Here is a 70334-nt window from a genome sequence, read left to right on the forward strand (position 1 = left end):
AAAAATGGTTGTTCATCAACACTAGCAGATGAATTAAATATATGCTCATGATCACTCACATTATTATCATCCTCATTGGTATCTATATTTTCTTCTGTAGGGCATTGGTCTTCTGAATTCTCATTAGGTTGTTCCTCCATAACAGTTATCGCCAACTCATCCGGGTTCTTTGAACTGCTCGTATTACTCTTAAAAAATTTATCAATGGCTCCCTTTTGTGATTCCACCAACTCATCTACTCGTTTCCTTTTTTTTCCTTTTTTCGCTGCCAGATGCATACTTTCTAGAAGACATAATTCAAGAACATGCTGAAATTAAAAAGAAAATACATTAGTGGTTGAAATACTACAAGGATCACCAACTAGACGATTAAGACAAGTTATTATCGCAATGATTAGGCCAAATTGCCGTCTCACCGTTGTCCTCAATCACCAATTCGTCGACTAAGACTACTAGACGAGCGCGAGCCACCGTCTCGACGTCTTCCCGCTGAAAATTAAAACAAATTAACAATTAATATGCATATTTTGAGAATTGATCACCAAAACAAATCCATGTAATTAACTGATTGAGTGATTGTATAGTACAATGGCCTCAATCTAGATACAATCCAGTATATCTCTTGCATGAAGTTAGAAGGTCAAGTTAATTAGAATAATAGAAGGTCAACTGATTATTGGCCTTCATGCAGGCATATTTAGTACCGTGCCTTCCCAGAGAGGATCACTGCAAGCGCGTCCGGTGTCGTACGCAGCAGATCATCTGGCTCATGAACAAAAGGCACCACCTACTGCATCTGCCGGAGTGCCGGTACATGTACATAGCAAGCAAAATTGTCTCCTTTATATAAGGAAAAGAAAATAAGTATCCACTGGTGCGAGCGATCGATTTCAATTGACGTACTGGCGTCCGGCGTCGGCGGTCGGCCGTCTGCGTGACTGCGTCGCGACTCGGCGTGGGCGACTGGGCGGCTGCCGGCTGGGCGCGTCCACACCTGCCGCACGGCACGTCCGCGCGTCGCAGGCCACCAGGCGGCAGGCAGCACTGCAGGTCTGCAGCAGGCAGGGCGCAGCCGCAGGCAGGGCACTCCGCAGTCCGCACTCGGGGTCTCGGCGTCTCGCGCTTGCCGACTCGCCGTAGGCCGTAGCGTCGGCACGTGCGCGTCACGATGTCAGAGCGACAGAGAATAAAATACCTAATGGAGTAATGGGCCGTGGGATTTGGGGGCCCGGGGCGGCTGCCCCCCCCCCCAAGGGCCGGGCCTGGAAACAAGCGTAATACTATCACTACTATAGCCGTGAGCAAGCTAAGGACCGCAAAGATAGGAAGATGATACAAGAGAAATAAGGAACTTAAATAGCAACAAATGGCAAAAGCAATAAAGTAAACACTAGTAAATAATGTGGTATATGCAATCAATAGTAATAACGACCATAGGAGACTTCGGATCATGAGCTAGGTGTAGATAGAAGAAGTCATAAATGTGTTGAAACAAAGTTGACGATGAATAACAGATAGTTACCATATCCAGGCACCCTACAGTTTCCCACAATTCCCAGGATATATCTCTGTCTCTAGGAAGGGGATCCCTGTATGAAAGGAAACTACCCGTAGGTACCCAAGACGTAACTGGGAAAGTTTATCTCCAAGAATAGGAATGTGGAGTTCAGAGAACATACGACACCCCCATATATATACGGAGTCAGAAGGCCTACAGAGGACAAGTCATTACAGGCCAAACCGAATAGACACAAACCCAAACAAGTCTAAAGAAGCCAACAAAAGCCAAGAATGAAGTCGCCGACTAGGTTGAAATCCATCTAGGATAGCTACACTCCTTTTGTTACAGGCTCAGATCAATATAAGATAAACATGACGTAGGGTTATTATCCTCAAGAAGGCTCGAACTGTCTAAAAACTCATGTGTGTTCCTCTTGTGATTCGTCTACTCAAAGCATCCCTTAATTCTTCAACAAGTTTGTTAGATCAGCGGTTCATAAATCGTCGACAAAAGTGCTAGATTGTGTTTCGTTATTATATGCATGTTACTCTTATATCACCACTAGTCATGTCTGAGATGTCATAGCACTATTGTCCATCTCTCCCCTTTTCTACTTGTGTAAATGTTCTGGTATTAAGATATTGTTAGGTTTCATGGCAATATTTGGTTCCTCAGATTGTGGTGAATTCCCATCATCGCCCTAATCTGTCCCTTAGGGATCTTCCAGTTCATCTCCACAAAGAGCAATTGTTCATGTAGATAGGGATAATAAGATAAATCCTAGGTCAAGTTGTTTGGATGCCCTATAAAGACAACAAGCATTAGTTAAAGCAAGATTAATCAACTACTATAGAACATATCCTAACATGCTTAATTATTGGATTGTAAGCACTAGTCCAATTCTACACATTCCCAATATCCTACATCTCGGTAGTCCTAAAAGGACTACTTACACATCAAGGGATTATCACAAATAAGAACCATGCTGATGAATAAACAAAGTAAATAAAGAACTCCCCTTTGATTACTGAAGCTATCTTGATCATTCGATCAGGACTCTAGACTAATAATCCCTTGGAGACTCTCGAAGGCTTGGAAACCTAAAGTTGGATCTGCGGCGAGCGTATCTGGGTGCCCTCAATGTCTCCTTTTGCATCATCTTGCCAACTTGTGTGGAATGGTGGCACACCCCTTTTATAGAAGATGGTCAATTGGATGAGGCGATGCTTCTAGAGGGTGGTATGGTCGCTATAAGCAACTGTATTGGACCCCTCCAAACATTCTAGTGCTGAATCTGGTAGTGCGTCAACTGGAGAAGTTGCTCTGAATCGCATCTTCTATGCACCTGTCCCAAAGGAACTGAGCCTAGCTCAGTTGGTTGAGGGTGTGGATGTACGCCTAGATCACCCAGGTTTGAGTCATCTTCAACACAAATTTGGATTTATTCACTCCATATTTCCTGCGATTCATTCAACCAATACCATATGTGTAATAAATAGATATAAATAAAAATAAAGCCGCACATATTGACTTAGAATGGACTCTAAAACCCTGAGGAATTTACTACATAATATGATTCTTCATCATCGCCCTTGCTACCACCCCCACATGTATGTCCCTTGCATAGCCAAAGCCAAAGTATACTGGCAATTCCCATTGATGGGCAACTCCTGCCGCTGCACTCTCCTTCCTTTACGGCTACTTGCATCACCCTTTTCTCTCGAAACTCTTGATTTGAGCACACATGCAGGCTATTTTATTTCGTGGCCAACCCCGTTGACTCGCTCTGCTTCTCTTTTCTAGACCCAATCACCCCAACATCTTGCTCAAATTCATTTTCTAGTTGACATTGCTCCCGACCACCCAACTCCCTATATCTTTTCCCCATCTCTCCACTACCTCACGTGCTTCCTTCCTGGATCTTGCTCGCACCCATGCATCACAAAGGGTAGCTCCCATCGCTAACTAATTTCATCAGAGGAAGAATGGAAGACGGATAAACAAATGAGCAACAAGGAGTTAGATGGTTTCCAGAAAAGGAAGAAGCACTTGCCCGTGAGCTAACTAGCTCACAATCGTTTGCAAACTAGGCAAACCCCTCCTCCCCTACTCCAGTAATGTGCTATCTCTAGCCATTGTCCTTCTTCTTCTTCTTTGTCTTTAGCAGAATGGCACTACCAAATCATCTGCCTCTAGGTCTAAATGTCCCTTTGTCTCCTCGGCTTCATCATGATACCACATGTGCCCCAACACCCTCCTACAATATGACAATATGAGCCAGAGTAGGAACACAAAATCGAACAATAAAAGTCGGTGACTAAATTTTTTCTAAGCAATTCCATTCTTTATTAAAAAAAAATATCCACCCATCAATTCTAACCGCTCCCTCTCTATCTCTCTCATCATAAACGCTCCATTTGTCTCTTGGTTCTTCATTCTTAGCTCTCCTCACCAACCTTTTATTTTGTTTGGCATAGCATAATTATTGCTGAGGCAAAATGCACTGTGAACAATGTTTTAAAAAACGCTAGGCACTAGGCAAGCGGTTAGGCTCCTTGACACTATAAATAATGGTTAAAAAACACTAGGCGCTAGGTAAACGGTCAGGCTCCTCCTAGCGCCTATGTATTGCTAGGCTTGTCTAGACAATTGTACTTTTTTCACATGGCCAGAGTCATGTATGTTAAATAGAGAAAATCCAGCATATTTAAACGAAGAAATTAGCATATAATACATCCACGAGATCCATGAGCATAGTTTATCTTTCTTCTTTTCCAATTTAACCTAACTTTCCTACATAAACCAATCCCTAAATAGCTCTAGTTAGAAAAACGCAGACGAAATGCCCACATGCTGGGCAAAGCAGTGCTGCTCCGCTAGCGCCTAAGCACCACTAGAACCGCCTTTCGAAACACTGACTGTGAATGCTCTAGCCATGCTATACAAACACAATACACATAGATGAGCTTGATTGAATAGAGTTTTTGGAGAAAATGGATGTGTTTGACTTTGATAGCAACCTGCATTTGAACGCTGTCTTGATTGGAGATAGAGAGGAGAAAGAGAGGCAAAGATAGCGACAGACAAAAAAGAAACAAACGGGGGCGACCCAGCTAGCTCGCCGCCTCCGCCTTCTCTCCCTCCTCTCATCCGGTCCCCTTTCCCCGCGGCCTCACCGGCTCCTCCCTCTCCGCCCGCTCGGGGTCCAGAGACCGCGCGACCACAGCTCGCTTGCTCGCGATCTGTTAGGGTTGCCCCATGTCGGCGGCGGCCTCCGCGGCGGCGCTCCTCCTCTTCCCCCTCCTCGCCGCCGCCGGGGACGGGGTCTGTCCGAGGCCACCCGCCGCCGCCGCGGTCCTGCAGCAGGCCTCCTGCCCAGCGGCCGACGCCCCGGGGATTCGGGGCCACCACGCCGGCGTCGTCGAGGTGAGCTCAGCTTTACTATTCTACCGCTTGATTTCACCGTTACGCGAACGGAAATTAGCGTCCAGTTGTTTGCGTTACTGGGTTGCCGTCTGTTGTGCGTGAATTCAATGTCGTTTTGCTTCTGTTTACCTTTGCGATTTGGCTCTGGAAGGACTGAATCACATGCTAGTGGGTAATAATAACCTGTCGATCTAAGCTCTGCCCGAGATAAATTCGCAATATATTGGAACTTTGCAAGCTTTTCTGTCCAAGATGAGGTTGTGTAGTTCTATTTGATGGCAAAATTGAGTAACCTTTGTGCTCGAACATTCAAAGCATCTCGATAAACCACATAATCTTACGGCTCAGACACTAAGGTTGGAGGTCTGCTGTATCTTCATGACAGCGTGTCTGTCTGTTGGATTGATTTTTTTTTCTTTCGTTAAGTTGTTTTAAGTTGAATGGAGAGCGGAAACGAGGATTGGTTGGCATAAAAACATAAGCAATTGGTTTCGCTGCAACTGCTTCCCAGGATATGCAGTGCTGAATATCTTGGGTTTTTATGATTGTGATGATGCTGGTAGGAAGTAATTTTAGGACAGCAGAAATGAATTGTAGCTGACTGTTTATCAGAGATTCTTTTTGTTCCTCATGACTCCATGAGTACATCACACTTTTTAGTTCGTGCCAGTTCTTCGGGACGAAAGTTGGATCTGTGTGCTAGGCTAACTGTCCTTGATTTGGCCATACGTATTTGTTAATGGTTTTAATATGTGAATGATTTATTTATTTTCCTGTGGACCACCTAGTGTATGACTTCCTTTTTGTATGATACACGGAAAAGCTAGTTGACCATGGAATCTCTTTTCTTTTGTATTTACACACCATCCTGATAAATATACCCATTGTAAAATACTTGTCTGCTTCGCTGTGAAACTTATGTACTGTTTATACATTCTATAGTTTTGATTGTCATCTATTGTTAAAAAGTAAAAAAAAAAAACAATTACAGGGTTTGAATTGTCTCAAGGACTCGGTTTTGTTATCTTTTGCATCGAGCCATAGAGGAGTGTATGTTACTTTTCTGAGAGTACAGCTATTCCTCCTTTGCCTTGGCAGTACATTGAAAATATTCCTCCTTTGCTACTTGTATGTCCAAATTTATGTGCACAGGTTGATTGGTAAAACTACGCAAGTAATCAAGCTTCTCAAACTTTCTTTTATTTTGTTACTTACCTTGAATGGACTACTCTTCTTGTTTGTTACTTCATGCTCCAGTGTTTACGTGCCAGGGGGACGATGGGGCTCTGCAAAAGGCAGTGACACTTGTGCTGCAGAACAGGGAAGATTTTGTTGCTATTCTTTTTTATGCTTCGTGGTGTCCTTTTTCGAAAATTTTCAGGACAGATTTTCAAAAGCTGTCATCCTTTTTCCCAATAATTGCTCATTTTTCTTTTGAAGAATCTCGTATCGAACCAAGGTGCGCATTTCTGAAAGAAATAAACTTGAAAGTTAGATTTTTACTAAATTTTGGCATGCAATTCACTTGAATACGTAAATTGCAGAATTTTGTCAAGATACGGGATTCGTGCCTTCCCGACGCTTTTCCTTGTGAACTCTACAGTGCGTGTGCGCTATCATGGATCTCGGACTATGAATTCCCTTGCTATGTTCTATAAAGATGTTACAGGTATTATTGCTCAATGTTCTGAATTGGTGATACCAAATGATACATGTCTTAATTTTTACTGAAATTGATTAAAGTTCAACCGAAAAGCTGGTTCTGTCCTGCTGCACCTTGACCTTTCAGATGTTATTGTGCTGCAGATTTAGCATGTAACTTACCTAGAACTGTAGATATGGTGGCTTTTTAGTAGGATTCAGTTCCCAGTTGGAGCCACTCTAGTGTTTATTCACCTTTCCATAAAATTTTCAAGAATTTCACCTTTCTCTTTTTGGAATGCTGAAGGTATGAATCCTGTGTCACTGGATGCTACATCCCTGGAGAGAATGGAAGACACGGTAAATGTAATCGGTAATGACAAAAAGACCGACCAGGAGGATTATCTGTTCTTGTGGGCAAGATCACCAGACAGATTACTTCATCAAGATACATGTCTTGCATTGGCTAGCTCTTTTGTCCTCTTGAGGCTACTTCATTTCCTTCTGCCCAAGCTCAATGCATGTCTGAAGCAAGCCTGGAGGATGCGACTTTATGAACTGAATAGGTTGTTTCCTAGCTTGTCTTGAGGAAGGCAATGTGGACCTGAAAACTTGAACTGACTGTCTAAACAAGGCATCATACACATAGGAAGTGATGCAGGCAGCAAACGGGAATCCTTTGGGTGTGGTTTTCTGTCAATGTCTGCTCAAAAGTTAATCCACATGGGTGGCTCGTGGCTTAGAAGTGAAAAAGGTGTTCATAGCAGCTATATTTGGTCTCATCAATGGATGTACTGTCTTCCCTCTGTGTCGAACTCTTTCTGTGTCAACTATATTTTGTCTTTCTTGGGAGGTACCTTAATACAAGCTTAAGTGACGTTCTTGGAAATGCTGACGGGAATGGTGATCATCCTGCTGCCTTGACGGTACCATCAGCCATCTCCATACAAAATTGTATCTTGGTGTTACTCCTGATACACATAAAAAACATGTATTCTAAGAAAGATTGTTCTTTTAGGTTAGTCATAGACAGGATTGATATGTTTGTGATTACCTTTTGTGTGTACTTATCTATTATATTGATCGGCTGATTGTTCTAGTAAAGTTTTCTGGTCTGTAAATGGAATTGCTCATCTTGTATTTCTTGGGCTGGAGCATACTCACGGGAGTTCGGGTTGATTTGGCGATTTACGACCTTGGATCGAACAACCCGGATCGGGAACATTGCGCTTGGCTTGATGCTCCATGTTTGCCAAGCTCCACAGTGCCGTTGCAGGAGGCGGCGGGAGGAGGAGGGCAGGAGGTGGTGGGAGGAGGACGGCGGCAGCTTTGAGCGGAGAGCAAGGTGGAGGCGGGGTGCGTCATTCTTCGGCAGTGTGTGCAAGTGAAGAGGTGGACAGAGAAAGAGGAGGGGGGGGGGTGGCAGTGTGGACTGTGGAGATGATAAGGATATGGTGAGTAGTTGTGGGCTGGTGGGCTTGAGTTTGATAATAGGTTAATTAGTAGGTGTGGCATGGTCAAATATATGTTATTAGTCTTTACGATGAAGCATCAATCCAGATGAATTAGGTTTGCGTTCTGCGTCCCTAATTTGTCATCCTAAAGAGGTATACCTCTTCGTACCATATTTTTGTTAGATATCGATCTATGTCTCGCGACCCCGTTCCTCCACCTTATCGACCTAAATTTCTATTGAGTATGTGCTAGAGTGTTATTAACATGTGATAATATCCTGTATGATGCAGTTCCATAACAAATGTGTTTTATCACCCAGTCTGCGTCTCAGAGTTTGTAGCCTGTTCGACTAAAAAAAAAGAAAGAGAAGTGTTTGTAGCATGTACTCGTGAATTTGTTTTTTTTTTCTGAGTGAAATTGGCACTAATTTGAACGACGGAGTCGAACATCATTTCTCCTGGTAGTAATTTGAGTGTGCTGTGTGGAGATTGTTAGCATTGTTTGGCTTCGACTTGAACACAAATCCATAGTAAATTATGATCTTCAGTTTTTTTTTGGGGGGGGGGGGGGGGGGGTGGCGCCTCATCATCGATTGTCTCTCCAACCTCATGGCAAAACGAAGGGAATACTTAATTTTCTGCGACATCATGAGTACACACTGCACATGGGTTTATCAAGGACTGAACGAGCTATTCGTCAAGGACACCAGACAGACCAATCAACATAGCAGCATGCTAGCTTCATCTCATTACCCATTCTATGAACACAAGAGGCTGCCTTCCTTCGTACATGACCTTCTGTTTCCGCACTAATTTTCAAACAAGAACAGGAGATTCATTTCTCAACGAAGAAAAGATTGACAGTCACAGCAGAGATGCAGATTGGCAAGAAATGCACTGCAAAACTAAATTACATTGTGCCCAAAACCAGCCAAAATATGGAATACTTGCTAGACCTAGTTCACCAACAGAAACGATAGCCAACACCAAAGATCATATCACTTTGGTGGAATTAATAACTTAATTTGTAAGATGAGACACAAAATATGACAATCTCCACCCACACAGCACACACACAAATCACAACCAGGGGCAAATAAAGTGATCCAGCTGCATAATGTTTGCTAGCTAGGTAGAAAATAAAATAACAGGATGATACTACAAATTGGGGACACTTCGTAAACTCTGCAGACTTCCTGTATACAGACGAACTTCATCAAGCCGTCTCGCCTCCACTTCTGAAAACACGTTGTTCGTGTGATCATACAAGAGCAGCACTCCCTTTTCGCGAAGAAAGATGACAATTCTCCCATCATCTAGCAACAACAAAGGTTTCACAAGCCTCACGTCAGCTGGGATAACCGATTCAGGAGCCCATATGCTGTATTCTTTCACCCATAGACATTTCTCAGAATCTATTAGAAACCACAGGTCCAAACAACTAGAATAATGACCACGGTTGTGTACTAGAACTAAGTAGCCTTTCTTTTTTTCTTTTTTGAAAGAAACAGGTAGGAGAAAATACATAATCTTTAAGAGATAAAAACAAAAGAGGAAAACGAATTCAACTAGATATACCAGACTCTTAGCTTCCATATGGCACCATGGCCGAGACTCCTCCTTGATTTTTGCCACAAGGGCGACCATCATATTCTCTCGTTGCGTATTCTCTTGTTGCTAGAAGATTCTCCCGTTCCGCTTGAGAACTAAGTAGTCTTTCAGCTCCACTAAAGTAGATTCAGACAACATAGAAATGTACTCGCTATCATCGTCATCGTCATCCAGTAAATACAGTCCTGGGATAGCAGTCCACTCCTCTGTCCGGTACAATGTCATCTCTTGATGTATTCTTTTTGATCTTCATCGGTATACATATCCGACCAGAAGTAGTAGACGGCCCCGCCGAGGCGCCGACAACAACACCACTGTCCATGTTAACGAGCTCAGTTGATCTCCACCGAGTGTGACTGGCGCCATTGACGGTAAGAACACTGCTAAGCAGGTAATCCCCATCAAGGTCATTCCATCTGCAACTGTAAGCCACGGATGCTAGCCTGAGCACCTTGTACTCTCCCGTGGAGTCCACAGGCCCAAGTGCAAACACTGTACTCAGGCAGGCTCGTGGCCCCAATACGACATGCACTGATCCCACTCATCCGCTTCCGGCGGCGGTGTCTCGGGCAAGTGGGAGACAGCACCAGTGGCCGGATTGATCACGGAGCAGCCTCCATTCATGGCGGCGACGCAGACGAGGTCAAGGCAAGAGCGCAGCAAGGTGCGGCCCCGTGTAGGCCGTGCGACAGGCACCCGCTTGACGAAATGGCCGGACAGGCCCATCCATGACATGTTAAAAGATTGATAAAAAAATATAAAATATATAAAAGAATTAATAAATAGATAAATATCATATGAGATATAAATGATCGAGATAGCTGTGTACACACTCCCAGAGTTGCCTTTCCCCAACCCCAAAGTGAGCTCGGGAAATCTGCAGAAGAGCTCATGTCAATGCTTAAGAGTTCATCACCCACCTGAGTACAGAGGAGGAGGTAGGCATTCAAAGGCCAACAGTATGGAAAAATCCTACATCTGATGTTCTGAAAATCAACATCGTTTAATCAAGAATCACACACGGGTGGATGTGGGTTCGTCATCCGCGATATTTTATGGGCGCAGGAGCCGGATATATTCAGGCTGCAAGTTGAGGCGTGCATTCAGGCTCTGAACTTTGCCAGTGATTCAGGCATGGTGAGAACTGTCCTTGAGACATATGTAGGGTTGAATAATAAACTCGAGACTTACAAATTAGTTTAGACTTGTGGAGGCTTAGCTCAGCTCAATTCGGCTCGTTGTCTAAACGAGTCGAGTTCGAGCCACCGTACTAACTCATTTCTGAATCGAACCGAGCCAAGCTAACTTGTGAACCAAACAAGCGGGTACCTATCTGCTAAGTCCATCAGTCTCTCATCTCCCTCTCCGTCCCGACTCCCTGCTCCCCATCCCCATCGGAAGAGATGGTGTAGCATTTAGTTTTCTAGATAAGTAGTAAGTATTTTGATGATTAATGATAACCATATCATTGTGACTAATATTTTTCTAAAGAGTATTAAAAATTTTAGTTCATAATGATAATTGGATATTCTTGATCCCTAAGTTGATTATATGGACTATCAAAGAACATATGCAAGAAAATTAAGGATCTTCTAGTTCTAAGTATCACAAAGAAGATAAATGACACTTAGAGTAGTATAGATCTTCTTTTTTAGTCTTTTTAACCACACTATAAAGAGGGGCTAAAAGTAGTAGCTTGATCTAATTAACTCTAGACTTTATTTGATACACACTTGTGAATCTCTAGCGCTAGATAGCTCATAGAAGTCCATGATTAAGATGTCGTGAAGTTAAAGCTCAGGAAAAGATTGAATTGGACGAGCTCAGTGAATTTAGCTTCACCGGATGGTCCGGTCTTATGAAGTTTGTTCTCACCGGAGTATGCTTTGTTTGTCAACACAGAAAGATGTTGAGTTCACCGGATGTTCTGATGATTAAGGTGATGGAATCACCGGATGCTTTTCTTAGTGATACGTGTCCAAAAATATTAGAAGTGTTTCACTGGATGGTCCTGTGTTAGTTTGGTAAGAGCACCAGACTAATTTCAGTAAAAGTGGAATTGTCCAAGAAAAATGAAGTTTAACTCACCGAATTATCTGGTGATGCAATGATGAAAGCACCAGACTATTTATTTCAAAGGCGATTTCAAGTAATGAAGTATGAAGCTTAGTTCATCGAATGGTCCCATGATCATGGTGTGTATACCAGACTCTTACACTAAAGCAATTCTTGCAGAGAAGATTTATTGGTTCTAGAAGAAGCTATACTCATTGGATGGTTCGGTGAATGCAAGAGGAATCACCGGACTAATTTTTGTAAAGAAGGTTGCAGCTATTTGAAAAATGAAGGTTAACTGATCAGATGATTCGGTGCTAAAGGTATGCTCACCGGATGCATACACCAGATTATCCTCAGTAGTAATGGCTAATGACAACTGGCACAGTGGGGCTCTGAAGTTTGTACTCATTGGATTGTCCGTGATTATGAGGAGATATTCACCGGATCATCCAGTATTGACAAAAAAAGTGAGTTGTTAGGCAACAGCTAAATTTGGATCTCTAGCCTATAAATACCCCCTTGGTTTCAGTTGGCTCTCTTCGACCCTAGAAGAGCTTATACACTGTATGTCATGAAGAAGTAAGATAGTGCACTTGAGTGAATTACAAAGTTCTTAATTGAAGGTTAATGACATCTTTAGTGCTTGGAGAGTAGCAAGTGTGCATCTAGCTGTAGTCTACACTTGATCTTGGTCAAGTGAAGCTATTAACTTGTTATTTTTTGTGGTTGGTAATACATAGCCGGTTTTTTGTGATTGAAGGTGTCTTGGTGAGTTCTTGGAGTTCTTGTAGGAGCCCCGGGCAAAGCTATGTACTTCGTTTGATGCCCACCAATCTGAAGATGGAGAAGTGTCAACTATGAGTGAACACTTGAGACTTCATGACTCAAGAGGGAGCGATATCCTTTGTGGATGCTCCAACGAGGACTAGGGGGAGTTGCAACTCCTCGATACCTCGGAAAAAAATCAGTATTCTCTTATCCATCTCCTTACTTTCCCGTATTTACATTTTAGCATTGTACTTACTTGCAAGCTTTACTTTCCATATTTACTTTGTGTTCTAGCTTGTTTGTTTTTTTAATTTCTCAATTCAACCTCCCTCTTGGGCCATTTGATCATCAATTAATATCAGAGCCTCATGCTCTTGATAGGCTTAAAATTCTATAGCAATAGCCCTCGGGGATGGAAGTAGCATGACAAGGTTTGAGGGAAAGAAATTCTCCTATTGAAAAGTTCGTATAGCGAGCTATCTTGAGGCTATTTCCCTTAAAGTTTGGCTAACCTCTTCCATTGGGTTTGATCAACCATTTATCGAACAACAAATTAGATGGAATGCTAAGGCTAAAAATGTTATTTTTGAGGGAATTAGTGAAGAGGTATTTTCTATAGTAAGGAGCAAGAAATTAGCTCATGATATTTGGATCGGTCTTTGTGAAATTCATGAGGGTTCTATAAAATTCCGAGAGAAAATATATCATATGCTAATGAACAACCTTAATCAATTTAAGATGCTTCCAAATGAGATGTGCAGTGATATGTATTCTTACATGAATATGCTTATTGAAGAAATCAATTCTCTTGAACTCACTCAATTGTCTCAACGAGATATCATTCGTAGGATCTTGATGGTGCTTCCTATGCCGCAATATAATATTATCATCTCTCTTTTTCATGAGAAAGACATCAATAACATGACCATCACCGATGTTGTGGGAAAAATTCATGCTCATAAGATATTCTTGTTTGGAGATAAAGAAGAATCCTCTTCCAAGAAGAATCTTGCTATCAAGGTCAAGATGATTGACAACAACAACAACAACAACAACAACAACAACAACAACAACAACAACAACAACAACAACAACAACAACAAGGTGAAGATTTCATCAACAAGTGAAAGCGATGAAGATGGTAATGACTCCAACATAGAGCTTGCCCTCCTCATGAGAAGAACCACAAGAATGATATTCAAGTTGGACAAGAAGGGCTACAACTATGATCCCAAAAAGAACAAATTTTGCTTCAAAAAATTTAACAAGTTCGGTGGCAGAGACAAGAAGAAGTGCTAATTATGGTGAATATAGCCACATGCTATGATTGCCCTCATCCCGACAAGAGAAACAAAAACAAGAGTAAGAAGATTGATTCAAATGAGGATGAGGACAATCACAAGACAAAAGGTCAAGACAAGAAGAAGAAGCTTTTCAACAAGAAAGGTGGAGGCCATAAGACTTATATTATTGGTGAATGGGTCTCCGACGAAAGGTCAAGTAAAGATTCAAGTGATGATGAAGATAAGGACTTCGCGGACCTTGCCATCACCAATGATGATTCATCGCTACCTCCATATCACTTATGTGCCTCATAGCAAAAGGTAACAACAAGGTGAGTAGTGAGAATAATGATAGTAGTGATGATGATGGTCATTCTCCTAATGATCTATCTAAGCTCATAAATTATTATGCTACCATCATCAAGAAGCAAAAGGTTAAAATTAAGTCTCTTAAAAATGATAATGCAAAGGTTAGCTCTAGTTATAATGAGTTACTTGCTAAATACAATGATGTGCTTAAAAAATATGATAAAGTAGTTATATCTAGCAAGTCTCTTGAAGAGAACAACAAAAAGCTAAAACTTGATCATGTTAACTTGAAATGCAAATATCAAGAACTTGAGTTAACTTATGATGCTATTGATCTTAGTATGAATGAATTGTCTATTATCGATGTTGTTAATGTCAATATATCTACTTCTTATAATGATATTTTTATATCGCATGCTCTTCTTCATGTGATACTATATCATCTTCTAAGATTAATCATGCAAGGGAGCATCATAAGTTGCCAACTACACCTCCAGCACTAGCTATAGCCCTGAGTCCTCTCCCAGGCAGTGTTAGTGGTCTCTTAAGTACTCTGACGTCAGGCTTCCCACTTTCAGCACTTTTCACCACTGGAGTCTTCTCTCTACCTGTTGGGACTTCTCAGAGGTCAGTGCTCCCTTTGTTGATGTCACCTCTAACCATTGGGCCTCTTAGCTTTGAGGACTCTCCATAGCCGACCGTTCCTGTTCAGCACTCCTCAATCATGCCTTTTTTCTATTGTGCAGTCAGCTTTTGACGAGCTTGAGGCCACTCTTCAGCAGACAGCAGCTTCGGGTGTCGATACTTCCAGCTCCGACCCCTGTCCCGACGTAGTGTCGACAGAGGTTTCTGCTCCTTCTGCATCTGTTCAGCCTTTAGCAAGGTCCCTCTCTCCGGTCATTGATGCCATTGCAGCCGAGCATGACTCTTCCGACTCCAAGTCCGACGCTTCTCAGTTCATGGTACGACCTTCTTCGATAGTGTCGGCTCCTCCGTCTCCTCTGGCCCCGAGTGCTTAGTAGGGTTCTCTTTTTGGTGCTTAGATGTTAAAGGAGGAGAGAGTCTAGTTTTAGGGGAAGTTGGAAGAGAGAGTCTTAGCTTCAGTGGCTAGAAAGCTTTTATTTTAGGAGTAGCTTAGGTTTTTGGGTAGTTAGGTTGATCTTATAGATTTTGATGTAATGATAGGCTATTTGGTTCTCTCTATAGATTTGTTTCCGCTTGTCATCACATTGCATTTAATTTCATGCGTGTTTAATTTTTATTCTCCTAACATGATAGGTTGTTATAGTGCTAGGTTTTCTCTTACTTAATTGATATATGTCGTCTTTGCCTAGTATGATATCCCAAAATTCTCATTTGTGTTGTCAACATCAAAAAAGAGGAGATTATAACATATAGATCTCTAGGTAAGTAGTAAGTGTTTTAATGATTAATAATAACTATATCATTGTGACTAACAATTTTGTTTTGAAGGATATAAAAAATTTTAGTTCACAATGATGATTAGGTATTCTTTGTCCCTAAGATGATTATATGAACGATCAAAGAACATGTGCAAGAAGATTAAGAATTTTCTAATTCTAAGTATCAAAAAGAAGATGAAAAACACTTAGAGTAATATGTCTTCTCTGAAATGTGTGAACTAAAGTGTACATACAATTCTCTGAAATGTGTGAAAATTGTAATTATACGATACAAAAAACTACACAGGCGTCGTTCTCTGAAATTTAGTTCATATAATACCTTTACCGTTCGAACACGCTATTTCACCTCCTACCCAGTGCCTTTCACTAAGGCCATGCTTGGATGCAAATATAAGATTCAGAGCAACCCGCTCTTTCTAAGCAGGCCCTAAGTATGGGGTTCCATCAATATAGATTTGTATTCATATCCAAAAGAACATTGACGCTGTACTGGAACAAAATTGCATGCGTTAAACAGAACGGCTGCATATATGTGCCAGTTAAACCGAATATAACACTGAACAGTAAAACAGCAATAATTAAATTTGTGATTATGCATTGATAAGATGTCATTTGTTTGGACAGATGGGCAGGCCAAGCAACTGGAAGAGAAGCTTGTAATGCACACAGTATCATAAATATTTCCACATATAGTCTTTGTCTTGCGGTAATACAGAGACAGTAAGATCACAGAATGAGCATTACAAAGCTTCAATTTTTCCTCATTGAACAAGTTACTGCAGTGTTCCGGGTCATCTTTACTGTTGGGCCTCCGGCTCTTTCTTCTCCAGGTACCTTCATAATCCAAATTCAGACATTAATATGTTTTATTTATGCATAAGCTTCAGCATTATGATCATATTGCATAGACTAGAGCTTGATGAATAAGAAAAGAATATATGCAGAGACAATCTCAAAGAAAATAGTGACTGACAAATTTCTGGTACTGCACTGCTATGTTAAGGGAACATAAATTCAATACAGAAGCCTTACCCCTGAGCCCTAGCCCAGCGGGACAACTGATAGAGCTGGACACTTTCATTGGAGGCATGGCATGCCAGAAGCAAGTAGTTCCGGGGTTGTACCATCCATGCAAACCTCATAAAGAGTCCAGAATACACACACATGGCTGCATAAAAAACTTAAGCATCAATTATGGTTCGATATGCACCCATCAAATAGTAATTGTGATATAAATCCCTAGGTTTTCACCTACCTGCTGTCATATTGCCAGATATCATTTCAGGAGGCTTGTTCATGTCCACTAAACCCTGGGAGTAAAACAAAAATTCAAAGGACTTATTCAGTTGCAATGTATAAGCAAAACACGAGTTAAATAAAAGAAGGCAGAAGTTAATAAGGTAATGCCAGCTAAGTGTTAGCAACACAATCTATGCATATAATGCATGATTTATGCATTTCCATGAGATAAATGTAGCTAAAAGTCCAATAATGTTTGCAGACAGAAGAAAATTAGTGCTTGAGTGTCCGAATAACATAATTTTCGCAAAGCCGTTAACCCAACTGCTCTGCTCTGTAGCAGTCAATGAAATATCAAATGACAATGATCAAACAAAATTGTTCCCTAATCTGTTTCATTGAAAACTAGCGGTACTCCGACTCACATGACCTTGAAAATGTATATTACATGGAGAAGGTTGGTTCATTTAGACCACCAATTTCCCTCAAAAAACCCCTGCTCCTGAGGCACCTGCGAACTTCCCTTAACTCTGATACTAACACACAGTTTTTCTCGTTAGACATAGCATTCCTGTGTCTAAGTAACTAAGCAAAAGAGCAAGAAACTAAGCAAAAGAGCAAGAAACTACTCTTTTAGAATCTGACTGCCTGAAGGAAATTATCAACCAGGTGTTCTTCATACAGAAACGATTTTCCAACTCAAATTCTCTCAGCAGAGTGCGCCATGTTCACCTATATAGAACTACAGCAGCATCGATACCACAGTACGCAACTACATTGCACTCGTTGCTAGAATCGGCTAATCACACATATTTATGGAAAGTAACTAAAACAAGTCCGCAGTGCGTACCGCGAGGACGAAGCCCCAGTTGGCGACGGGCCCCCAGAAGTGGGTGGTCTTGGGGCCGACGGGGCTGTTCAAGAACGACTTGAGCGCCGTCGCCATGGCGAAATCAGCCCTCCCACGGCAGCTGACTGAAATCACCTGCCCATGCCATACATACCGAATCACGACCGAATCGATTTCAAGAACAGCACGAAATCGGGGGCGGTGGTAATTCCGACAGGACAGAGGATCCAATCGTGGGGTTCCGTGAGAAGATCCCCCTGCCTGGAGGGGGAGGGAGGTACCTCGCGTAGCTTTTGTCGACGGCGGCGGCGGGAGGGGCCGACGAGTCGGCGAGCGAGGGGCAAGACTGGTGGAGTAGTCGTAGATTGAGTAGCTGGAGAATGGGGAATAGCAAAGAGTCGACCCGAGCATATCAGGCCCGGCCCGGCCCGGCCCGGATCAAGCCTGGTCCGGAAAAGCCCAAAAAAGTCAGCCAGGTGGTGCTTTTTGGGCGGGCCTGGGCAGCAGAGTAGCAGCCCGAAGGTGCCTGGGCCTGATCCAAGGTTGGCACGACAAGAATTTTTTTCATTTTCGTTGTGTGAAAATTACGTGCGGCCTGAGCCCAGCCCGAAATGGGCGGGCCTGGGTAGCAGATTGCAGCCCGATAAAAACAGGGCTTTTTCTCGGCCTAGCTCGACAAATGCTCAGGTCTAAGCAAAAGTAGATCCCTGACGATCTTCCCACGACGGTCGAGGGAGCAATCGTAAATATGTAATCTAACTTCAAATTTGAATTAAATTCTAAAAACCTCTTAAGCAATCCTTGTTCCTTCTCCTCAAAGCAAGTGCGTATAAAAAGCACGCTCTCTAGAGGTCACACTAAACCAATAATGCCAAGCGTAACCTTGACTCGTAAATTATAATCCACCTATGCGAATTAATGGCATGTGTTATGACAGATGTGTGGCAGAGCAACATGAACCAAAACTTGAAACCCTACAAACATATATCTTTGGGATTTCCACATCAACATAGTAATACAGAGATTGTATGATCACAGTATGGGCTTCCCAAATAAATAGTTTGCTTAGTGTACAAGGGATTTATAGGTTCAGGGCGTCTTCACTTTTGGGCATTCCGGTCTTTCTTCCCTAGGTACCTGTGAAATCCAAATTCCAACATTAATATGTTTCATGCGTTAGCTTCAGTATCATGTTACATACTACGGATACAGAAGCTTAGTGAATAATAGGACAAGAATAGATACAAACACACTGGAAAAGAAGGGGAACAAATAAGGGTGTGAAATTAAGTAGTGGATATGAAATCTCTACTTCTGTATTGCCATGGTAACGGATAAGTGGCAAATGCTAACCTGGGAACATATCTTGAATTAGCATGGAATACGATTTAAGGTTAGGATGTGAGCTTCAGCTGGCAGGCGAGCTTAGTGGGAAGTCATAAGCGATGATGGTGGTGGTGACATCAGCCGTTGAAAGGGGCTACGACAATGGGTCGCCTAGAAGGGCATCGTGGAGGTGACTTAGGCGGAGACGGGAAGACGGTTGTGGGTGGTGGAAGTTGGGGTAGGAGGATATTCTAGAGGGGAGCAGGTCAGACTCACGTTATCAGTACATGTTGCATAGAATATTAGTTAAATTTTCATTTTCTAATGATTTATTATATGTAGAAATTCATGTGACACGTCTTAGCCTCATAAGTAGAACATCTAAATTCCTAGTTGACTAGTTTGGGATATCCAATCATTTTTGTTCTGAGTTCCATTAGAGAGGAGGAGTGGGGGTTTGGAGGTCGGCAGAGTCTTATCCCTAGAAGAGGTTTTTTTTTTCAGAAGTTTGGTAAGTTGTGAATTTACACCATATAAAAGGGCGCGAGCAAATTCATCGCCGCACAAGTCTTACCCTTGAGCTCTAGCCCAGTGAGACAACTAATAGAGCTGAAAGCTTTCTTTGCAGGTATGGGATACCATGAGGAAGTAGCTCCGTGATCTTACCATCCATGCGAACCTGACAAAGAGTGCAGAATACACACAAAAAAGTGCAAAAGAACATAGGCGTTAATGATGGTCCGATACGTATATCTTCGAGACAAATCCCCAGTTATTTCACCTACCCCTGTCAGCGGTCATATTGCCGGATATCATTTCAGGAGGCCTTTTCGCATCGGCCACACACTGGAAGCAAAACAAAATTTTCAAAGGGGTTATCACTTTGCATATAATACGCGGTTTGTGTATTTCCATGAGAGAAATTCAGCTAGAAGCCAAACGATCCTAGAAAAAATAGACAAATATAATGAATTGAAAAATAAATTCAATCAGCGCAATCAACAAATGGGGTGCAAATGGGCAGAGTTTGTTGAGCCAGGGTCTGTACTACAGTCTGCAGAGCATTTAGTTGCATCCGGATCATCAGGACTCGGTGCAATGGAAATTAATGGACGGCGGATCGACGGCCTAGACACGACCAAATCGAACTGCAAGGCATGATTTAATTCAAATCAATCCATTTGATTCAAAACCAGAAGTACGACTCTGACAGCCTGACCCAAGCGACCTACGACGTGGCTCACCAAAGTCAAACTATCGATCAGATGTTGCTCATGCATGCAGAGTTGGAGACAGGGCCCCAGAAGTGGGTGGTCCTGGGGCCGACGGGTCTGTTCAAGAACGCCTTGAACGCCACCAACATGGCGGCAGCTTTCGTCGGTGGCAGCGGCGGCGGGAGAGACCGTCTGGGGGAAGAAGAGTGACTACGATTATGCGGAGATGTTGGAGAGAATGGAAATGGTAGACGTGTCCCAAATGCTACTTACCTTCCACCCGGCGGTTTTGGAAGCAATAGAAGGAATCCTCTGAAAGCAACTCTAATAGAGCTCTTGTTCAATCCCCTACCTTATTTCTAGGAGAAAAACGATAAAAAATTGTTTTCTGCCAACTCCTCATTCGACCTAGTTCTTTGAGACACCCTTATTTCTTCACCCGTGTCGCAGCGAGCCTCTATCCCAATCAGATACACTCACCTCTCGTCCCGCGTTGTAACATTGCACCCGCGCACGGCCCTGCATGGCCTACTCCCTCACACCCGTGTTGCCCCGCACCTGCGCCACCACACATGCACTCACACCCGCACGCCCCTGCACTTGCCCGCACCATTGCGCCCCCCCCCCCACCCCACCAAACCCGCCCGCATGGAGAGAGGGAGCTTGGGGAGAGGGAGGTCAAAGAGAGCAGCGGTGAGAGAGGGAGGTTGGTCTGCAGAGAGAAGAAAGATATGGAGAGAAATGAGAAAAAAACTTGTATATATAAGGTTAAATTAAGAAGTTGATTAGAGTACACTGAGAAATAGATAGTGGAATTTAAAAAAGTAATATCCTACTTAAAGGAAGGAGAAATAGAGAATCAAATATAAGTAACCAATTGAAATTGCTCTAAACTGCCATCATACTGACTGTAATCCGCATATTTATACGTAAGCTGCCAAACGAAAGGTATAACTCTCAAAATAATAATAAAAGGAATCCTCTAAGGGGGGGGGGGGGGGGGGGGACGATGAATATTCGATGCGTCATAGTTTGCGCTTGTTGAATCGTATCGAAGGGGAGGAATATAGGGATAAAAAAAATCCGGGCTCAACTGACGGAAGATGCAGAAATAAGGAGCATGCCCTTTATTGACCGAGTGGTACAGTAACCATCATTTAGGCCCTTTTTATTTTGGCCACGAATGTTTTTCTTCTTCTTCATCTCACACAAGCATTTCTTTCCTTGAGACCATACAGTAACCATCATTTAGGCCCTTTTTATTTTGGCCACGAATGTTTTTCTTCTTCTTCATCTCACACAAGCATTTCTTTCCTTGAGACCACCAATTAAATTTACTGTGGGGAAAAGAAAAAGGCCCTGTCAAAGACACTGGTAGCATATGTCCTTGAACAAGGCTAAGTCGTACAGCCCAAATCTCCTCCCAAAAGAATGCTTGAAACATTATTCCGTCATATCGATCGACAAGTATTTACAGTTTTCCAGCATCGAGAACAACATCAAGAACCCCGCTGCCCCACATAATTGGAGGTGTAGTTCTACCTTTTGTGTTTATGAAAGCATGGTTTATTGCTTTTAACTTATGATTAGAACAAAAGGATGAATGAATAAAGGCCATTCTATACAATGCACATACAACTTACAACAAGGTTGGTGTAGCTTGTCTTCAACACGAGATGTATTGGTCATTTTTCGACGGTTGAGTTAGACACGACGTGGCTACCAACCCTGCTCATAGTTTTCGATACGACAGGCTGAAGCCGCTTACTACTTGAACTTTCATTGGAACCCTCCAATCGCTTCTGATACTCTTTCTGAAGCTCCTCGAGACGACTGGACACCTGAAATATAAAATATGGTAGGGCCACGGTTATTATTATCTACCAGGCATGGTAGTATCACCACCAGTTTTCACATCATTGTAACTGGCAAATGAAACAATTCATTCCAATTTGCCATTTCACTCATCCAAATGAAGTGGATGAAGTTTGCTAGATTTTCGTACATGTCTGAATGTAAAAAAAAGTGAGAATGAACATGCAGGCGCAGTTAGGTAAGTTCAATGCTGCAGAGGAACAGAACTGAAACAAGAAATACAAGGTAATAGTAGCGTAGTGTTATAATAAAGAACTCATCAAACACAACAATATTGGAAAAATTAGATAGTAAACAGAAGCATCCACATAAATAGCTACATTAATAAAACCAACAAAGAAAATTTATACAATAACTGTTATTTATAACATACTATTGAGTTCTCTTATACTATGCAAAGGAGACAGATCATTGTAACGTAAAGCATAAAGACAAATGGGACGTAATTTCAGGAAACAGTACAGAACAGCTTTTGGTTTTTGCCGTGATGGGAAAACTAAAAGGAAGAAATGAATAATGGTACCGGTAGGCATATAAGATCAAATTTATCCCACAGCAAAAGCACACAGAAAACATGTTATAAACTATAAAATTTTCGCAATAGAAAATTTATCACCTTAAATGAGAAGGCAAGTGGCAATAATGCATCTGGATCAGTTGCCGCCTCGGGGAAGTTTCTGAAGGCATGTAAAATTTTCTCGAAAGGCAATTTGACCTGGCAGTAAGATAGCCATTCAACATTTCTCAACATTTGTTTAAATATAGCTTCAAGCAAAACCGACAAAAGACACAAAAGGCTAACCAAATCATCATGGCAGAATCTCAAAAGAGCCAAACCCACTTGGAATACCACCTTAATACCCTGTAATTAGTAATCAGCCGGCAATCAGAAATAGCAAGCAGATAAGAAAGTGCACAATATAATAGGTATCTTTATAGTCTTACTTGCAAGATTGGTAACTTAGTAACTGAAAACTAGAATAAATTGGAAGCATCAAACAACAATATGATCATATGAAAGAACCATAAATTCATGTCAAAAAATAATTGGACTTGAAAAGTGTGTCGAAAAAGGAAACCACAAGCACATGCATCATTAGAAGACCATTTTAGAGTAGGAATGCATATCATTCAACTATATATTAAGTTTAAACACTTTATATAAATAAATTAGTAGGCTTTCCTAATGAAAGGAGTCACACTGATCTAAAATAAATACAATCGTACTGTTTATGAAGCCACCATGCTTGAAAAACAACCACTGCTCATAAGTCATAACCTCAAATAAAATCTAAATACAAAATACATATGTGGCTGGATATGATGCTAACCTCGTAAAGAAAGACATCCCAAACTCTAAGAGTTAGATGAAATGGGAAGGAATATGAGAAAACTGTGATAAACCATTGGCTTGCATACATGCTTGGGTTTATCATTTCTTCAACAAAATGTAGCCCCAGTTTTGGCATGTACTCCATAACTAATTTCTCAAGCTGATACAGATATTGCTGCACAAGCGGCAAACCAGCCTGTAAGGATACAAACAGTATCAGTAGAAGTTTATAACAAGCAGGTTTCCTCCAGAAAAAAAGCTGCCACCTTTTGCATTTCCCACATTACTAATCACTCAAACTGAAGATGGACACTGCTGGCAGAAGATAATGTAGGCAGGAATATGAACAGTCAATTTACTTAGTAATTTATCACTTGTATACGTTAGATAAGGTAGACAATGAAGACAACCATGAAAATGTGATGCCCAAGTTTGCAAAGAAGTTTTCTTTTGTTTGTGGGGGTGGGGGTTGAATTGCAGAAAAAGTATTGTTCCAGTGAAAAAATTCAATTACCTGATACAAGCCTTCCATTGGAGCATGAACAGCTCCCTTCAGCAAGGCGACTAATAACCAGAATGCATCCTCCTCGCTCATGTAAAGAAGCAGCAGCCCTGCTAAAAATCCCATTCCCTGAAAAATGATTGTGCAAAGAAACAACATATTATTCCGGAAATATCTTTGTATCCAAATATTAAGTCCGCAGAGTTAACACAAACCTGCACATATCCAACGTCCCTATCATAGACAGAATATGCTTTTAAAATGTTATACAAGGATCTTTGCCCTGGACCATGTCTTTTTTGGAAGAAAATATGAGATGGAAATGTACGTGATATGTCACGAATAATTTCCAATTCGGAGGCTGATGTCTCGTATATCACCAGTGTCTGTCCAAAGAATAGCACAATGACATTAATATACTAAGAACAAGAACTCTACTCTACAAAGTAGTATGGTCATTTAGAAATATAAAGACAACAAGAAAGCAAGATATAATGATAACGAGTACTGAAAACTAGGTCAAATTGTTCCTTCAAAATAGCTGCAAACTTCAGTGAAGTCAGGACTAAGTATGATGGAGTCAAATGTAAAAATTGCACATCAAAAATGAGCTTCAAGCCTTCAACACGATCCAAGGTCAATGTGAGTAATGGCCTTATTATAAATTATCTTCAAAGAGTTCAGCTATTATTTTCCTAACAATAGGAGTAGGATTTATATGAGCTAGATTGTAACACATTCTGTGTTCCCCTGTTTCTCTTCAAATCTTAGTCTAAGAGTCAAGTATTTTTGCATGGGGAAAAACTCTAATTAGAAAACCACAATCATATAAATGCCAAACAGAGTAAAAAGATGATAATGAGCACCTCATAAACCCCGGGGTTCATTAGCAAGAGGTCTCGGCTTCCTGAAATCAACTGCCAAACAAGTCCTCTGAGACAATCAGGAATCCCTTTCCTTATTCTCCTTTTAACCACATGGGGGTTCCTTCTAACATAATGCTTCCAGTCACTGCCACCAACACCTATCATCTTCCTCCATTTTCTTATCCGCCTTTCCTCCCTATGGTAATGGCAAAAAAAAAAAAAGGAAAAAATTACATGTGTGAGGTAGTTTGTTTAGAGAATAAATAAGTAGCGTGTGGTAAATTAGTCTACTACAGGAAACGAATGATAATATGGTGCCAGAGTGACCTGGATAGATTGTAATAAGAAGTGTGCTTTATCAGCGAAGCAGTCAAATGTATTAGAACTGTTCTTGCATCAGTTGCTAAACAGCTAAGATCCAAGCCTAAGTGCAGAAATGTATAATGTACCAGCCACTAGAAAGTAGAAACTAGAAACTGAGTTGATTATACCACAACATATTGGAATGGACTAACTTAATGAAATGGCAGAAAGCAATTAATCAAGAAGGTATGATATGATGAACGTATCACATAGTCAACATAGGTCGACTATAACGGTAAGCTCTTGTACAGCATGTCATACCTCTCACGTTCAGGTGTGGATCTGCTTTTAGAAATTCCTTCAGAGGAATTGCTTTGTTCTGGCTTTAAAAAACCAAATCTGTCCACGGCACGAGAAGGAGCTGGTCCTGGTTCAGTGTCATTTATCGCTTTCTTCTTATCCATTCCAGTGAGTACGCTCGGATGCCTTGTCTATATATCAAGAAAGATATCCTGCTTTTTATTTCGAAAAACCCTCCATTAATGTAAAGCTCCCAACACACGAATTGAGCATGGAACAAAGTAGAATATGTGTTTAAAATAAAACCTACGAAGACAAAGTAATGAAAATAGATAGAAGTAAAACAAAAAGGTGCTTGCATGATTTCACGTGGCTAGTATCATGAGATCAAACAACAACATCGTTTTTTTAGTGTCAACACTAGATGTGCAAAGACATGAATTAAGGTAAAATGAGCATTCGTGTCCACAGCTAAATGGGACCCCATTACCGAGACCCAAAGGATCAGGTTACCCGAAGCAGTAATTTAACAGCAAGCAAGATCTCGATCCCTCTACACTGCAGAATCCAATCGCACTTCAGTGTTGGGATCACGCCCAACAGTCCGAGGAGGCAATCCGGAACAATTTCCTTCTTCTTGCAACGTTTCTCCTCCTTCCTCCCAACACCAAGCGAAAAATGCAGGTCATTAGCCACCTCCAGCCCGCAGCCAAATTCCCCGTCAATCAGAGACCCGTAACCACACCAAAAATAAATCCCCCAAATTCCACCGGTGAGGCCACCCCCGATGAAACGTCCACACGCGGCCAACAACGACCGAATCCGACGCAACCGACGCCCGAACGTACCGAACGGATCCCGTCCCCACCAGGGACCCGGGACGAGAACGCCTGAGCGGGAGGAGCCAGGAACCGGAGACGGGCCTTGGGAGGCCCCTGAAAGCGGCGGGGGAGCGGGCTGCTTCGTGCTTCCTCCTCGCGGTGCCCGGCCGGGGCGACGGAGAGGACGAGGCCGTGGAGGCGCCGGCGCGATTCGTTCTCAGAAGCCCTGCCCCGTTTCTGTGATTTTCATTTTGGTCCCTGGCGAGTCATTTGATTTTGTTATTTTGGGGAACGCGGTCGGGGGACGTCAGACGTGGATTGGAGTTCGGGAGTCCTTTCTTTTTTTCCTTCGTTTTTTTAAAGAAAAATATGCGGATTTTCTTGTCGCGGTAATAACGAGTGGGGCTACAGAAACGAGCTGGATGATTGAATGGTGAGTTGGTGACGTGTAACACCCCGACGAACAAAACAAATTCGGAGGGTCATTTAAGTTAACCAACAAAATCTGTCGAAAGCTAAGGAAAAAAATTTCAACAGCACCTCCTCTGAAAGCGGAGGTATAACAGGCAACAACAAACCAGACAGAACAGATATAGAATATCACACTAGCAAAATAAAGATCCTAGCAAACGAGATACAAGCCTCGACCAAACAACTGAACCACTATCAAACTCACTATATACATTACAGGGCAAAAGACAATATCTAACAAGACATCAGGTTTAGCCCAAGAGAGAAGGTGAACGCGCAGGCGACGTGTAGCTACCCATCCCGCAAGCGATTTGACAACTCAAAAGAAAACTGGAAAGAAAACACGAGTGAGATTCGAAAATCTCAGCAAGAGAAATGTACTTAACAAAAAGCTATTTAGCCACAGTTGAATGTGCTAACAATTCTAAATAGAAACTAGTAATGAAACAGACCGCCAACATTAGGAGAAACAATTATGACTAAGCAAGTCCAATGATAACATTAATCATTTTAACATTCGGTTGGTATAAGCCTTCAGAGCCGCATATATATCTATATACAAGCTAACTAAAGGAAAAAAAAAAAGATTTGATGCGAATAACTCATTGAATTTCAAAAGAAGACATAACTATGCACATGCCATGCTCTCCTCACCCTTACCCCTCCTCGGGTAACGTAAGGGTGTGCACCGTACCCCTCCTCGGGTGACATACGGTGTTGTACCGGTACGGTCACGGTCAGAAGACGACGACAAACTTCCAATGCATGAGATGTATATGTATGACGTGCTTCAAGCGTAACTAACATAACTCCCGAAATATGCTTGAGACTTCAAAAAAAATATTGCATAAAATAATAATGAACAACTATAGAATGGCATATCGTGCTTACTGCACTTCATAAATCCAACATCGAGGAAATTTCTGGAAACGTAAACATCATAGTAACCGGCTCATAATCAGTTATTCAGATTAAATGAATGCCTTGTAATTAAAGAATGCAGACAACCCAATAAGAGATTAAAGCGTAGCCATTCGCTACAATCACTTGCCTTTACCGACGATGAAGCCAGGCACTAGTCGTGACGTGAGGTCGCACCACCTGAACAAACACACAATTAGTACAACGATACCACAACGACGAAGTAGAAGAGGACACACGCTAATACGCCAAAAACACCTAAACCAATTACCGAAGAAGAATAACGTCCATGCCATCGGTACGCCTATATTTCGAAAAACTAAACAGAAAACTGTATCACATGAAATGATACACTATTTCCAATTCAGAGTCGAACCAAAGTTCTCACTAAAGATGGCCAAATGGGCCAATCGGGCCGGCCCGGCACGGGCCCATCTCGGCACGGCCCGATTGGCCCATTTACTGTTACGGGCCGTGCCGTGCCAGCCCGCGTGCCGAGCCGTCGGCCCACGGCACGGCCCAACTATCACCGTGCCGTGCCGGGCCGGCCCACGGCACGGTCAGCACGATGGGCCCGGCCGGCACGATGGGCCCGTTCGGCACGATGGGCCCGTTCGGCACGGTGGAGGCACGATAGGCCCGTTTGGCACGACGGGCCCGATCGGCACGGTGGAGGCACGACGGGCCAGGTCGGCACGGGAAGGCACGACGGGCCCGGCCGGCACGGTGGAGGCACATTGGGCCCGTCAGCACTCAAAAAAATAGGAAAAAATCAAAAATAATAGCTAAAAAAATCCAAAAAACAATAAAAAAAATATGGAAAATAAATACATAACATCTTTATTGATTGGTTGCCTCGTTAAAAACCTTTCTACTAGAAGAAAAAAAGAGTACAACCAATGATTATGCTCCGAAAATTACATGATTTCATTAGAAACCCCAGAATTTTGCTTGCAATTTTTAATATGCTTCCTCAAGTGTCCCGTTCCATGTGAAGATCTGGCACCTATTTCTATACTGCATATATTACACTTAGCAAATCTTACCTGTTCCCCGTTAATTTCTTTGAAGACCTTTTCAAAATGTTGCCACACTTGGGACTATGCACGTGAGTTCTCGGCGCCTTGATCCATGAATTGAAAATATGGAATTAGTTTCTTGATGTGAAGTGAATACTGGCTACTTGGCTAGCAAATAGGAAAAGAGAGATGGGTGGGCAGGGTGGGCAATGAGAATACATGGAGTTTGAGATGGAGTAGATGGTATTTATAGGCCACGATGAGAGGAGAGGTAGGTGGGGGTGGGGCCGCGAGGGGTATTTTAAAAAAATAAACAAAAAATATGAATAAAAAAACTTAGAAATAATAGGGGCACATGATTAATTCTAAAAATGAGCTTTATTGATAGGTTGCCTCATTAAAAACCTTTCTAGCAAAGGAAAAAAGAGTACAACCTAGCTCAGAAAATTTAAAATTACACGTTCTCATCAGCATCTAGATACAAATTTTGGAATGATTCTTCAAGCTCAGTATTTTCTGCAGTGTGTTGCATTCATGCTTCAGCTTGTTCCCAATCCTTTACTATGGTGAGTATTTCAACCATCTCACTTGACAGATTTGTTCTTCTCTCTTCGATTATCCTTCCTGTAAGACTGAAGGCAGCCTCAGAAGAAACTGTAGATACAGGAACCGTTAACAAATCTCGCGCTAACAGTGAAAGGACTGGATAATTCGTCTTGTGCTCATGCCACCATTGCAGTATGTTGAAGTTTTCTTGTTCGTGGCTGATAACGTCACTGTCGATGAAGGTAGTTAGCTCCCCTCCGGATGTTGGAATTCCGGTGCCCGTAGACGATCGTGACGAAGAGTCTGAACTTCTTGATGAAGAACCTGCACCAAATATTTTCCCCCACGTTGTCGTCTTCTTACTTGTTGTGGGTGCTAGTGGAGGTCGTTGCAGGCGAACTCCGCCATACTTTGTTTCATATTTACTATAAACTTCGAATAACTTAGAACGAACATTAGTATAATAATTAGAATAATCATGGCCAAGAGCATCACCTAGAATTGCGAGAACTCTACAGAAAGCTGCAATTTTAGCTCTAGGATCTAAAATAAAGACAAAAGCGTATAACAAAGGAATTTCTTTCCAGTACTTTAAGAATTTAGATTTCATAGGAACTACACAATCTCTTAAAAGATTATCATTTTCATAGTTGTTTAAATGAGTAGCAATTTCAACAATATTATGCACTACTAAACAAGATGTTGGATAATAAACTCCTGATAAACTCACAGTTGAATCATAAAAAAATTCAAGAAACTCCAGTATCCTTTCAGCAACATACCAATGCGCTTCCGTGAGTAAGGTTTGACCCCCATGCTGATGGTAATGTGTATGAATAAACACACCAAATGTGCTCTTATATGGTATAATATTTTTAAGCATCAAGAAAGTAGAGTTCCATCTCACCGGCATGTCCAGAGCAAACTTACGTGGACGCACACCCATTGCAACACAATATTGTTTATATGCTGCAATTCGTTGGTTAGAGGAGTTCACAAAAGATATTGCAGTACGAAAATCTTCTAAGTATCGCGATAACCTCTTCAAACCGGATTTTACTATAAGATTGATAATATGACAAGCATAACGTTGATGTAACAAGAAAGATTCATCATAAGTACTAAACAACGGAGTAAGAATATCCATTGCTCTAGAATTTGCACCGGTATTATCTAAAGTGATAGAAAATATTTTATTCGTGAGGCCAAAGTCTGCAACTACTTGAGATATTTTTTCAGCAATATTTTCACCGGTATGCGCGTTGTCAATCAAGCGAAAACCTATTATTCTCTTTTCTAATTCCCAATCATTATTAACAAAATGAGCAACCACGCTAAGATAATCCTCTCTAGCCCTACCTGCCCATATGTCCGAGGTCAAAGCAACTGAAAATGTACATGTTTGCAACATTTCTTTAAGTTTGCTACGACACGTATTGTAGTATTTTACCATATCCCTACTAGTTGTCTGTCTAGAAACATGCGTGAACCTAGGATTATGAGCTTGCTTAATGTAATCTTCAAATGCAGCAGACTCACTGATATTGAGTGGTAGATCCGCTCTTGCAATGAAGCGACATAGCTCTTTTCGAGCATTGACAGAGTCGTACTCCCAATGATGAACAGAGCCGTCGGGGTTGTACTGCAACACCGTCTGCTTCATGGCTGCTCCACTCTTTCGCTTGCAACTTATGGCGTGCCTCTTCAAGTGCCCCGTTCCACCCGAGGGCTTTGCAGATAATTCATTTTTACAAATATAATACTTAGCATACCTGACACTTACCCCATCTTCCTCTTTGTAGATCCTTTCAAAGTCTTGCCAAACTTCGGAAGTACCGGCTCTTGATCTTTTAGACCCGCTGCTTGCTAATGTGTGCGCACTTGTAGAGCCTGACGATGGCACTCCTGCTGCATCACCTGGATCTGGATGTGAACCAACCGGAGGTTCACCGTCGGGTCCATCATCACCTGCAGCACTAGTATCAAAGGGGCCGTAGTCCCATGTGAGTCCTTGGAGAAAAAAATCATGATCTATGGATGTATCATGATCACCGGCATCCATGATCAATGTCGAATGACACTACAAAAATTGCAAATATTCAGAGTTAGAAATAATCAAATAATAAAACTAATAATAAAATAAGACTCAACAACGATGCAAAAAAAATCACCAAGATTTCTTCAACTTCAAGATAGCAAATCAGCAGGATGACGATTTTGGAATTGCTCAGATTTTTTTGCAACAATTCAAACTAATTTTGCCAAATTATCGCTAATTCTCACGAACTTTGAGACAAGAATGAGAGGAGGAAACAAGAGAGAAAATGGTGTTGCTGGTGTGGAATGGAAGGGCAAGGTGCTCCTCTATTTATAGGTGAAAAATGGTGATTTTTGCAATTTTTTTCGAATTTTTTGGAGCTCAAACAGTCACAAAACGGCTATAAAATTCAAAAATATCGGGTTGGCCCGTTTAACCCGTTAACCCGCGTGCCCCCGCCGGCCCATCGTGCCCCACGTGTCGGCCGTGCCGTGCCCCCCGCTGTGGGCCGTGCCGTGCCGTGGGCCGCCGCGTGCCGAGCCGGCACGGTGGGCCATGCCGTGCCGGGCCGGCCGTGCCGTGATGGGCCGGCCGTGCCGTGATGGGCCACCGCGTGCCGTACCTGAGCCGGGCCATGCCAGGCCGTCGTGCCCGTGCCGCCCGTGGGCCGGGCCGTGCCCGTGCCGGCCCGACTCGGCCGGGCCGTGCCGTGCCGGCCCGTCGTGCCGCGCGCTCGGCCCAGGCACGGCCCGTGGCCTCGTGCCGTGCCGGCCCGGCCCATCTCGGCTCGGGCCGGGCCGTGCCTGGGCCGTGCCTACAGTTCCGTGCCTCGGGCCGGCCCAGTAAGCACGGCCCATTTGGCCATCTTTAGTTCTCACTAATTAGACTTTGCTCCGCTGAACGAAAAGAATACTTCGACTCGGATGTCGTATCTTCGAATCAACAACGATTATCAAAACGAATCAAACTATTGATCACATGAAATGATACGACACGAATTGCTTGATTTGATTTAATCCAACCACAAATGTCCAGAAATTACCGAGAAATCGCCTTCGAAAGATTGACGACGAATCCGACGAAAATCCGAAATTTCCAACTTTTTCCTTTTTTCTTCTTTTTCTTTTCTTTTTTTTTCTCTTTTCTTTTTCTTGACGTCACGTCAGGCTCGTCCGTTTCTTTTTTCCTTCGTTTCGTTTTGTTTTGTTTACAACGTGATCTCAAAATGATAGACACGATCAACTCAATACAGCTCTACGGTGAAGTAACGAGGATACAACTCTACGGTGAAGTAACATATAAAATAATTTTCTATTTAGATAAGATTTACTATTTTAAGATTTAACTTAGAGATATGTGACGACCATCAGTACCGCAGAAGCCACTTCTACCGTGCATTGCATATAATTTCTCTCAAATTATTCCTGTTTGCCAAAAAAAAAAGTCTCCCCGTTTAGAATGTTGAAATTTTATAACGAAAAATTACAGTGAAATTCCACGTTCAAAATGCGTACACATTCAGAAACATTTTGAAGAACAGAACTCTCGTCACTGAAAAAAATTATGAGAACAATTTGAAAAGAATGGAATGAATTACCACGAAATCGAGAAGGGACTAAAATAAAGTACACTGGCAGCAGAGTAAGTTGGTACGAACTACGATGCAGCTGATGGCGGCAAGCCACGTTCTGTTCACGCATACAGCAAAAACTAGTCATGCCAGCTGAATTAGTCTGATCAATTAGTTTGGCCACGTTCTGTTAACTCAGGTCAAGAAGTCTAGCTACATGAATCTTGGTCAATAAGCAAATAGTGAAATTCCACGAAATCCGTTTGGTCAAACAGACACAAAGTCTCTGAAAAAAAATTGTTGTTGTTTTGGACAGCGGCATGATGCTTCGTGTGCTTAAGGTAAATAACAGCCAACATCAGATAAAGTGCATGATAAACACCGCATAATAATTCAAAAGTACTTTTATAACAAATGTACTCGTATTACTTTGATCTAGCAAATTTGGTTCTGCATTGGTTCTATGCATCCTAATTATAAATTAGAGGTCTGGTGCAAACTCTTATATTATAAGAGTCAATATAGTTTTTTATATAAAATAAATTCAGTTCATCATATTGTGTAAAGTTAGACTATACACATTCTAAAATAATGTCAATCTGTATCTCAAATGAAGTGGTTTTAATAAGTTACGGCTTTCTTGTCATTCACCAACGACTAGATAGATGAAAAACGCGTTTTTATGCTTTAGGATCAACTCGCGAGGTCTCTCTTCTCTCCGCTTATTTTAGCACATCCCACGGTAAGATCATAGAATATTTCATATAATCTTTCGTCAACGATTTCGTGTACCATCGCAAAATATGCATATATACACGCTCATCCTCATCAGCCCAAGCAAATAACACACAATTCAGTTTAGTTAGCATGTACGCAACAAAGCCGCTCTCCCTGTTCAGGAGCCAGCCGGAGGCGGCGTCACGGCCGCCGCCGGAGGGCCGGAACTCCGGCTACCTCGTCGTGAAGAGCCCCGACGACGACGGCGACGACGGCAAGACGTGCTGCTGGGGCACGTGCGGCGGGACGCGCGTGTGGGAGCTCCCGTTCCCGCAGAACCGCGTGCTCACGGTGCGGTACACGGAGGACCACGACGAGAGCAACACCACCTACGCCGACGCCGTCGTGTTCGTGCCCGTCCCCGACCAGCCGCTCGCGTCCAACCGCTACTACGCCGTCATCGCCACGGGCAGGCGCAAGGGGCTCGTCAGGGCGTGCTCCCGCGAGGAGGACATGACCCCGTGCTGCTTCTGCCGGTGCATCAGCGACGTGGAGCCGCGGCCGTTCGACCCGGCCGACGTCTACCAGCAGATCGAGATCGTTCAGCGCCGGCGGGGGCGGTTCACGGCGAGGGCCGTCGCCGCCGACGGCTTCCCGTACTTCCTGTACCGCAAGAAGTACTGGCGCGTGTACGCGTCCAAGCCCAAAAACTACGACCTCGGCGAGGCGGCGCGGGGCCTCGACGCCGCGCTCCGATCGCGCCAGCTATCTGACGCCAACCTCCTCGACGCTCTCCCGGCGCCGACCAACATGGCCGTCGGGAAATGGTACTGCCCATTCTACCTCATCAAAGAAGACGGCGTCGCGCCAGCAGAGCAGATGGACCGCAGCGCGTTCTACGAGGTGGCGCTCGAGCAGCGCTGGGAGCTGGTGCACGAGCACCGCGGCGGCTCGAAGCTGGCCAGCAAGAAAGCATTCATCGGCGGGAGCGTGGAAGCGAGGCAGGAGGCGGGGAGCTCGCGACACGGCGATGCGTACGCATGGTTCAGGGCGACGGCGACGGGGCAGAGGATCGGGGTGTGCACGAGCGTGTGGGAGAGGATGCGGTGGGAGGAGTACAGAGGTGGGTGGGTCGACGAGGAGGAGGACGCCGGGAAGGTGGCCGGCGGATCCGTGCTGGTGGAGAGATTCGTGGTGAAGAGGATGGATGGCAGCGTGGCCGTGGCCTTTGACTTTGTGCATCTCAACAAGATCAGAGCAAAGGAGTTGTGAATTCAGCCTTACTTTTGCTTGCACGCGCATGTTTGTGTGTGTGTGTGTGAGAGAGAGAGGAGATGGTAAATTATGTAGGTGTCTGTGAGATAATGGTAATGGTGTTATTAAGGCTTCTTGCTTAATTAGGCTGTTCATCGCCTTGCATCTATATCCAGGGTTCATCGTTTAAGGTTTTTGTGTAAATTAAGTTTTGTGTACTTTTGGTATTGTGTGCCATATAAAATTAAATATTTGTTATATTTCCAGTGATGCAGATTCCGGAACAAAAGTCATGCAACTCCGATATGCTCCGTTCCCTTAACCAGGCCACGGTCTATGAGTTGCCGGCCGGTTAATTCTTCAACAGGCACGAGGTAAGAGCTAGATCACTTTCCCTCCTACTGCTTAAAAGCTCAGCATGTAAAAAAATCAATCAGATCAACAATGTTGTGTATTTGGGAGCGCTGCAACAAGTTGGAGAAATAATTTGGGATACGTCCCGTGTTCAAAGAAAAAATGTTTAATTGCATCGGGAGCATTCTGTTGTGTTTCTATTTAATCTCATCTCATGCAGCAGTGTTCTTTCCCTTTCCCTTTCCTTTTATTTTCTCTCTCTCTCTCTCTCTCTTTTTTTTTGCGAGGCCGTAAGCTTCTTCATTCCCATGTGCGTATACTCTTCCTGAAGTGTCACACGCAAGAAAAGTCAACGTATACACATCTAGTGCCGTGACGAACCGGTCAAGCCATAACTCAAAATTCGTGATGAATAAGCAAGTGGTGAAGTTCGACAAAACCCCTGTGGTCAAGGTCAAATAAAGACCGAAAGATAAAGTGGTGGTTCATGCATATGACAGCGATGCGTAGCGTAATCGTATAACCTGGATTGTGGTCTACATCAATGTGGTTACTTCTACGCAATATTTAAGGAAAAAAGATTAAGAGTTCCGGCTATCAAACGATTTTTAAAAAACAAATCAGTTATATATATATGTAGCATCATCATTTTTTTATAAATATAAAATGAGCTATTTTAGAAAATCGATCCGCAACTACAAATATGTTATCTCTCCCTCTTTATTCTAGAAAACCCTAAAATAAAATCTATAGAAATATGCTCTTAATGTACACTAGAAACATGAAGAGTCATGTAAAGAACATGTGGATTTAAACGAGACTTAGCTTTATTGCAAGTAGTGTAGCGTGACACGTAGTGTTCAACATCGCGTCTGATCTTTGACCAAAAGAAGTGGACGATCAGCACATCTTTAGTCTTTTTTACCCTAAAATGTATCATCAATCCTCTTCCATGCGCCTCCTACAACAACAAAAGACAAAAGAAGACAAACGGAGCTAGCTAGAATACATAACTTGTTAGCACAATAGAGCAAACCGTCATTTAGCACATATTTATTCCATATTTTCCATTCTTTACAGTGTTCAATTACTTTTTAAAGTCTAAATCAGCAACATATATGTCTTTCATATTCTCTAAACCAAAAATCTTATGAACAAATTGAGATAGTATGGTATAATACCTAGAAAGCGTATCGGTAATCACATTGTCATTAACTTTCTTATGCTTTATGACATACGAAAACAACTTAATCAATTCTGCACATTTAGCATGTCGTTTATTTAGTTTAGCTTGATTCCTAATACATTTCAATGATTCATGATCAGAATGTATAAACAAATTCTTTAGGCCATAGATAATGTTGTCAAGTTTCAAGCACACGAACTAAAGTATACAATTCTTTATCATAGGTAGAATAGTTCAGACTTAGCCCACTTAATTTCTTGCTAAATAAACAATAGGTTTACCTTTTTGAATTAGCACATCTCCAATTCTAATCCCGCTAGCATCACATTCTAGCTCAAAAGTCTTACCAAAATTCAGGAGTTGGAGCAATGGAGCTTAGGTAAGCTTTTTTTTCAACAACTTGAATGTTCTTTCTTGTTCGGGTCCCCATTTAAAAGCTACTCCTTTCTTTGTTAACTCGTTCAATGGAGCAGCAATGGTGCTGAAATCCCGCATAAAACGCTGATTGAACCCCGCAAGATCAAGAAAGCTTCTCACCTGTGTGACAGTCTCAGGGGTCGACCAGCTCTTTATGACTTTGATTTTTTTGCTTCATCCACCTCTATTCCCTGTGGAGTAACAACATAGCGAAGAAAATAGACTCGATCCGTGCAAAAATGCACTTTTTGAGGTTACCAAACAAACGTGAATCTCTCAAAGCATTAGAAATAACACGTAGATGATCAAAATATAGTTCATGTGACTTGCTATAAATCAAGATATCATCAAAATATATCACCACAAATCTTCTAATGAAAGCATATAAAACTTCGTTAATCAATCATATGAAAGTTATAGAACTACTTAACTCACTAAGCATATCATCTAGTTTAAGTATATCATGATGATATCTTATGGTAATATTATTTGTGGCTCTACAATCAACACACATACGTCAACTATCGTCTTTCTTAAGAACTAAAAGAATGGAAACAACAAAAGGACTAAGACTTTCTCGTACATACCCATGATCCAAAAGGTCTTTGACTTGTCACTGAATTTTCTTAGTATCCTTCGGGTTAGTCCTATATGCGGTACGGTTTGGCAAAGTCGCTCCAGGAACCAAATCAATTTGATGTTCTAGTTCTCGAATAGGGGGTAATCCCAGGGTACCTCAGCTAGAAATACATCCATAAACTCTTACAAAAAGTTAGCAACAACAGAAGGCAAAGAGATAGATATATCCTCGAGTGAAACTAAGGTATCTTTGCATATCAAAGCATAGCATATCAGTTCATTTTCATAAATTTCAGCAAGTTTAGATTTAGCAGCAAGCATAACACACCATTTAAATTTAATTCCATCGGACTTATAAGTTGTTGTCACTTTCTCCTTTTTGCGTGGAAAAATATGTTTTGCTACTTGCTGATTTTCATATTCATGCTCACACTCTTTTCTCTTATTTTTAGCTATCTATTTTTCACACTTTACAATTTTAGCAGGGGTTAAAGGTAGAAAAGTTATTTTCTTTCCTTTATGTATTAGGGTGTACTTATTAATTCTATCATGATGTATTACATCAATATCAAACCCCTATTGTCAACCTAACAAAAGTGAACATGCTTTCATAGGCATTACATCGAAATCAGCACCATCATGGTATGAATCAATAGAAAAATGCATCCTAGCTGTTTGCGTTACCTTCACCTTACCGCTGTTGTTGAACCACTGAATGTGGTAGGGGTGAGGATGTGTTCTTTTCGGCAAGGCAAATTTCTTGATCAAATCTGAACTTACCAAGTTGTTGCAACTCTCTCTATTAATAACGACTCGAACACGGTAATCCTTGACTATGAGGAACATCTAAAATAAATTGTGGCGTTGTAGTTGTTCCACTTGCTCCAATTGAGTGCTTAACACTCGCTGCACAATGAGAGTCCTATAATTATTCGTGGCAGTGGCACTGAAAACTTCCTCGTTGTTGATATTTGTCTCGTGTTTGTGCTCATCACCTATATGGTTAGTTGCAACATCATATTCATCCTCAACATCATTAGTACTTACATATCCACTGTCTTCTGTTGTGATGTACACTCGTTGACTTGGGCAATCCTTCACGATGTGGCCCATTCTCTTGCATCGGTAGCAAACAATCCCAGTTGAACGACATATAGAAGCAACCGAAGAAGAGCTCTTGGCAAGATCCTTCACACTAGCAGATTTACTAATCTCGGGAGCGTGTGACGGTGTCGAATGTGCTACTGAACACGCCCTACTCGAGAAGGGGGCAACATACCGTGTAGCTGAACATGGGGCTATTTTAACTTGTCACAGTGTTGATTTTGAAGTAGGCGAGCTTTCAAAATTGTTCCTTGGCTTCTGTTGTCGTCCATGTAACTTCTTTACTGCCAAACATGAAAGCTAGAACAATCTAGGAACACCATCGTATTCTTTGTAATCAACTATGTCCTGAATTTCACATCAACCCTCCATAATAGTGTGTCACAACCTCTTCATCCTCAATAATATCATAACATATCATAAATTTCTAGCTCCTGGTAATATTCTTCTACGGATCTATCATCTTGGTTTAAGTGCTACAATTTCTTACACAAATCATGTTTAAAAGCGGGTGGAACAAATTTCTGTTACGCATAGCAACTTTTAAAGTATTCCATGTAGTAGACGCTAATATGTCGATACATACTCTATTCCACCAGATGATTGCAAAGTCTTTAAATTTACTGATGGCTTGCCTAACTCTATGCACTTTAGGAACCAAATGAGCATTAAACTTTTGGTTGACCGTCATCTCCTAATCTAAATATTTTTCAGCATCATAAGTACCAACAAAAGATGGTATAATAAATTTAACCTTAGCAAATGGGTCATCATTAACACGTATTACCTTTCATACCTTGACATTTGAAGTTCAATCGGTTCTGTTGTAGTGCATCAAAGGCGTCTTATTCTTGTCTCAAAATTTTATCATCCGCGGCGGACTCCTCTTGCTCATAGGTTGCACCATGAGGATCCTCACACCCATTATTCGGTGGCTGATTAGACAACCTATCAAAGCATGCATTAAGCATTGCAATATTATCATTGAGTCGTTGCAATGTAGTATTTGTTTCCACAAGCTTCTTATCAATGTCGTCATTAATAGCACGACATGTCATCCAACACCATTATGAGTTCTTCCCTCAAAACACATTCTTGTGCATCCGATGCTTTACCTGTCATGGTTGGTAGCAAACAGAAGACAACAAATATATATTATCCCTAACGACTACTAAGTGGTGAAGTCAAACACTCTCAAGCGTCTTACCACGCTCTTGCAAGTATTCTTACCAATCACAGTAGTTAGAACAACCGGTGACTGGTTCGTGATACCTTATCGGGTGCGAGCGAGGTAGTTGCAAGGACAGAACTGTTCTGATCAAGAGAAGGTGGAGCTTGTATAAGCAATATTTAGTAGTAAGGAATAGCAATAATTGAAATCAGATTAGCAAAGTTGAATAAAAGTCAACAATAGTCTTCACAGTTGCTGGTCCAAACACATTCCTAGCAAGCTAAAAATAGAATAGACACAAGCACAATGGAATAAAATTCGTAATACAGACTAAGTTCTCTTTCTTTCTTTTTCTTTCTGATTGTGTTTTTTTGGCACTCTTTGCTTCTTGCTTTCTTTCTTTCTTGCACTCTTTGATTCTTGCCTCTCTTTTTTTGCAAATGTGGCACAGACTAAAAAATCTTCTAGTACCTTTTCTAGGTCCAATGAGGTGAGTAGGACACAAACATTTTTTCTGAGAGCTGGGATATAAAGGTAATAAAAAGATTCTCTCTCTGAACTTTGGCTAGCTCTGTTTCGTCTATAGAAATTCTACTCGAACTTTGTCAGACAATGCTCGATATGAAGTGTGCGTGCGGGAGGGGGTGTCCGACTAAGTGGAGTTGAACTCGAGTGGATGGTGGAATCCGACTAGGTGGTCGAATCTGACTAGTGATTCAACTCGAGTAGGTGGTTGAAGTGACTAATGGTCAAGCTCTAGTAGGTGGTCAAATTCGACTAGTGGTCGAACCCGAGTAGATGGTCAAACCCGACTAGTGGTCAAACTCGAGTTGATGGTTGAACCCGACTAGTGGTCGAAGTGGCTGGTGACAGGCTCTCGGCGGTAGCAGAAAAGGCAAGTCGAGATACACGATGACTAAAATAGCAAAGACTCGATGCTAGAAACTAGAACAAGATAACTCGACCAGCAACAAAGACAACGACGATGGACTCGAACTCAACAACGTGAAAACTGAAATCAAAATTACGAAAGGCACAAAGTCGTTTGGACAACAGAAAAATTAAGAGCTAAATCTTTTTGTAGGGCAATTTTCTGGACTCTAGGTAATGGAACACAACAAAATAAAAGGGGATAACTGAGGTTACCTTACGGACAACCGAGGCTCTAATATCACTTGATGGGGGTGTGACTGATCTTTTGAAAGGTAATATGATAAGCCGATTTGGTGGAGCTTAAACACTGATGATCCAAAGGCTCTGACCAAAATAGATCAAGAACCCTCGCGACTACTACACCACTACTCCGTGGTTATCAGCCATGCCAAGACATGGTTGACCTCGCTAAGAAGGCTTTTCTTGCAAGTGAATCAGGAACACAAGAAAGAATAGGTAGATGAATTATGAACCTTGCTGATTACCAATGAAGTACTCGAGTTGGGGTTCTACAAATTGATATACGGTAAAACTATCTAAAACAAAATAATATAAGAAAAATTCGAGCCTAAACTATGATAGCTACTGTATATTTATAGAAGGGATGTGAGGAGGTCGACCTAGGGTTATGCAGCCATGAAAAAAGGCGTACACAACTTGGACTCTGACCCCAACACGCTAACAAGACATGACAAGGATTACAAAACTAGGTCATGCAACGGGGTCAACAACTATGCTCATGTCACGGGAACCGGAGGTGAGCCTCATGCTGTAGGACAAGAGGGAAACCAATCCTGCGTTAGACATGGAGGTGGTCCTATATTGCCCTAGCAACTGCAACACCACCCGGAGGAGCGCCCACCTGAGATTGAGACCTTGGCGGCATCATCTTCAAGGCTGTCACACCGCACGTGGAACACGAGCACCAAGGGCTCCCCCCTCATGGAGTCTCACCGCTCTGTGGTCAACGGCTCGACTACGATGTCATGACCCTCGTGTAGAACCTGCAGACTGCGTGAGTACTTCTTATCCACCCGCCGGTGGTGGTACCGAAGAGTTCACCGGTAGCACCATGGTTGCATGATCTCGCCCTCTTGGTAGAGACTGCTTGGCGCCAGACCGTGGTGGTTTATGGTGGACGAGGTGGTGGTCGGTAGGGTTTGCAGTGGGCTCTGTGGCTGGAGGGAACCCATGCTCCCTCAGTAATAGGGAGTACGAGGAGACCCCCACCATGCCAAGACAGTCCACCTGTGGACCTGTGCAACTTGCTTTGCCACCGCGACCTCAGCGACGTAATATGGGGCTAGAGGGCCACCCAAAAACAGGAGCATTGTGCCCTGCGAGAGCGGGAAAAGGGCAAGCGTCCCAGTCACTCACCTTCCCCTCATAGCGAGATGTCAAACTCCCCGGTCCCCTCGCTAAGTCCACAAGACTAACGGCTCTCTCTCCTATTGTGGGAAGCTACCCATCGGTGAGTGGCTCCCCGTTACGGGACAGGGTGTAACGCTTTTTCTGACTAGCTACAAGAGGTGCACTTGCCGGATAAGTTCTAACTGGTCCTAGCCAAAAAGTACGATGGCTCGACCAACCCAGAGGAGTTCCTGTAGATCTACACCACAATGGTGCAGGCCACATGAGGCGACGGGAAGGTCATGGTGAACTGTCGGTGTAAAAAATAGTGGGGTCCCCTCGCGGGCGGACCCACACTGGTAAGATATCAGCAGGTGCTATATGCCATGCTTGTCCGGAACTGTGACCACCCCACGTGACCAGCGACCGCGCGACCATCCAGCGACCACGCAACCAGGCTCTTCGACCAAGCTCCGCGACTAGTCACCAGGTCGCAGGACCAAACCCCGCGACCAGTCTCCTCTGGTCGCGGGGCAGGTATGTGTCCAAACAGCCTAATCACAATAAATATTTTTTCACTCGAGTATTTCCCTTCCTCAGGTCCTCTTTCTGGTCATCCAAGGCGTGGTCGGTGCAGAGCTGCTGTGCCCCGTCCCGTAGCATTAAATGCTACGGGACGGCCTGACAAGCATGTCAGGAGGTTTTTTGTAGGTGCGCAGGTTGCGCGTGGGGACAGGACAGGGCAGTTCAGGCGACCGGAATGACACAGGTGATGGAGCGATGGGACAGGCTCTGTAGCATCGTAGAGCAAATAGGTTACGTCTGCTCTTAGTAATGATGAGCCTAGGTGGGAAGCTCTAGCTAGATCTGGGTCTATATCTTGACTCACGTGTAAATCCTCTCTCCCTATGATATATAAAGGGCGGAGTACCAGGCTTGTAAAGGGGATTGGGGCCAAAGGAGAAGAGGGCAAGACAAGAAGAACATCTGTAACCAACTTAGACCACAAGAAAAGAATACACAAGATGTAGGGCTATTACTCTAATGGGGCCTGAACCTGAATAATCCTCGGTGTTCTTGAGTCACACATACACAAAAAAATTCAGTAGACACTCCCCGAACAAAGATCACACACCCGTCGTTCGATACACCCCAGAATCACTGTCAAGGATTTACCCTCGACATGAACTATTTCCTGACTGCCCTGACCAGTTTGCCTCGATCATGGCTCATGAACCTCCCGCAGTTAAATTAATTCCTATGAAGATTTATACGACCAATTCATCGCTAACTTTGAGGGAACCTACACACGACCAGGGGTCAAGGATGACTTGTACTAGGTCAGGCGGCTATAGGGCAAGTCGCTATGAGATTACATATGATATTTCACCAAATGCCAGAATACCATTCCAAAAATCATGGGCGAGTCTGTGTTCATCGCCTTCTTGATAGGGATTAGAGACTAAAGCACTACCGAGATCATCGAGCTCCTGGAAAAGTGCGCGTAGGCTGTCGAGGCCCAAGAGCGTCAACCGGCGAAAAGCTGTAGCCAGCCCTTAGTCAGGCCTCCTCTTCCAAAGGGATTGGCTAGAAGGAGAAAGAAGAACAAGCGCGTGGGGAACCAAAATTCCTTCAGGTCCAGTGGTAATTATTTTCTCTCTCCCATGTTCTCTCTCTCTCTCTCTCTCTCTCTCTCTCCCCCCTCCCTCTAGACGTTTAACCTCTCCTCGAGATGCGGTTTCCTAAGTGAACCACGAAAGCGGGTTGCATCGACGACCACTCCTTGGGTGAACTTATGCTCACATGGGCCCCAAGTGGTGCGACCAGACTCGACCATGACCACGCGGTGTGCAGCGACCATGGGTTACTATGACAAACCACTCAGTCCACCACATTCGTGATGGAACTTGGAGGTTACTGTCAGTGTAATATGTAAAGGGGTGCCCCACTCAGCAGCCCCCACATTGTCACGTGTCAACCAGCGGGAGAATACCCTCTAGAATACGACTTCACTTTCTGACCAACCCCTGCTAGTCGCAGAGCAGGTACTCACCTAACAAGTCGAATCACATTTAATGCCATCCACTTGAGTGTCTTCCTTCCGTGGGTGACATGGGAACCAGGGGTCCCCAAGTCCCGAGGCCAGGACAGCAGAATGCCACGTGGCGCCTTCCCTCGGGGACCATCTCCCCGAGGCCCGAGAAGAGCCAGTTCCGGGAGGGGTGCTCGGGGCCATGAGCAGTGGTCCCTGAGTACCTGTAGTTCCCCAAGGACCCAAGAAGATACAGTCCCGGGAGAGGGCGCTCGGGGCTATGAACAGTGGTCCCCGAGTACCCGTAGTTCCCCAAGGACCCGAGAAGACACAGTTTCGGGAGAGGGTGCTCGGGGCCATGAGTAGTGGTCCCCGAGTACCCGTAGTTCCCTAAGGACCCGAGAAGACACAGTCCCGGGAGAGGGCGCTCGGGGCCATGAACAGTGGTCCTCGAGCACCCGGAGTTCCCCGAGGACCGAGAAGAGACATATCCGGAAGAGGACGCTTGGGGCTATGAACAGTAGTCCCCGAGCACCCAGAGTTCCCCGAGGACCTGAGAAGCCCCTTGCCGGTGGACCCCACAAGGGCTCAGCGGTGAGGTGCCAATTGGTGAGAGGCCCGATGCTGCATTTAAGAGGGAGCGTGGCTTGTCACTTCCAACCACTCCCCCCACGCCTGTCGTACTGAGTACATCAGTCCCTGCCACCGCCTGGTAGGATGGCGTGGGGACATTTAATGCGACGGGTCCCATCGCACGTCATCCTGCATGGATTAGAGATATCATCGCTGGGCTCGAGGCATATCGCCTGCCGCCCTACTGTGTCAGACTTGCTCTGACCGAGCGGGCACACGGGGTTGCTCAGCGGCTACTCGGTGGCCCCCCTTGATGCACCCGCTAATAGGTGGCGTAATGGGCGACAGGACCGGCCAAGAGCACATTTTCAACCTCCTGTAACATCAAACTGCAACCCCATGATGGTTGCTTTCCATTTATGGCTCATGGGAACTCGTGCCCTCCTTTCTGGGCACGCCAAGCCTCCCCCGACAGGATAAAAGGGGGGGTGCACCTCGAAGGAGCAACAAGCAGAAGTCTTAACATGCCTGAACAAGTTTCGGACGAGCACAGCACACAAATTTGAGAAGCGGAGCAGAGGTTCACCAAGCTCGAAGCAAGACTGAAGCTCTAGACTTAGACAAAAAAACCTTGTAATACAGAGATCCAGAGAGAGGCGTTCCCAGAGCATTAATAGCATACACACAGGAGTAGGGTATTATGCCCCGTGCGGCCCGAACCTGTTTAAAATCCCTCGAGCATTTACTCCCACTGGCAGCCGATCATCCGTCCCGCCTACATCTCACATACTCGCATTAAATCCACGTATGAGATAGATTCAGAATCATCCCCCCGGCCGAATCTCAAAGGGGGTCACTCAGGATCCCCGCTTGAGGAGTTCATCCTCCGACACCTTCCCTAGGCATTTCCATTCGGCGAGCAAGGTTGTGGGCAGGCGTGGTGCGCAGTGACTTGTCCCGCAGCAATTCATGCTACGGGATGGCCTCACAAGTGAGTGTGACAGCGTTCGATGGATGGGACATGGCGTGCAGGATGACTAGAGCAGGACAGGCGTGACTATCTATCATCATGATGGGCTAGGGGTAGTTGGCTTCGTCAGGTATAGGTCTGTCACAGAGTTTGGCACGGTCTATTTGTATGTATACTTTTTTTCCTGGTATATAAAGGGAGGAGGACCCGACTTGTAACAACACATAAGACATTCTGTAACAAGTTTATCCAACTCATAAGAAAATACACATGACATAAGGATATTATCCCACGCGAGACCTGAACCTGGATTAAATCCCCGTGTTCTTGTGTCCATACGATCTCACCACAAGAACCGTAGATCAACATGCCCGTCGTCCGGTACACCCCGGATTCATTGTCAGGGATTGTCCCCCGACACATAGGTTCAACTGATTGCTCCCTCCTAGAGATAGAATCTATAGGTACAAGGAGAATTTCAGAATGAAGGCGGGTTCCGACATTAGGATCTAACTAAGCAAAGGGAAATACATTCTTATCGAACACAACATCACGACATATGTAAATGCGACCGGTGGAAACATCTAGGCACTTGAATCCTTTATGTAGATAGCTATAGTCAAGGAACACACATCTTTTGGAATGAAATTGAAGTTTTTGAGAATTATAAGGATGAATATTTGGCCAACAGGCACATCCAAAAATCCTAAAGGAAGAATAATCAGACTTTACATGTTGTAATTGAGTAAGGGGAGTAGAGTATTGGATGAATTTAATGGGTGTTCGATTAATCAAATAGGTGGCTGTAAGAAAAGCTTCACCCTAGTATTTGAAAGTCATGGAGGCGTTGACTAACAAGGAAAGCCCAACTTCAACAATATGGCGGTGTTTTTGTTCAGTGGGGCCATTCTGTTGATGAGCATGAGGGCATGGCACTAGATAATTTATCCTAACTTTATGGAAAAAGGAATTAAGCTTTTCATACTCACCTCTCCAATCAGTTTGCATGGCAATAATCTTGCAACTAAACATCCGTTCAACAAGATTTTGGAACTCATAGAATCTCTGAAAAACCTCAGACTTATGTTTAAGTAAATAGATCCAAGTGAACTTGCTATAGTCATTAATAAATCTAACATAGTATTTCTTTCTTCCAAATGAATCATGAGCATGTCCCCATACATTAGAGAAAACCAATTCTAGAGGAACACTTGACACACTAGATGACCTAGGATAGGGTAACTGATGACTCTTAGCCTACTGATAGGAATCACTAACTGAATCATTATTGCTCTCACTAGTACAAGGAAAAATATTTTCACTAATGACTCGTTGAACAATGGAGAATGTAGGGTGACCTTGATGACTGTGCCATCTTGCTAGAGAGGGTTTGATGGCACTAAACACCTGCTTCCTTGATTTGGTTGGACTGGGAGAGATAGGATAAAGACCCCCTTCACACTTGCCTTGAAGAAGAGTTTTCTTCGTTGCATGATCCTTAATAAAGAAAAAATTAGGATGAAATTAAAGGAAGGCTTGATTATCAGTTGTAAAACGATGATCAGAAATAAGGTTCTTTGTAGCTTTAGGAACATGAAGAACGTTGTTTCGATGAATATTACGATTAGGGGTATGAACAATAGCATGACCAATATGACTAATATTCATGCCTGCACCACTTGTTGTCTTCATTTGATCATTTCCAGTGTACTTGTCATGGATGACCAGCTTGTCAAGCTCGCTAGTAATATGATTAGTAGCTCTAGAGTCAGTATACCAATTTGTATCCACGCCATAATTATTTGTTGCAGTAGCTGCACTCTTCTCTTCAGAGACAAAATCAGGATCAAAGCGGTTCCAACAGTTCATTGCAGTGTGCCCAAGTTTGAGACATAGCTGACACTTGGGATGACGATCATCGCCATTGTTTCTATTGTTGTTGGGCCCGCCACTGTTCCTACCTCGCCCATGGCCACATTCTTGACTACCGCGACCACATGGATTAGAACCACCACGATCACCACGAGTTGCACAATTGATAGATGATTGAAACTAAGAGTCGCTTTGTAGTAAATCCATCTTTGTTTCAAAACTTAACATCTGAGCATATAATTCATTGACCAAAATTGGTTCTACTTGTGCGATAATGGTAGACACGATTGGATTTTACTCGATATCGTGACCTGGGAGGATGTACGAGATCATCTTTTCATCATCTAAAGGCTTGCCAGCAGACACCATCTCATCTCCTAGCGCCTTCATCTTGCCAACATATTTTGCAATAGTCATATTGCCCTTCTGTGTTGTGGCTAACGCTATACGGGTATTGATGGACCGTGAACGCGTTTGAGAGAATAACATGTCCTCAATTGCCTTCCATACTTGTGCCGCATATTGCATGGCAACCACTTGCGATAGAACCTCCCGAGAAAGAGAGGAGAGGATATAGCTGAGGACTTGTTGATCCAGAATAATCCATTTACAATACTCCAGATTTGGTCCTCAGATTGTCTTGTCAGCATCTATGAAATCAATTTCCTTGGATGGAACAGCAATGGATCCATCCAGGAAACCTTCCAATTAGGCGCCACGCACCAGTGGAAGAACCTGTGCTTTCCATAAAGCGTAATTGTGCTTGGCTAGCTTCTCTGTGATCGGATGTCCAAGTCCTGCAGTCATGATCAGACCGCCAGCAGCAGCAGCAGATGAAGTTTCGACAAGTTGACAGGAGCCTCGGGGCAGATGCTACGCGTGACAATAGTGGCGGACCCAGGATTTAATAACTGGGTATTCAAGCAAAAAAAAAATTGTTCCATCCAAAATATAAATGGTCCACAATAGCTTAAATTAGGGTACAAATGATCCAAATAGTCCAAATTACAAAATATGTAAAGAAAATTACAATTCAACTTTGCGTTTCTTCATAGCTTGGAACCGATTTATGATGTCACTATCCTTGACTTGGACAAAAAAATTCACGCTCCAAAAAGGTAATCAAGCAATCATTCAAATATTGATCCCCTATTCTATTCCTCAACTTATTCTTCACATAATTCATCGAAGAAAATACCCTCTCAACACTAGCAGTTGCCACAGGAAGAATAATACCAATTTGAGAAGCTTGTACACTATATCATAGTTGAGATTCTTCTTTGTTTCAACAAGCATAATGGATAGCTCAACAAGATTTTTCACTGCTCTAAACCTTTCATCTCTACGCATATCAGTAACAAAGTGTGCAAGTTGAAAACGAAGATGAATCATTTCAATGCTTGAGAAATCATTAGGATAGAACTGAGCAAGCTTAACCAATTTATCCTTGTCAAACGCAACAAATGAATCAACAGGATTGAATGATGCAATGTAAAGAAGCAAATTTGTATTTACCTCATCAAATCTGTCATTAAGCTCTCGCAATATCCTATCAATGGCACTTAAGAACATGTCGACATGAAAACGATGTAGATTCTTAGCTTTTGGAAAGAACCTCCTGTCTCTTCCAACTGGCTTGTAAAAATCATCCATACTAGGAATTTTGATGCCATGCTTGTCACAAAAGGAATTGACAGTTTTAAAAAAATCTGCCCATCCACCATACTCCCGCAAAAACTGTAGTTGAGTCTTTGTATCATAGATGAGCTCTATTGCATTAACAATATCTTGATCCCTCTTTTGCAAAGTATGATTTAAGTCATCTGTGTACCCAAATATGGTTAGCAATAAATGTGCCATGAAAACAAACTCAAATGAAGTAAACTACTTCAACATTGTTTAAGCTTGTGTAGCCTGTGCGCCTTGAAAGGGATCTTTTCCAACCTTTATGAGAACTCGTCGGATTGAAGGATACAAAGAGATAACATGCATAATAGTTTTATAGTGAGATCCCCAACGAGTATCTACCGGTCTCCCTAAACCCATCTCTTGATTCAAACCCTTTCCAGATTGAATTTCATCTAATTCTAAAGCTTCTACAATCTGTTGAGCTTGCACCATTTGAAGCATTTGTGCCTTCTTACAAGAATTTCCAATGACAGTCAACAAATATCTGAGTTGCTCAAAAAACCAAACACAATCTGTGTTTTCCTTAGCCACAGCCACAAGAGTTAACTGAAGTTGATGTGCAAAACAGTGCACATAATAAGCAGAAGGACACTCATCCATAATTAGTTTCTTTAGACCATTAACATGACCCTTCATATTACTAGCTCCATCATACCTTGCCCACGAATCATACACAAGCTCAATGAATGATCTATAAGCATGGTTGTAATTACAGTTTTAAGTGTCAAAGCACTAGTGTTTTCAACATGCACAACACCAAGAAACCTCTCAACTACCCTTCCTTTTTTATCAACATAACGCAAAAAAGAGCCAAACTGTTCTTTTTTATACACATCACTAGATTCATCAGCAAGTATTGCAAAATAGTCACCACCAAAGCCATCCATGATAAGCCTAATAGTTTCTTTGGCACAACAATTGATGATATCTTTCTGTATTTTGGGGGCAGTCATTTGATAATTCTTTGGAGCATTCTTTAGAACCACCTTGCTAACTTCTTCAAAAAATTTTGCTAGCCAATTCAAAAGTTCAAGAAAATTTCCTCTATTAAGTGAATCTGCACTTTCATTATGTCCACGACAAGCTAAACCTTGATGCAAAAGAAACTTCAAGCATTTAAGTGAATAGGTCAAACGACGCTTGTAAGTGACCTTCTCTTGCTCGGAATTGGAAGCAATAGACTCAACAATTGTTGCTTTCGGCCTAATGAACAAGTTATATTTCTCTTGAGCAATATTGTGCAAACTAGTCATACCACCAACATGTTTATCAACCCTCTTTTTCATGTGCCAATTTCTAAATCCTCCTGTCACAAAAGCATCTCCACCGGAACAATTTGTTTTGTGCTTGAACAAATAGCAAACAAAATAGAAAGCAGCATCTAGTTCCACACTATATTCAAGCCAATGATATTCATCAAACCAATTAACATTGAAGCGACGCATAACCCCAATCTTTCTTTGTGAAAAAATATACCCCCGTGGTTGACATGGCCCCAATGCAATGTATCCCCTTATAACTAAATTTCTTTCATTGATATTATAGCATGAGATGGGTATCCTCTTACCAGGATCACGAGGAAGCTTCTCAAGATCATAAATATCACCATCATCTTCCGATTCATCATCTTCTATGATTGGGGGCAAAGAGGATGGTTCTGTGCTTGCTATCTTTGGTTCAAGTTCAGTGATTCCTATATTTGATTCCATGCTTTCTATCTCAGGTCGTATCTCACTTACATCACGAGGACTACTCTGATTTGCCGCTACACTCTCAATGATAATTGGTGTTGAAGTCAATGAGGATGCTACTTTCTGCGCCTTTGCAGCCCTTTCTCATAAAATTTTCAAAGCAACTGATTTCTTCTTCATTTTCAAATTGAAAGCCAACCGTTCTATCTACATTAAAATGTTGATATTTCATTTAGAATTTGAGATTGTGCAACCGCAAAGAAGCAAGAAATAAATAAATTAAGAAATAAATTGAGTTCACTGGTTGAGTATTTCTCACTTGCTAATTGGGTTCATGCAAACAAAGAGCAATTCGGCACCCTGTGCATGGCTGGAGCGGTGGAGATTGGAGCTGCCTGCTGGTTGCTGCCGTGCTGTGGACTGCGGTGCTGCACTGCTGCCAGAGCCAGGCGCCAGCAGCAGAGCAAAGAGCAGAGCTGTTGCCAGTTGAGCAGCAGTCAGCAGAGCGCCAGAGCAGCTGAGCAGCCTGCGTCTGCGGCCCTGCGCAGCTCTGCTCTGCGTCTGTCTGCCCGGCCGCCCGGGTGCCTGCGCTGCGCCTGCGTTTGGCTGCTGGCCCGCTGCGCCTGCGGTGACAACAGCAAACACTGCAGCAACCAAACGAGTCAAGAATCTCAGTGCGGGCATTGTGCGCGACAACAGCGAATGAGTCGACAGGAATGTCACCGGCAGCAGAAAAAACAGACAGGGTTCCTGCGCTTCTGCAACAACAGGAAGCCGACGACAGAAGCAAAACCGACGAGAGTAGATGAGAATCGTCAGTAGCAGATGGAGTCTCAGTTTTAGAGGAGATTCTCTGATACCATATGAAAAACGAAATTGTAGAAGCATTACCTCGTGATGAGGCTACATCTTCTATTTATATATGGCACAAGAGATAGACTACAGATATGTATTCGGACTCTTTGAATCAGAAGCAAATCTTCTAGACGATCTACTCAAAGAGTCCACAGGTGATCTCTATCTCTATCGAGCACAACTCAAACTCTGTCTGTAGCACTGTGTACTCGTGTGCCAAATAAATTACATATTTGCCGCCGTTTTGGAAATTTTGAAAACAACAGTTATGTTTCCTCACGTTGTTTGAACATTAGATTCTGCAAAAATCCAGAAGCTGGACCTCTCCTAGATACGCACTAGGTTTTGCCCCCACACCATGTCACTTGGCTGACAATAAACATGCGGCACGGCTGCCTGGAATTGTTCCAACAGCCGTGACACGTGAGTGGAATGGCACTGCACTAGGCTCGCTTTTCTTACGTTAAGAAATACATGAAACTTAGGAAAAAAATATCAGAAAAAACCATAAAGTCAAGAAAAATCGTAAAAATATAAATAAAAACTCTAGATTACACTAGAAACCTAGAGGATCACCTGTGGAAGAAGTTTTGAAAAAAAAATCCAAAAGAAAATACACTCAAAGTTTTGAGGGTATTTTTCCCATATCAATTTTCTCATGAGTCTTCAATTTTTTTTGTGAATTTATCTTTGAATAACTATGAATATTTCACATACTTATATTGATTTCTAGCATTTTTCTTCATTGCTCATAAATTTCCATGATTTTCAAGTTCTTGACTTTATGGTATTTTTTAATAATTGTCCTTGAGTTTTCTATATTTTCTTATTGGTCAACTAGTGTGACCTAACTGCGATGGCAAAAGAGAAATGGGCAGTAACGGAATGATGGTTAAAGAGAGAAGCCAATTGTTTTTTGTGACGGAAGAGTGAATACGCGAGAAGCAAGTGGCATAAAGAAATTTTCCCATATGGTAAAAAGAAGTTTTTTCAAAGCTCATTGTCTTATTAGCTAGTGTATACTACTAGTCCGTAGTTTTAAAGCTGCTCTGTTTCAGCGTTTGATCATTCGACAATAGTCAATTTACGGCACCGACAAACTTGACTTAGGAGCTCAAATCACTCAACAATAGGCTCAGTAACGACTAGTCAGATCAAAGACGCGTTTCCATGGTCTAGTGATCAGCTCTAGACTTTTTTCAATTAATCTTTCATCAACGATTACGTCTACCATCTCCAAATATTTATACATGCTCATCGACATCAACCAAATCAAATGAGTAGCAAATCAGTGTAATCAACATGTACACGACTAAGCCGTTCTCCCTCTTCAAGAGCCACCCGGAGGCGGCGTCCAGGTCACCGCCGGAGGGCGGGAACTCCGGCTACCTCGTCGTGAAGGGCGCTGAAGAGGAGGAGGAGGAGGACAGCCGCACGTGCTGCTGGGGCATCTGCCGTGACACGCGCGTGTTGGAGCTCCCCTTCCCTCAGAACCGCGTGCTGACGGTGCGGTACACGAAGAGCGATGGCGAGGGCAGCACCACCTACGAAGTCTTCTTCTTCTTCTTCTTCTTTTTTGAAAGGAGGCAGAGGATTGCCTCATATAATAAAAAAGCAGGAGTAAGTACAAAAATAAAAAACAGTCTTAGAGAGAGAGGTTCCAAAAACAGATTGGATAAGGCAGACTCAATCCTAAAAACAGAACTCTAGTCTGAGTCTAAAAGATCACTTAGTTTCTATGCTCCTGTTGTGATCCAAACTCTTATTTCATCCTTGATTTTGACCAATAAAGTATGTATCATGCTCTCGCTCCGATTAAAGACTCTTGTGTTACGCTCCTTTCGCACCTCCTAGGTGACAAGCATTATTAAAGTAGCTACGACCTTCTTTTTTGATTGAGTCGGTTTGAGAGGTGTGTCCACCAGCTCGCGATGGAAAAGCCTGTCGACCCTTTTGAAGTGTTGTATGGCACTCACCGTGCCACTTGGGGATTGAGGATTCCTCTAACTGCAAGGTAACAGATCTTCACTCGTTGGAGGAACGTACATTGATTGATCAGTTATTACATTAACATCTCTTGAGATCTCAGCAACAAATGAAATTGCAAGCTGACAATAATTGAGTGGAGCATCAGTTTTCTGTTGGTGATCTCATTTTTCTAAAGCTACAACCATATGTCTAATTGTTTGTTGCTATACACTCCAATCACAAGCTAACTTTGAAGTACTTCGGTCTATACCGAATTCTGCAAAGAATTGGATTCTTAGCTTAATGGCTGGAGCTTCCCTCATCGTCTACAATTCATCCCCTTTTTTTGCGTCTCCCAGCTCAAAGTGGCTATTGGCGTCAAGCATCAGGCACTAGTTCTACCAGCTACTGACCACTGTCTACAGGTGCCTGAGCTTATTTTGCAGAAAAGAATGGTGGTTCAGGGTGCTTCCAATATCGCCCTAGTTTTGGTGAAGTGGTCTTCGCAACCTATCGAGTTGGTGACCTGGGAAGATGCAATAGCTCTGCGACAACGTTTTTCTCGTGCTCTGCTTAGGGTCAAGCAGGCTCTTAAGGGGGAGGAGTTGTTAGGAGACCAACCAGGACCCCTGAGACCTGACGAGGAGCAACCCTCGGCAAGTGACGATGGGCCCAGAAGGAGCAAGCGCAAACCCAAACCCAACACGTGACTGATAGGTAGGGGCGGAGCCATGATTGGACGATAAAGAGGGCCGATGGGAGAAAAAATTGAATCGGTTCCAAAAGCTATTAAATTAATCCTTGTAAAAATCATATTTTTTATTTTTAGAATATGAATCTATGTTCCATAATCAATTTAAAACATATTTTTTCTTATTCATACACAAATTCGCTTACAATAACAAATGTGTAATATTTCCTATAATAGATAATGATAACTATCTATTCAACATCTCGATATTGCTTTTTCTAGTTCGATATTGACTTACTATAGAAATTACTAAAAAATATCTATAACTGAAAATAACTAGAGCTCAAGTCAATAAAAAGTAGAACAATATAACATAAATCATGATTATTAAGGACAAACGTTTTAAAATTGATAAAGTTTGATAAGGAAAAATTATTTCGTTTAGATGCATTTAGAATAACCATATGTAGTAAATTATATTTAATAACATCTAATACCGAAATATGCTAAAAAGACATGATGCTCAAACATATATATTAGATAAAATAAACTTGTATACCAATTATTTAGTTATATGGTACTAATTATATACATACACTGTGGACCAACATAAGCATGAGGGGTCCACAAGACGGACGCACGTGAGTAGAAGTAGGCTGGAGAGAGAGGAATGACAAGCTGCGTAATATCTGTATGGGAAAAATAAAAAAAACCCTCAAAAGTCACTTGATTTTAACTTTTCTCTTAAAAATTATTTTGTTAAAAAAAACTTAAAGGTTTGATTTTGTTGAAAAACACCTTAAAAATTAAAAAAATTAAAAAAATCATAAAAAATTTGTAATTCTTTTGTGAAATTTGTTTTAAAAAATAATATCCTTTGCATCATATTTCATAAAGAGTAAGTTTGAAAAAAAAAACGTGCAGCTCATTTATTAATTCGAGTTAAATGCATAGTTAATTATTTACTAATCCAAAAATCATGAAACAAAATTTTTTAGTCTTCTTACATGATCTTCTATCTTCTAAAAATACATGAAATCTTGAAATAGTTATTGTAATGTGCAGGATTGAGTAAATGTGTTGCAGATAAATTAATTCATAACTAATCCATAACACCCTCAAAATTAGTGAAACCACTTTTATTAGTTTACTTAAACAATTATTTGTGTAGGAAAAATAATGATAGATATGATAAAGTTAAAATAACACGAGTTAATAAATGAGCTGTACATTTTTCTTTTTTTTTCAAAACTTCCTCTTCATGAAATATGATGCAAAGGATATTATTTTTGAAAAAAAATTTCAAATTGTCTCTAGTATTTTTAGAATGTTTTTGTGATTTTTTTATTTTTTTGAATTTTTGGAGGTTTTTCAACAAAAATCAAATTTTTAGGGGGTTTTTCAACCAAACAACTTTTAGGCTGTGTAATATCTGTATTCTGCTCCTCTGAACCTGTCGAGAACTAAATCATGTCTGAGTGACGAATTCCACCATCAAATCCTCTCCTTCCTCCCTGGATTCTCTCTCGGATCCTTACAGCCCGGAACCGGAGACCGACCTTGGGAGGCCCCTGAAAGCGGGAGGGGAGCGGGCTGCTTCGTGCTTCCTCCTCGCGGCGCGCAGCCGGGGCTCGGGAGAGGACGAGACCGTGGAGGCGCCGGCGCGATTCGTTTCTCTGATTTTCATTTTGGTCCCTGGTGAGTTATTTTCTTTTGTTTATTTTGGGGAACGCGGTCGGCAGAGGTCAGACGTGGAATGGAGCTCGGGAGTCCCTTTCCTCTTTTTTTTTTCCCCTTCGTTTTTTTAAGAAAACATATGCAGATTTTCTTAAAAATCGCGTAATAACGAGTGGTGTTACAGAATCGAGCTGGATGTAAGTGCAGCAGTGGAAACGGGTTGCGGTTTCCAGGAAGGCCGGCGACGGGGGATGGATGGTGACGTCACGTCAGGCTCGTCCGTTTTGTTTTGTTTTGTTTTTGCCGGGAGTTTCGTCTCTCTCTCTGTTTTTTTTTTGGGCGAACGGGAATAATTTGGGAACAGATTCCTTCACGGCTTCGGACGCCCGGGAACAACTCCGCCGGCACCGGGGCAAAATACCGCTACGAAGACTTTGGGAGTTCCGTCTAGAATGTCGAAATTTTCTAACAAAAAGATTACAGTGAAATTCCGAAACACGTACACGTTTGGAAACATTTCGAAGAACAGAGCTCTCACCACTCGAAAAATTATGAGAACAATTCGAAAGAATGGAATGAATTATCACGAAATCAAGAAGGGACTTAAAAAAAAAGTGGTATCCTGTAATGATTCTTATCTCTCTCAAGCTATCAAACAAGTGCATTGCCAATGTGCAAAAAGAAAACAAAAATAAAGTACGTGGTAGCAGAGTAAGTTGCTACGAAGCTGCGACGCAGCTAGCTGATGGCGGCAAGCCATGTTCTGTTCACGCAAACAGCAAAAACTAGTCGTGCCAGCTGAATTAGTCTGATCAGTAGTTAACACAGATGAAGAAGTCTAGCTACATGAATCTTGGTCGATAGGCAAATCGTGAAATTCCACGAAATCCGTTCGTTCAAACAAACACAAAGTCTCTGAAAAGAAAAAGCAAATTGTTGTTTTGGACAGCATGATGCTTCGTGTGCTTAAGCTAAATAACAGCCAACATCAGACGAAGTGCATGATGGTCCATACTTTATTTCTATTTGTTGGTTTGGACATTGATACCGTCCTCCGATATATATTGGCTGTCACTTCATCTAAATCTATGTTAACAGAAATTATAAAAGCTGCATAATAATTCAAAAGTATTTTTATAACAAACGTACTCGTATTGCTTTGACCTAGCAAACTTTGTTCTATACTTGTCTTGTCCATTCTTATACATAGACCGGGTGTGATCTCTTATACGACAAGTCAATAGAGCTCTCTTTATATATAAAAAAACTTAGTTCTTGATATTTTGTGTAAAGCTGGACTATACGCATTCTAAAATAATGTCCGTCGATGATCAGTGAACCGTTAATCTCACGAGTTTGTAGAAAGAGTAGGGGATGCTTTAAGTAGATAAATCACATCATGCACATAGAATTTTATATAGGTACATGCCTTCTTTAGAATAATAGTTATACATCCTATTGATCTTGTATAAATCTCTGAGACTATTTAGAAAGGAGCTCTTGGCTAGTATAGATGGATCTAAACCTAGTCGAAGTGCTTCCTTATGCGCAATTACGGAGAGTTGTTAATATAGATCTAAACTACATAAGGCTCAAAGGTTCATAGCTCCTGTAGGCTTGAAAGACTTTAATTGACTTTGATGTGTCTTGTTTTCCTCCTTAGCAAGTCCTCTCGCTCCGTATACAATAGGAGAGTCGTTGTACGGCTTTTGGAGTCGTTTATTATTATTTTTAGAGATAAATTTATCTGTTTACGAGATATCCTAAGTATTTGCGAGTAGTTTTTATATATCCAGTGATTCTATTCTCTAGGATAGAGATATGACTCAAGAATATAAAAAATCCTAGATATCCAGATACGATTTCGTGAACCATCGCAAAATATGCATATAAATACACACTCATCGCCCAAGCAAATGACACACAAATCAGTTTAGTTAGCATGTACGCAACAAAGGCGCTCTCCCTGTTCAGGAGCCAGCCGGAGGCGGCGTCACGGCCGCCGCCGGAGGGCCGGAACTCCGGCTACCTCGTGGTGAAGGGCCCTGAAGACCACGGCGACGAGACGTGCTGCTGGGGCACGTGCGGCGGGACGCGCGTGTGGGAGCTCCCGTTCCCGCAGAACCACTTGCTCACGGTGCAGTACACGCAGCAGCAAGGCCAGAGCAGCACCACCTACGAAGAGGTCGTCTTGTGCGTGCCCGTCCCCGACCAGCCGCTCGCGTCCAACCGCTACTACGTGGTCATCGCCAAGGGCAAGCGCAAGGGGCTCGTCAGGGCGTGCTCCCGAGAGGAGGACATGGCCACGTGCTGCTTCTGCCGGTGCATCAAGGACGTGAAGCCCCGGCCGTTCGACCCAGTTGACATCTACCAGCAGATCGAGATAGTCCAGCGCAGGCGGGGGTCCTTCACGGCGAGGGCCGTAGCCGCCGACGGCTTCCCGCCCTCCCTCTACCGCAATAAGTACTGGCGCGTGTACGCGTCCAAGTCCAAAAACTACGACCTCGGCGAGGCGGCGCGGGGCCTCGACGCCGCGCTCCGATCGCGCCAGCTATCTGACGCCAACCTCGTCGACGCGCTCCCGGCGCCGGCCAACTTGGCCGTCGGGAAATGGTACTGCCCATTCTACCTCATCAAAGAAGACGGCGTCGCGCCAGCAGAGCAGATGGACCGCAGCGCGTTCTACGAGGTGGCGCTCGAGCAGCGCTGGGAGCTGGTGCACGAGCACCGCGGCGGCTCGAAGCTGGCCAGCAAGAAAGCATTCATCGGCGGGAGCGTGGAAGCGAGGCAGGAGGCGGGGAGCTCGCGACACGGCGATGCGTACGCATGGTTCAGGGCGACGGCGACGGGGCAGAGGATCGGGGTGTGCACGAGCGTGTGGGAGAGGATGCGGTGGGAGGAGTACAGAGGTGGGTGGGTCGACGAGGAGGAGGACGCCGGGAAGGTGGCCGGCGGATCCGTGCTGGTGGAGAGATTCGTGGTGAAGAGGATGGATGGCAGCGTGGCCGTGGCCTTTGACTTTGTGCATCTCAACAAGATCAGAGCAAAGGAGTTGTGAATTCAGCCTTACTTTTGCTTGCACGCGCATGTTTGTGTGTGTGTGAGAGAGAGAGAGGAGATGGTAAATTATGTAGGTGTCTGTGAGATAATGGTAATGGTGTTATTAAGGCTTCTTGCTTAATTAGGCTGTTCATCGCCTTGCATCTATATCCAGGGTTCATCGTTTAAGGTTTTTGTGTAAATCAAGTTTTGTGTACTTTTGTTATTGTGTGCCATATAAAATTAAATATTTGCTGTATTTCCATCGCCTGAAATGTTTTGAAGAAATACCATCTTCAAGATTTGTGCTCTGGTTAAGAATGTTGTCTCCTCGGGGGAGGATGGTTCTGGGACCAAAACTTAGGCTGAGGCGCTGAGCCAAGCTGGTTAGATCATCCTTAACCAATTTCTGTTAGAACTCAGAATCTCTTTACGAAGGGATTTTCGTTCTTTTCAGCACTTCAACAGTTTCTCTTCACGATTTCCGTTACGAATGGATTTTCAAGGTCATTCCCTCCAAGATAGGATTCTCTCTCTTTTCACTTCACGAATCAATTCGAAGGAAAGCAGTTAGAGATGAGAGAAAATAAAAGAAATAAGAATGGAGAGTGTCGGTGTATTAGGAACCAGGGGTCCCTGAATCCCGAGACCGGGCCGGCCATCCGCCACATGTCACCATCCCGCGAGGTCCACCCTGCAGGATAAGAAGAAACTAAGTCCCGGGAGAAGGTGCTCGGGGCCGTAGCCTATAGGTTCCCGAGCACCCCAGTTCCCCGATGATCCGCAGAGTCCAAGTACCGGGAAGGAAGTGCTCGGAAGGTTTCTCACTTATCCCCGAGTACTGTAGTCCCCCGATGATCCAAACACCGAAGTGCTCAGGAGAGAGTGCTCGGGGCTGCACGTGGCAGCCCCCGAGGACTCGGTTCCCCGAAGGTCCCACCGAAGTGCTCGGGAGAGAGTGCTCGGGGCTGCACGTGGCAGCCCCCGAGGACTCGGTTCCCCGAAGGTCTCACCCAAGTACTCGGGAGAGAGTGCTCGGGGCTGCACGTGGTAGCCCCCGAGGACTCGGTTCCCCGAAGGTCTCACCCAAGTACTCGGGAGAGAGTGCTCGGGGCTGCACGTGGCAGCCCCCGAGGACTCGGTTCCCCGAAGGTCTCACCCAAGTACTCGGGAGAGAGTGCTCGGGGCTGCACGTGGCAGCCCCCGAGGACTCGGTTCCCCGAAGGTCTCACCCAAGTACTCGGGAGAGAGTGCTCGGGGCTGCACGTGGCAGCCCCCGAGGACTCGGTTCCCCGAAGGTCTCACCCAAGTACTCGGGAGAGAGTGCTCGGGGCTGCACGTGGCAGCCCCCGAGGACTCGGTTCCCCGAAGGTCTCACCGAAGTGCTCGGGAGAGAGTGCTCGGGGCTGCACGTGGCAGCCCCCGAGGACTCGGTTCCCCGAAGGTCTCACCGAAGTGCTCGGGAGAGAGTGCTCGGGGCTGCACGTGGCAGCCCCCGAGGACTCGGTTCCCCGAAGGTTCGCGCAAGATCGTCCGACGACCCGAAGGGTCCCATCGTCGGGGTGTCAGCCAGTCAAAGGCCCAATGCCGCATTTAATAGGCACGCGCGGCCTGACATCCTGACATTCTCAGCTGCCCACGCCCCAGTGTCAGACCCTGCCATGCACTGGCAGGGGGGCGTGGGTCCATTAAATGCACGGGTCCCGTCCCGTTTCATCCGGGTGCCTCGGGATAACGTTGCCAGAATCGAAGCGCTCCGCCTGCCACCCTGCCCTGGCAGAAGAACAAGACAGGGTGGGCGCACCGGGCACCTCTGAGGCTGCCCGGTGGGCCCTCTTAATGGCGCCCGAGGGTATCCATAGTGGCGGGTGATCGGATGCGCGACCGCATTTTTCCACCACCCCTGTCACTTCGCCAAGACGGAATGATGACGCCTTTCTCCGTGGCACCTTGGCACTCGCACCCCCTCTTTCCCATTCAGGATATGTCGAGGTCGGCGCGCCTATAAAAGGAAAGGATGGAGAACACGTAAAAGGTGTGAAGAAAAAGAAAGAGGACGCAGACGCTCGAACCAGCTCAAGCCAAGCTAGAACACGAGAGCCTCAAGCTCTCTGTAAGTGGCTCTCTCTTGTAACCAGATACATCCTTGAAGAATTCCCTTCAAGGATAGATATAGCACTCACACAGGAGTAGGGTGTTACGCCCCCGTGCGGCCCGAACCTGTCTAAACCCCGGTGCACCCATCTTTCTCGCACTAGGACGATCATCTCCCACCAGCCACTGCATTTATTTCCGTTTCCCGCTTATTTCCCAAACAAGCTCGTTCAGGATCATCCCCCCGGCCGAATCTCTAAAAAGGGGTCTCTCGGGATCCCTGCGACAGGAGTTCACCCTCCGACAGAGAGGGAAATCGGAAAAGAAATAAAATGAAGAGAATATGCTTAAGGATGATATTATAGCATTGTTCTATACTGCTATCTATTTATGCGCCGAAACTTTGTAATAATAGCTACGTGTATCACGTTCTTAATAGGGAGATTCTACTATTTATTACTGAATAAGTTGTATGTTCTACGATATAGCATCAGTATGTCAATGATATATGGATCCAGATCCTATATATTATTCTCATAATAAATGTTATATCGTAAAACATACATTTATTTATGGTAAATTGTAGATCGTTCCTTCTTAATAATGGCTACCCATCCTTATCACGTGATGCAGATTCCTGAACAAAAGTCATGCAATCCATCCTTATTTATTTTCTTTTACTCAGGTAGGTTCCGTTCCCTTAACTATGCCACGGTCTATGGGAGAAAAATCCTATGGGACCAGGTCTACAACCTCATCAACCTGGACCCCCTCCAAACCATGACACGTGGCGGCATAAATCAGCATCCATACCATTAACTCCCCCGTTAACCCCACTAACTCCCCATTAGCCCATAATCCCATTCCCGATTCCTGCTCCTACTTCCAATCCCGATCGTCTTCAACATCCATCTCAAGGAGACGAGAACGAGGGCTTTCATAGTCTAGGGCCGACGTTGGCTCGGACCACGGCGGCGCTCCAGCAAGAAAGTGTACATCTTCACTGCGATGACATTGACGGCCATGGCTTCAGTCACGACGAGCGCTCTGGACGAACAGCCTTGGACTAGAAAACATCGTCGGCGCAGGCTACGACTTCGCTTGTGATTAGTCATCTGATTTATGCTTTGCTTTTCTCTTGTGATTACTAGATCAAACCGACTTCGCTGATCAAATATTGTTTCTTGTGGAGACCAGCAATGCATGACACTCTTCTCTGAAACTTGATGCAAGTAGTACTCAGATTTTGTTCAAGAAGGATTGCTCCGAATTTCTGTATACGTGCTCACAAACCTCAAACTGACCTCATGAATATAAAAGATGGGACTCCGTTATGGGTGAATGGCAAAACTCGTTTACATGATTATGGAAATAAAAATATTCCAGAACCAACAGATAAATATTAGATGCATGTTTCATGGCCAGTGCTCATGATCCAAATAAGCGTGCTATCACAAACAGTTTACACATTGACTCGATAACAGAGAAAAAAAAGAAAAGTATCCTAAGAAAAACAGACTTTTTTGCTCAACTAAACATGCCATTGCATTTGTCTGATATTCTTGGACTCCAGATCAAGATCATGTATGATGACCTCCATTGAAATCCAATCTCCTGGCAGTAGAAAATGCTGTAGCATTTCCATGAGCTTGAAGTAGTAGACTTGTAACTTCTCCATGGATAGCTGGAACAAAGATTGCAGAGTAATCACCAAATGTCGAGGGTGCTGCTGATGACACAGTTATATTATCAGCACAAGCATGAGAGTCTAGCTGCCCCTATAAAATAAAGAAGGAAAAAAATTCCACTTTTGGCCCTTAAACTATCACGTTTGTTTGATTTTAACCCTCAACTAAAAAACCATGTAACTCACACCCTAAACTATCAAATCCGGTCTAATTTACACCCCAAGCCCGTTTTGGGTGGGTTTTTGCTGACATGGCAGCGGTATTGAAGGTCGAGCCCACTTAGCAGTGCCATGCAGTCATTGACATGTCCTCCTCCTATTCTGTCTAGTCGACGCCACTGTCTCCTCCCGCTTCGGTGACCTTGAATGACCGCCATCGCCGTCCGGCCACTCCGCTCCTTTCAGCGGTTATAAAAGGGCGCCTCCGGCCTCGACACACCCTTTCCACCACATCCACTGCTCTCTCTCGATCTCCGTGCCCAAATCACTGCTGCCAAGATCGTATTCTCCCACTTCGACGAGGGAGCGCCCACGCCGATCTCCTTCGGTGGGGAGTCTCGCATTGCGTCTTCACGTCTAAAGCACCATGCCGTTGCCAGGAACATGCATGAGGGCTCGCCTTCATTCATCATCCATCACAGCGCTGCCGCAATGATCTCCACCCTTGGTTGTTACCGTTCATTGTCGCCATGCCTCTCTGTGCCGTCTCGGGCCAAGTCGAGACCATGTTCAGCTTCACCACGACCGTGCGATGCCGAGGCCCCACCTCCCTGCCGTCCACGACAACCGGTTGTACCTCAAATTTTGAATGGTTGGCAATAACTTGGCTATGATGTTTTGCAGCGTTCTGGTAGATATGCCATAAACAGAGATGATGAATTGTGTATGGGAGAACAATTGCAATCGCCTTTGCCATTACAGCACATTGATTAGTGAAAAATGTTTTAGGTTGTTTACCATACATTGCTTGCAGGAAGGTGTTGAAAAGCCACACAAATGACTCAGCTGATTCATTATATAATAATGTTGCACCGAAAAGAATAGTCTGCTTGTGATGGTTAACTCCAAGCAGCGGAGTATCGAAAGAAACTGCATCCCCAAAGCAAGAATAGTCCATTACAGCTTGTCCATCGGCCCATAATAAATTGGATATCCGACCATTTTCTTCATCTAATTGCACAACATAAAAAAAGGTCTTCAGCTTGCTTGTACCTCAAATACTCCAACAATGTCTGTGCATCTTTGGTCTCTAAGTATTTCATCTCTAAGAAATTGCTGCAATCCATCTCTAAGAAAGGTACATTTTGCAGACATGCAAGGAACATGGTGGCAAGCTCCAAGGTTGGGAGCTCTATGAGGGGGGGGGGGGGGTCCTGAGATTTTTTGGGCCCGGTGCGAAATTAAACATAGGGCCCTAAATATATTAAAGTTGTTACTGATACAAACTTAAATTACATCAAAACAATATTTATATGGAATACTTCAAACATATTACCTTAAAAATTTATATGGAATAATCAAAACAATATTTATATGGAATACTTCAAACATATTACCTTAAAAATTTCTTCGGATATTTCTAGATGCGAAGTCATTAATGATTGTATCAATATCAATCTCATCCAATAATTTCTTCTCAATGCATAAAGTTGCCAGACCGTTTAATCTTTCTTGTGACATTGTAGACCTCAAATGGTTCTTCAATAATTTCAACTTTGAAAAGCTTCTTTCGGCAGATGCCACAGTCACTGGTACAGTAAATAAGATCCGATAAGCAACAGAAATATTAGGATAACAATTTGCATTTATGACAAACTCAAAAATCTCCATGGCAGACATTGGTCTATCTGGTAAAGTCAACTGCATAACACTTAACTCAGAAATTAGATCATTTAACTCAACATCAGATGAACCCTTTAGAGAGAAAGTTTCTGCAAATTTAGTGCAACGGTCTTTTAGTTCAATACCATCCAATGACTTCAAGATTGTTGAACTCATTAAAAACCCAAATATACTTTTGAATTCTTGGAGTTCTTCAAATCTAGTTTTCAATGAAGTGATTGCCATATCAACCATAACAAAAAAGTAATCAACTTCAAAAGCCCTCTCAGCTTGCAAATTTGCTTCATTATAATCAGTTTCATCAAACTGTTTCTTCCTAATAGAACGACGCTTTACTGGAAATGATGCCTCTACACCCATTTCAGATGCAATATCTTTGGCTATGATCAGACTAGAAGCAAATCCTTCATTTCTATAGCTGTGAAAGTAATTCATTATGCCTTCAATTTGCTGTAAGGTAGACTCAATACACATGGACGGTGATTGCAACTTCTTACTCACAGTGTTAACAGCAAATAAAATGTCATACCAAATAACCATACCAAGTATAAATTCAAAGCTGCCAAGCACTTCAAATAAATTTTTTGTATCACTCTTATCCTTGGGATCAGTATCATCAGCTTCCCTTAAATTTAACAAAGCTGACCTTAGCTCAGGAGCTTGATACCTAATTGGTTTTACACTTTTGATTCGACTCTCCCAACGAGTGTTGCACAACGATTTCACAGTTAAACTTGGAATATGCTAGAGCAAAACTTTCCATCTTTTGGTAGAACCAGAAAACAATACATATATCCGTTGCACAATTCCAAAAAATGAAATAGCTTTAGCACATGATTTAGCCATGTCACAAAGAGTAAGATTAAGACTATGGCAAGCACATGGCATATACAAAGCTCTTCGATTAATATCAAGCAATCGTGTTTGCACCCCCTTGTGTTTTCCTTTCATGTTAGAGCTGTTATCATAACCTTGACCCCTAATATCATCAATATTAAGACCAAAAGACTTGATAGAATCAATCAATACATTGAAAAGCCCTGAACCAGATGTATCATCCACCATCAAGAAACCCAAAAAAAAACTCCTCTAATTTTATTTTGCCATCGGACATATTAACATATCGAACCAACAAACTCATTTGCTCTTGATGACTCACATCTGAGGTACAATCAAGGATAATGGAGAAATATTTTACCTCTTTAACGATCTTTATGATAGAATTTGTAATATCAGAAGCCAAAAGAGAAACCAACTCATTCTAAATTTTATGACTAAGATAATGATAATGAATCTCATTATTTTTAATACGTCTAAGATGGTCTTACATCACCAAGTCAAATTCTGCAACCATCTCAACACAAGCTAAGAAATTGCTATTATGATCATTATAGAGTTGCTCATTGGATCCTCTAAAAACCAAATTACGTTTACCAAGAAATTTGACAATGGCAATTATTCTTAGTAAAACTTGTCTTATACGTTCTTTCTCCTTTGTGATTTGCTGTTGTAAATCTTTGTCAATTGTTTCACTTTTTCTCAATTTAGCTCTCAGTTCATTCCAAGAGGTCATGTTGGTAATATGCTCGACACTAACTTCATGTTCTTTTAGCCTCTCACTAATATACCTCCAATCTCTAAATCCATCACGCCCCAATGAACTCTTGCAATTTCTAGAATTGAAAATCTTACAACTAAAGCAAAACACTCTATCAACGAGCTTCGAATACACTAACCATTTTCTGTCATGAACCTCCCCATTGCTCATTTTTCTAGAGAAATGAGCATACGAAAAATGTCTTGAGTTGTCATCTAAAGGAAATACAATATTTTCTTCTCTTATAGGCCCCTTCTCCACTAATATGTCCCTAGCTTTGTTATCAAGATTATCCCAATTTCTTGGATCATAAATATCCGTAGTAAAAACCGGCTGCTCATCAACACTAGCAGATTCTGTAGCAGATGAATTAAATATGTTGTCATGACCACTTACATTGTTATCATCCTCGTTGATATCAACATTGTCTTCCGTAGGGGTAGGGCCCTGGTCGTCATCGTTCACATTAGTTTGTTCCTCCACAGCAACTATCGCCCACTCATCTGGGTTTCGTGAACTGCCCGTATTACTCCTTAAGAATTTGTCCATTGCCCCCTTCTGTGATTCTATTAACTCATCCACCTGTTTTCTCTTTTTCCTTTTTTCGCTACCCGATGCGTACTTTCTCAATGACATGATACCTAGGACGAACTGATAATTGAAAAGATTAACATGTTAGTGGTTGAACTCATATAAATTACAAAGTTACAAAACTAAAAAAATAAGAATAATTGAAATTAACCTTAAATCTGATTTCTGAAATCTGCTGCCTACTGCTCTGTTTCTTAATCAACTACCGTCGCCTACGGCCTACTCAGTAGTCAGTACTCGCCTAGTCGCCTGTCTGCGTTTGAGTGTTTGACGTGAGGAACGAACGAAGTGGCACTGGCAGAGTGGCAGTCTGTGGCACCAGGGCCCGGGCGGACGTCGAACGCGGACCAGCTGACCAGGGCGGACGGCGGACTAGGGGTCCAGGGCGGGCACCGGCCACCAGGCGGACGGCGGACCAGGGTGGGCTGCGGCCTGCGGGCACCGGCCACCGGGCGGACGGCGGACGGCGAACCAGGGGGGGGGGGGCTGCGGGCACTGGCCACCGGGCGGATGGCGGACCGCGGACGGGGCCCGGGCGGACGGCGGACCAGGGCGGGCACCGGGCCACTAGCGGACGGCGGACCGGCCAGGCGTGCTGACGCCGCGATTCCGCGACGGCAGACGGCAGGTTCGGTTCGATTCTTTGGCGGCGCTATGCAATCCTGATTCCTGCAAACGTCGGTTCGGTTCGAGTCTTTGGCGGCGCGGCGTCTCGCTGAGTCGGGCCCTCGGCGGCGTCTCGCGGCCTACGGCCTACCTGCTCCGAGCCTGCGAGTTGGGGGCCCCTGAGAGTTGGGGGCCCGGAGCGGCCGCACTGCTCGCCCCCCTCAAGGGCCGGCCCTGTGGGGGGGGGGGGCAGGGTTCGGGTCCTCCTCCTGTAAAAAGGCTCCAAGAAGCCTCCGGGTAAAGGAGGACCCGGTAGTAAAAAAATAAAAAAAGAAAGGTACATTTTCAGCCCCACCAGACTAATGTTCAAAGAAATTGAATATTTCAGATTGCTTGATTCCCGCATTCTGCATTTTCTTGATTATGTGCCTTTCAGCATCTAACATTTCACGTTGTGACATAAGTATATGTGTTTTATCTGGAGTTACAAAAGAATGATTGTGTTCAAGTTGAATTTACTGTATCTTCCAAATACCCTCCCGAGTGATGTAGAACTGAACATGAGCACTGCAACGTGTTCTCAAAGAAGCTTGTTCTTTCACGGTTTCATGAGTTGGATAAATGGCCTTCTGACCTTCATTACTACAAAGTAAGTATCTTGGAGATATAGTCCCATCCGCCCTTTTTTCAAGTGGCACCATCTGATGTTGAATCCAATCTTCTTCCCAACTCTTGGAACATTTTCTGAAGATGCACTTCGATTATTAACCTATGGCATAGTTAAAGTACATAGTCAATTAGTTGTGAAAGTATTGTATCAAATAAGATATCCCAACTTGGTGGCCACAATCATGTGAGAGATGTAAAGACTTTCGGTAAGATAGTTACAGTTTGCTATGACTTGTCTCCAAATTTGGCGCAGCACTTTGTTCTAGATTATCACTATTAGTCTTGTGCGGATCTTCCACCATGGCAGGAACTACTTCGTATCCAATTTGTTGCTCACGTTCCAGTCTATCAAGGCCAATGCCAATGCCCTCGCTGCCGCCGTGGTGCAGGGTCCCTCTGTCCAGAGCGCCATCATGGTCTCAGCTTGCACCAGCAATAACGCGGTGATGAAGGCCCTCTCTGACTGGACCACCGTCATGGTTGAACTCCACGCCAACCATGGCATCGTGGTGCAACCCATCTCCATCCAGAGCACTGGTGTGGTCACGGCACGTGTCAACGATGTCGTCGTGGTGAAGGCCCGTCATAGCCTGAGCGCTGTAGTGATCGACGCCCCCGCTGGCCATGGCGTCTTGGTGCAAATCCTCTACGGTGCTGTCATGGTGCAGGCCCTTGCGATGGAAGTTGAAGAATTAAGATCGGGATTAGAAGTAAGAGCAGGTAATCGAGAATGAGATTAGTGGGTTTAATGGGGGAGTTAGTGGTATGGATGCTTCAAGATTTGTGCCACCACGTGTCATGGTTTGGAAGTTGAAGAATTAAGATCGGCATTAGAAGTAAGAGCAGGTAATCGAGAATGAGATTAGTGGGTTTAATGGGGGAGTTAGTGGTATGGATGCTTCAAGAATTTGTCCCGCCACGTGTCATGGTTTGGAAGGGGTCCAGGTTGATGAGGTTGTAGACCTGGTCCCATAGGATTTTTCTCCCGGTCTATGAGTCCCGGTTAATTCTTCAACAGACACACAGTAAGAGCTATATCACTTTCCTCTCCTACTGCCTGCGAGCTCAGCATGTAAAAAAAAAATTTCAATCAGATTAACGATGCTGTGTATTTGGGAGCCCTGCAACAAGTTGGAGGAGTAATTTGAGATATGTCCCGTGTTCAAAGAAAAAATATTTAATTGTATCAGGAGCATTGTGTTGTGTTTCTATTTAATCTCATCTCATGCAGCAGTGTTCTTTCGCTTTGGAGCCAACATCTGATGCGGTAGTTGATTTGGTCACACGCAAGATAAGTCAACGTATACACATCTAATGCCGTGAGGAACCGGTCAAGCCATAACTCAAAATCGTGATGAATAAGCAAGTGGTGAAATTCGACGAAACCCCTGTGGTCAAATCAACACAGAAAGATAAAATGGTGGTACATGCATATGACTGCGATGCTTAGTGTAATCGTATAACCCGGATTGCTGGTCTACATCGATGTTGTTACTGCTACGCAACTTCGAGCTAAATAAGTTTGAAAATTCATTATTATTTTATTTTGTTTATGTACCTCTCCATTTAAGAAAGAAAAAGGATTAAGAGCTCTAGCTATCAAACGAGGAATAGGAGTATGCTGTAATTTTTTCTTTAAAATTTGCGGGCTACGACTCAAACTTAGCACCGATGAAAAAACAACAATTCGCTTAATTATACTTTAACGATAGCATTCACCAAAGAAGGTAGCCGGAACTTTGGATTTGAATGCCAACTAACATTGGCGTTACTGTTATTGTATTCATAAAGAAAACATTAAATTTCTCTATTTAAAATAATATATTTTCATGAACCTTGTCAAAAGACTAGTTTCTATGGCTTCTTGTCCAATCGCGACTTTTCTCTCCTCTTAATTTGGCACATCTCAAAACATTTGATTTAGTATTTAGTCAACCTGTACTAATTATATAGATACTCATCGTCATTCACCCAAGTAAATGACACACAAATCAGTTTAATTAGCATGTATACGACCAAGCCGCTCTCCCTCTTCAAGAGACACTCGGAGGCGACACTAGTTTAGAACGGATTATTACAAATTGATTTTAAATTTTATCATAAATAGTTATAGGTTCTGTCTTTACAAAATGTCTATAATATCAAGTTTATTACAGATAATTACAACTTCGTCTATAACAAAACGATATATAGATGGGTCTCAAGAAGACATGCATTTGTAATATAGCTACACACATACGAATTTTTAGAAAAACTATCTATATGTATTAAGGGTCATAGACAAAAAAAAAAAATCCGTCTCTATAAAATGTCACAGCCAGAATTTTTTTTAAAACTGTCCGTATGACTCTTTCCCCCCTTAAGAAACCATTTTATTTTCTGACTATCCTCATGATATGACATACATATATCACACTTCATGATATATATAAGAATATCATAGATATTTACATATCA

At 43.1% G+C, this 70334-nt stretch overlaps 7 protein-coding genes, 1 non-coding gene and 1 pseudogene across 12 annotated transcripts in view; 4 read left to right on the top strand and 5 right to left on the bottom strand.

The window, feature by feature from the left end:
- Positions 1 to 4540: 4540 nt before the first annotated feature.
- Positions 4541 to 7672, top strand: LOC133895314 (5'-adenylylsulfate reductase-like 4). Its single transcript, XM_062335541.1, has 4 exons — positions 4541 to 4927; positions 6199 to 6386; positions 6472 to 6596; positions 6876 to 7672. The coding sequence occupies exons 1-4, from the start codon at positions 4760 to 4762 to the stop codon at positions 7154 to 7156; spliced, it is 762 nt and encodes a 253-aa protein (XP_062191525.1). The 5' UTR covers positions 4541 to 4759; the 3' UTR covers positions 7157 to 7672.
- An 8378-nt stretch (positions 7673 to 16050) lies between these two features.
- On the bottom strand, positions 16051 to 17974 carry LOC133895315 (mitochondrial pyruvate carrier 1-like). 2 transcript variants are annotated; one of them, XM_062335542.1, is made up of 5 exons: positions 17846 to 17974; positions 17565 to 17699; positions 16731 to 16785; positions 16508 to 16643; positions 16051 to 16309 (listed from the first exon to the last, which is right to left on the bottom strand). In XM_062335542.1, exons 2-5 carry the CDS (start codon positions 17658 to 17660, stop codon positions 16273 to 16275), a joined length of 324 nt encoding a protein of 107 aa, XP_062191526.1. In that variant the 5' UTR covers positions 17661 to 17699; positions 17846 to 17974; the 3' UTR covers positions 16051 to 16272. The 2 variants fall into 2 exon arrangements, with proteins under 2 accessions (XP_062191526.1, XP_062191527.1); XM_062335543.1 differs by having other exon boundaries at positions 17797 to 17933.
- Positions 17975 to 18664: 690 nt separating this feature from the next.
- LOC133895115 (mitochondrial pyruvate carrier 1-like) lies at positions 18665 to 20685 on the bottom strand (annotated as a pseudogene).
- Positions 20686 to 21491: 806 nt separating this feature from the next.
- Positions 21492 to 26386, bottom strand: LOC133896116 (uncharacterized). Of its 4 annotated transcripts, none has more exons than XM_062336631.1 (9): positions 26132 to 26386; positions 25305 to 25495; positions 24681 to 24876; positions 24030 to 24200; positions 23827 to 23943; positions 23311 to 23508; positions 22782 to 22841; positions 22596 to 22694; positions 21492 to 21945 (listed from the first exon to the last, which is right to left on the bottom strand). In XM_062336631.1, the coding sequence occupies exons 2-9, from the start codon at positions 25445 to 25447 to the stop codon at positions 21790 to 21792; spliced, it is 1140 nt and encodes a 379-aa protein (XP_062192615.1). In that variant the 5' UTR covers positions 25448 to 25495; positions 26132 to 26386; the 3' UTR covers positions 21492 to 21789. The 4 variants fall into 4 exon arrangements, with proteins under 4 accessions (XP_062192615.1, XP_062192618.1, XP_062192614.1 ...); XM_062336634.1 differs by having other exon boundaries at positions 25305 to 25498; XM_062336630.1 differs by having other exon boundaries at positions 26207 to 26385.
- A 7009-nt stretch (positions 26387 to 33395) lies between these two features.
- On the top strand, positions 33396 to 34878 carry LOC133894828 (uncharacterized). The gene has a single exon (XM_062334999.1). It carries the CDS (start codon positions 33537 to 33539, stop codon positions 34656 to 34658), a length of 1122 nt encoding a protein of 373 aa, XP_062190983.1. The 5' UTR covers positions 33396 to 33536; the 3' UTR covers positions 34659 to 34878.
- A 12515-nt stretch (positions 34879 to 47393) lies between these two features.
- Positions 47394 to 47532, bottom strand: LOC133896524 (small nucleolar RNA Z247). The gene has a single exon (XR_009905777.1). It is a non-coding gene; the product is annotated as a small nucleolar RNA Z247 (small nucleolar RNA).
- Positions 47533 to 48074: 542 nt separating this feature from the next.
- Positions 48075 to 50794, bottom strand: LOC133894925 (uncharacterized). The gene is made up of 2 exons (XM_062335120.1): positions 50438 to 50794; positions 48075 to 49004 (listed from the first exon to the last, which is right to left on the bottom strand). The coding sequence occupies exons 1-2, from the start codon at positions 50577 to 50579 to the stop codon at positions 48364 to 48366; spliced, it is 783 nt and encodes a 260-aa protein (XP_062191104.1). The 5' UTR covers positions 50580 to 50794; the 3' UTR covers positions 48075 to 48363.
- A 1912-nt stretch (positions 50795 to 52706) lies between these two features.
- Positions 52707 to 59050, top strand: LOC133895116 (uncharacterized). Its single transcript, XM_062335305.1, has 2 exons — positions 52707 to 53125; positions 57655 to 59050. The coding sequence occupies exons 1-2, from the start codon at positions 52719 to 52721 to the stop codon at positions 58808 to 58810; spliced, it is 1563 nt and encodes a 520-aa protein (XP_062191289.1). The 5' UTR covers positions 52707 to 52718; the 3' UTR covers positions 58811 to 59050.
- A 9303-nt stretch (positions 59051 to 68353) lies between these two features.
- The window catches only part of LOC133895117 (cell division cycle protein 48 homolog), a 2846-nt gene continuing 865 nt past the window's right edge, over positions 68354 to 70334 (top strand). The window contains exons 1-2 of the mRNA XM_062335306.1: positions 68354 to 68597; positions 68896 to 68902. Coding sequence (XP_062191290.1) covers positions 68354 to 68597; positions 68896 to 68902 — 251 coding nt within the window. The remainder of the gene's footprint in view (positions 68598 to 68895; positions 68903 to 70334) is intronic.

The sequence above is a fragment of the Phragmites australis genome, chromosome 16, assembly GCF_958298935.1.
Source record: "Phragmites australis chromosome 16, lpPhrAust1.1, whole genome shotgun sequence".
Lineage (NCBI taxonomy): Eukaryota > Viridiplantae > Streptophyta > Magnoliopsida > Poales > Poaceae > Phragmites > Phragmites australis.

Excerpts from the sequence above, each read along its gene's own strand:
- LOC133895315 (XM_062335542.1), bottom strand. The coding sequence starts at position 17,660 with ATGGCGACGGCGCTCAAGTCGTTCTTGAACAGCCCCGTCGGCCCCAAG. Across the intron at positions 16,786-17,564 it reads ACTGGGGCTTCGTCCTCGCG|GGTTTAGTGGACATGAACAA; the intron begins GTACGCACTGCG and ends TTTTACTCCCAG. Across the intron at positions 16,310-16,507 it reads CGCTGGGCTAGGGCTCAGGG|GTACCTGGAGAAGAAAGAGC; the intron begins GTAAGGCTTCTG and ends TGGATTATGAAG.
- LOC133895314 (XM_062335541.1), top strand. The coding sequence starts at position 4,760 with ATGTCGGCGGCGGCCTCCGCGGCGGCGCTCCTCCTCTTCCCCCTCCTC. Across the intron at positions 4,928-6,198 it reads ACCACGCCGGCGTCGTCGAG|GGGGACGATGGGGCTCTGCA; the intron begins GTGAGCTCAGCT and ends TTTACGTGCCAG. Across the intron at positions 6,387-6,471 it reads GAATCTCGTATCGAACCAAG|AATTTTGTCAAGATACGGGA; the intron begins GTGCGCATTTCT and ends CGTAAATTGCAG.
- LOC133894925 (XM_062335120.1), bottom strand. The coding sequence starts at position 50,579 with ATGGAATCAAATATAGGAATCACTGAACTTGAACCAAAGATAGCAAGC. Across the intron at positions 49,005-50,437 it reads GAAGCTTCCTCGTGATCCTG|ATGACTTAAATCATACTTTG; the intron begins GTAAGAGGATAC and ends TTGGGTACACAG.
- LOC133896116 (XM_062336631.1), bottom strand. The coding sequence starts at position 25,447 with ATGGATAAGAAGAAAGCGATAAATGACACTGAACCAGGACCAGCTCCT. Across the intron at positions 22,842-23,310 it reads GGGATGTCTTTCTTTACGAG|GGTATTAAGGTGGTATTCCA; the intron begins GTTAGCATCATA and ends TACTAATTACAG. Across the intron at positions 22,695-22,781 it reads GATTCTGCCATGATGATTTG|GTCAAATTGCCTTTCGAGAA; the intron begins GTTAGCCTTTTG and ends TCTTACTGCCAG.
- LOC133894828 (XM_062334999.1), top strand. The coding sequence starts at position 33,537 with ATGTACGCAACAAAGCCGCTCTCCCTGTTCAGGAGCCAGCCGGAGGCG.
- LOC133895116 (XM_062335305.1), top strand. The coding sequence starts at position 52,719 with ATGTACACGACTAAGCCGTTCTCCCTCTTCAAGAGCCACCCGGAGGCG. Across the intron at positions 53,126-57,654 it reads ATCCTAAAAACAGAACTCTA|CATCGCCCAAGCAAATGACA; the intron begins GTCTGAGTCTAA and ends TAAATACACACT.